Source organism: Streptopelia decaocto (assembly GCF_964273445.1).
Source record: "Streptopelia decaocto genome assembly, chromosome: 1".
Classification (NCBI taxonomy): domain Eukaryota; kingdom Metazoa; phylum Chordata; class Aves; order Columbiformes; family Columbidae; genus Streptopelia; species Streptopelia decaocto.
In genome coordinates, this window is record NC_138663.1 from 103,556,724 (window position 1) to 103,621,396 (window position 64,673).

The following is a 64,673-nucleotide window of genomic DNA, read 5'->3' on the forward strand; positions in this document are numbered from 1 at the left end:
CCATTTTCTGAACAGTTGCTTTCTTATTTTCTTGGACGTCATGGTTTAACACTGATGGGCAGCTCAGCTGCACATAGCTGCTCGCGCATTCTCCCCCAGTGGGATGGACTGCACTTCAAACACTGTGTTCAGTTTTGGGCCCCTCACTGCAAGAAAGACATTGAGATGGAGAGAGTTCAGAGAAGGGCAAAAATCTGGTGAAGGTTCTGGAACACAATTCTTATGAGGAGAGGCTGAGAGATCTGATGTTATTTACCCTGAAGAAAAGGAGGTTGTGGGGAGACCTTACCGTTCTCTACAACTACCTGAAATGAGGTTGTAGCATGGAGGGTGTCGGTCTCCTTTCCCAAGTAACAAGTGATCTGGACAAGAAGGAATGTCCTCAAGTTGCACCAGGGGAGGTTTAGATTGGATATTAGGAAAAATTTCTTCATGGAAAGGGTTGTCAGGCATTGGAACAGGCTGCCCAGGGAAGTGGTTAAGTCACTATCCCTGGTGGTGTTTAAAAGATGTGTAGATGAGGTTCATAGGGACATGGTTTAGTGGTGGACTTGGCAGTCTTAGGTTAACGGTTGGACTTGGTGATCTTAAAGGTCTTTTCCAAAGTAAATGATTCTATGGGGAAGGAAATCAGAAGGACAAAAGTAGGAAAACTCGTTTCTAGGATCAAGTCTGATTCAAAAATAAACTTGTTCTCAGACTTAACTTCTGTATCCTTCTAATGGGATTTTTCTAAAACAAACAAACAAACACAACAACAAACCACAACGAACATCACCAAAGTTGAGATAAAGACAGTTTAACAGATCAAGCAAAAACTGTGCATGCAAGCAAAGCAAAATAGGGAATTCATTCACCACTGCCTATGGGCAGCCAGGTGTCCAGCCATCTCCAGGAAAGCCTGGCTTCATCACACATAATGGTTACTTGAGAAGACAAACACTGTCACTCCTAATGTCCTCCCTTTCTTCTTCCCACAGCTCCATATACTGAGCATTATATTATATGGTATGGAATATCCCTTTGGTCAGTTGGGATCAGTTTTCCTGGCTGTGTCCCCTACAGTTTCTTGTGCACCCCCAGCCTCCTCACTGGTGGGGTGGTGTGAAAAACAGAAAAGGCCTTGACTCTGTGTAAGCACTGCTCAGCAATAACTAAAACATATCTGTGTTACCAGCAGTGGTTTGGTCACAAAACCAAAACATAGCACCATATCAGGTACTGTTAAGAAAATTAACTCTATCCCAGCCAAAACCAGAACAATAACCTACAAAAATTCCCATGCGACTGGGAGACAGTTGTGTCCTGCCTTTCTGCCAGCTCCCCTGCAGGGTTCCTGAAGTGTCTGGGATTCTGTATGGTCAGTCCTGGGTCACCCAGGCTGTGTCCTATTGAGCTGGCACCTGGGGAGATATCTGGTGAGAGGTAGGATGTAGGTTCCCACAGACCAGCAGATGGTCTAGGAGCACTGAGGTTCCCAGAGTTCACTGGCCTTCCAGTTTCCTTGCCATGTAGGTAGGCATCTGGGCACTATGGCTTTGATGTTCTAGGATCAAGTCTGATTCAAAAATAAACTTGTTCTCAGGCTTAACTTCTGTATCCTTCTAATGGGATTTTTCTAAAACAAACAAACAAACACAACAACAACAACAAACCACAACCAACACCACCAAACAAACAAACAAAACAAAACAAAAACCCCAAACCTGTTTTTCAGTTCAGAACAAAGTGTTAACGAAAGGTCTGCCTTCTAACTAGCTCCAGCTAGAGATGTCAGGCAGGCTAATTGTGTTCACATGCTTGTGGTGCCTGACTGAGAGGCCTTGTTTTTTGCCATTCCAAACCTATTCCAGTAAAGTGGGAACAAAGGGTCAGTTCTTATTAAATTTTCATCAGGTACGTACAATAAAGGGCAGTCTTGTACTCTGTCTCCACAGAGTTGTTCTATTCATTTCTCCCTGTGATTCATTCACACTCCATACGAAGATCAATATGATGGAGACATCGCCTCCTTTGTCTGAAGTAGAGTTGCTTTGTTTGAACACAAAATTCTTTTTTTTCATAGTGGGATTGAGGAACGTTTGTGGAAGCTGATCCAAATTAGTAGTGAGTGTAAAATTAAATTGGAATTTAAGCTGTCTGAGTGTAATCAGCCATTCTCATACTGGGGTGATGCCCTCATTCCCCACTATGGAAATGAAGCAATTACTGCAAAGGAGCAATTCTTCAGAGATTGAGGACTTCACTAAACACCAATTGAGACTCTTTCTCAGAACTAAGGGGTTACATCTCCCTTTGCCCAACGTGACACCACACAGTATGCCTCAGGTAGGCTCAGGAAACAGAAGCAATTTTGCTGCACTCCTGTTCACCTGAGCTGATGGATGCTGTTTCTCAGTGAAGCTAATCACCTGGGACAGAACTTCACATAGATATGATTACACATCTTCCAGCACCCAAGTAAGCTTGGATACCCTGATATACCACTGTATTGCCTACAGTACGGAAAGACCTAATGTAGAATTAATTTATTTTATTATAATACATTTTGAAAGTGACTTACTCAGTCCATTGGGATGACTGCCACCCTGAAAGAAGAATATTTGTATGGGAATGTAGTGAAATTGAACTAAATGTGCACGAACTTTTGGAAGAAAAGCTTTCTTAGGTGATCTCGGCTTACCCAAAAAAAAAACAAAACCAAAACCCACAGCTCTACTTTAGACTGGGGAAAGGTGGGAAAGTATGTTGAAGTAGTTTTAAACTGTACAGCCTCTACTTGCCTGTCTGTCTCTAACTCCCCACTACCTCCAAAGCCAGAGAAAATAACAGAGAAACTGTACAAGATTACAAACAAACAAACAAACAAAAAAAAAACACCTGTTGCAATGAAGGGGTAAAATGTTCAGGACTTACAGGTTTTGCAGTTCACACCTTTGGCAAAAATGTGCCTTCTGCTATTCAGCTTACCTTTTCTCTATATTGTTTTCTTTCACCTTTGAGACTAAGGACTCAGTAAGAGTTGAGGGCTGAGGAATGGAGAGGGAAGGCATTTATAGGCATGTCCAAGAGAGCAGCTTTTGACCACTTCAGGGTGCTGGAGGTTTTCCCTCCAGTCTTAGTCCTCCATTTAAGTAACTATCCTAGGAAATGAGTGTTAGATACTTAAAGGAAACTCAGAGGTCCATGAGGTGGGGAAACACTAAGTGGAAGGCACTTACGGCTCAGGCTGCCACCTGGAAGGCTGGAGAGATTTTACAAACCCACACTCACAACTTTCATAGTTATTATGTACTGAAGAAACCGTGGGTAAGAGATAGTGAAGTACCCTGCACTGAGGCAAGAGTCTCAAACTTGCACAAAAGCAGCTATATATGCAATATATTTTTTTTTCCCAAAAAAAAGTTTGCCTTTCAGTTTTGTCAAATAAATCTTGTTTTTTTCTTTACCATTAAGACTTCCTGTGTTGTTGAGAGAAGGGTAAAAGACGAGGCAAGAAGAATCAGTGTCAAACTAATAAAGGTAGAAAGCATTGTCTCCTTGTGGGCAGTGAATAAAAATAAAGATGCTCTCCTGGTAGGAGCTGAAGGCTATTTGTTGCCAGTCTACGAAGGACTGGGGTGGACAGTTGGTGCTGCTGACTACTGACTTGTGGGAAAAAAGTTCCCTCCAGCCACCACAAACTAGCACTTATCCTGCAAGGAGCAGATAACAGAAGAAATGCAGTGCTCCAATAACTCCTGAAATTATATCAGTTATAATCCGTTTTGCCCTTTTAATGTAGTCAATGGAACAAATTGTTTGGAATTTTGGTGATAAAAACCTTCAGAATAGATTGAATTCTCCATGAAAGTTTTCAATACAATTTACAACTAATTTCAGCTATGAAACAACATCACAGCTCTTTCCTTTTGTATCACTTCTTCCTCTTTCTCTCACTGCCAGTGTGCCTGTCCAGGATACACTGCTGGATGTCTGGAGGGAGTTTGTCCAGATACCTGTGTACCTTCAGGCTAAATAATGCCCAGGTCTGAGAAGGACCTGGGCAGAGATTCAAACTGTGCAACAATAACCAGTGGTTTATGGATAAGTGATGTAAAACTCAATAAATCAGGTGACATAATTGGTGTGAACATGAATGAGGGAGAGGGATCAAAAGGCTTAGTATACTGCAAGGTGAAACTAGGAGATTGAAATGTGCATAACTGAATCTTGTTCAGTAAGGTGTTTGAGAAATCCTATTACTGTTTGATATAGATCAGCAAAAGGAAGGTGGATTGTTTTTGTTGAAGTGTGCATCACCAAAAAAAGATGTTTAAAACTGGAAGTTTGTGGTATGCAGATGTGGCGAAGCATTTAGCTAGAATGACTTCAGAAAACATTTTGATTTGGCAAACAAGTTAAACTTTTTATTAAAAAAGCTAGAAAATGAACATAACATTTAGCTGAGAAGCCTGTTGAGATATAGTTGACAAGAGAAGGGGAGAATCTCACTCAGGAGTTTCATGTTCAGCGAGGAGACCTACATGTTGATACATGGAAATGCTGTGTGCAGGAGCCTTACCTCTAATTCTCTTTGGTGGAGAAACCCTCTATTTCTGTTCACTGAACTGAGCTTTGTCTGAAAGTTAAATAATCTCACAGGTCCTGCATTGAAATGGAATCACACATAGTTTTTATTTGTAACAGCTGGAGTTCCTTAACACGGGTTAAAAGACAATTAATACTCTTGCTCTTATCTTGGGTTATATGAATCAAAGAAGTACAAACCTGTTGCATGTATATTCAAAGGTTTACATCTCTTTTGTCAAAGCCCAGGTTTTGCTCCTCTTCTTTTCCTGCAGAAAGGCTACCACACATCCCTCTACCTTTTTCTTCTAAAAGCTAACCATCATCTGTGTAACTGTATTGAATTGCACCATCAAGAGCGATATGCAAAGCATGGAAATCCCTTCCTATCTAAACACGTCTCATTTATCCATTACTGAATTCCACCTCCTGAATCATTCAGTCAGAGGTCATAATACAAATGAGCTCCTTCATCCATAAAAAGCTCTGCCTGTACATATTGTGTTGTGCTATGCACCATAATCGTATCTCCCACTGTCAGCTAACATTTTCATAACCTAATAAAAGCATTCTGTATTTGCTTTGACAGTGTGCCTTGGCCATAACAACACGTTGCCAGCCTTGGCAGCAGCACTGACTGGACAAAGCAAGTCGGGAGTCTGGGAACGCTCTGTGTCTCTTACACTGGAGGGGACACCAGTAGTGGTGCAGCATGGACATGGAAACCAGAATAACCTTTGATGTAACAGACACGTCCTCTAGCAGAAAGGTCTATCCTGTTCAAGCATGTGAATCAGTTGCTGATTTCTGAATCTAATCCTATAAACATGGTTGAGCCCTCTGGCACTAGCAAAGTTTTCTTTTGCTGGCTTTTCTTGGCCAACAAAATGCTCCCAACAAAGTGTGCCCAACAAAAATGACCTTCAGACATGGGAGTATCATCAGGACATCAAGAAACCTACAATGACTAGTATCTTCTCTGCCCTTTTTGCTGCCTCCCCAGACTCTCCTTCCCCCTGAAAACCACAGAGAGACTTAACACATATATATGTGTATATATAAGCTCTCTGGGCCAGAGTCTACCGCCTACTGAGCAGTGCATTGCTGAGATGCAGGGGACAGACTGAAGTCTTTACTGTAAATGCCCTAATTTACAGCTGTTGATTCATTCTGCTTGAGCTCGGGAGAAACAAATGTAGCCTTTCTCCTTCAGTAGACCAAGAGGTAATATTTAATATGAGACAATGCAGGAAATGGAGTATAAGAACCATTAGTCAATAAATAAGTGTGTGATTAGTTTAACAGTTTTCCTTTACTTTCTAGAGGATGCATACATCAACCTAACTACACTTAAACTAAGTGGTGATTACAGGATGTATGCATTATAGAGGTGTGAGAGAATGATGAGCCAGGGTTGTTTATGGGCAATTGATTAAAAGAAATGTTCTGAATGCCAAAAAGTCAATAAGAATGTTTTTTACCTTTTTAGACTAAGAGGAAATGGCTTGATCATATCCAATTACCTAATAAAAATGTTTCTTAATATTGATTGAGATAATGAAAGCAAGGAAGGACCAGAACCCATTTTCATTCCTCTGTCCTTGAATGTGTTTCCATGAAGGAGTTCTCATCTGAAGACATCATCACCCATATTAGTTGCTGAATTTAAGTAGGAAGCATAAGATTTATGCCTACATATATATTTTCTTCTTTTTAATTTCTTCAAAATGTTGGCTGTCCCTGAGTTTATAAATTTACTTTTCTCCTTTTAGAATTGTTTTCATTTCTATTCTTTAGGCAGGTCATTATTTTTTAACATTTTCTGCATATTGTTGTAGTACTTGAATTTGCCAAATCATACCAGAAAAATTATTTTTTCCTGACATAAAAGCCTCGTCTCTGCAGGGTGAGACAATTCCTCACTAGTGTTTGGAGTCAGCACAGAACAAATATGTTCCAAAACCCTTGAAGTGTTGTGGGTGGCAAAATAATTTCTGTTGTAACACCAGTTGTAATTGCTGATCATTAATCTCCAGTTTTTTGCGTTCATGAGTTATAACTTGTAATTCTGCCATTTGTTTTCTTCCAGGTGGGGCTGACAGAGTTAATCTAGTTATGAGTATATTTATTGATGCCTTTATATCTTCTAATGAACCTTAACCACTATTTTGAACAATTATTATGTGCTATTACTCTAAGTTTATTTCATATCTTAAATGGGAATACAACCAAGTAGTTTTAAAAAAACCTTTCTAAGGTTATACTTTCTACTTTAACACACAAGCTCTAAAGCTGCTCAGAGATGAATTAAAAGTACACTCAGAGAAGTGAAGAAAAATTAAAACAGAAAGCTATAAACTAATTTTTAAAGCTCCATTAAGAAAGCAGTCCAGGAAAAGCCACAGGGCACTCATGTTAGTTGACAGTGATAAGAGGAATGGAGTATATTAAGAGCAAAACATTATATAGTAGAAGTCAAAGAGGCAGCTTGAGGAGCAGGAAACTCATTTATTCTCCAACAACAGTATGCAGTGATTATAAAATACAAGCATGCTTATTTTTCCAATAACCTATCTTATTAGCTATATAACTCTCCATGTGAATCCCAGGTCACTAAATTACTGTAGTCCCTTCATTGTATAATAGCTCAAATCTTTCCCACTTTCTTCTCACAAAGTTTTAAGTCAATATTCATGACAACTGCAAAATAAGCTTTAGTTAAGATGGGAAGAGGATGTCACTGATGCATGCACGCACATGTACTCATGCACACAGATACGCACTTATCACTTTTGTATGTATTTATAACAGCCATGACTTTTAATTAAGAGTGAAGAACTCTTGAGAGAGAGGGTCACAATCTGCCCATCACATAATTTTGTTGACCTGACTGTCAGTACACCAGATACTATCTGTAAGTACCAAGAAGGCAGAATTTGATTCCTTCTGTTATCCATGCTGAATTGTTGATGGGATACAGTATAAAAATAGTATAAGAATAATTTTCAGCTGCCTGTCTCCCAGAGTGAAATTACACAACAGAAAAACAACGAAGAGCTGGGTCACAAAGACTGGGTCACAAAGACCTCACTAACCCTTGAAAATTATCAGCGCAGAATGTACTTCTGATCAACCTGGTGGTGTCCTTGTCTACATAAATGCATTTTCCAAAAAGGATAAAAGTCGAAGGGCTGTCTGATGAAACCAGTTCTTAACAGGGGCATGTACCTTCCTCTAGACTACTGAATGTGGTAAATGAGAGAATTCCAAGTAACAGAAAGAACAAAGCTGAATATATCCTTCCGTTTTATTTCACTATTGTAATGTAGTAATAAATGTGCAACTGTAAACTGCAACTTCTTTGCTGGAGTAAGTGGGCCTAGTGACAGAAGTCTTACTGAGATTAAGAATGAGGGTTTCAAAATTATTTAGAAGGCCTTAAGTTCAGTACTTCTGGAAAAGGGAGTAGCTGTTTCCTTAAAACTGCAGGACTTTTCACCATGTGTCTACCCCCACCAAACTCCAGTGATCAGTTCTAGTTTACCATTCTGGTTGCACATATGTCCTGACACCAGCATCACAATGCAAACTATGGGAAAGACTAAAAGGTTTCAAGAAAAGCTTGCTTGAACTTTCCACTGCGACTTGTGGAAACCAAAATTTCTTAGGAAAGTGTCACTTTTTGCTGATTTTTAGTTTCACAGGAAAACAATGAAAAGGAGAATTTAAGCTACCAAAATAAGATTCTCAGTTTAGGTTTTAAGTGTTTTTTTCCTTTCAAAGTGGCAACAGATTAATTGTAGCACTTTTTTTTTTTTTTTACTTAAAACTTGAACTAATTTGAAATGACCACAAAATATTTATTTATCTAATGGAAACACAGTTTTGCTGATGCAACTGAGAATTTTACTTTTTAATTATCATGCCAATGTGGGATGGAAATGAGCCTTTTCTGGCAGTAGCAAAGGAAGAGAGCAGCGGTGTTCTGCCATATTTGGTTTTCCAGGGGAAGGACAGAGGGTCCACTGAAGTTTGTTTATTTGAGTGCAGACTTGAGTTCAAGGCTTTAGCACACAACATCCTCAACTTTTCCCTCATTTACTAGATGGGTTCCCTTGTCGTAGGAGGATATCAGGTTGGTCAAACAGGACCTGCCTTTCACAAACCCTATTGATCTACCATGTAGAGCAACTTCAGTAGCCATTTCAAGGCACTTGACAATGCCCTGGACTCCAGTGGTGACTGATAGAGCAAACGTGCTCTACTAAAGCGTTGGTGTTGGCCTCAGATGCATAGGGGGTAAAACTAGATTCATTTATAGCCTTTTCTTCCAGCTGTGAATTCAGCTGTTTCCAAGAGAGTTCTCAATAATTCTTGATGTATTTTAGCTTTTGTGAAACTTACAAAGCCTTTCTTAAAAGTCTTTTTAACAAAAGTAACATCATAATGTCATTAATGGCAGTTTGATGCAGTAATCTAAAATGATCGTGTTGAAATATCTGCAAGCCATTACCACGTCTGAAGGAACACCACACTATAAATTAGAATGAGTATTATAGCAAAATCATTTAAATAACAGATTCAGTGAATGGTATTTACTTCCATCTTAATCCAGAAGTCTATAAAAGCTGTATGTTCTTTAGTATGTAATGATTTTTTACTACATCAAAATGCTTTCTAATCAACTGGGGCTGCATGATTTATCTACTTGACATGTTTTCCAGTGCTTTGATGAAGAGTAGTCCTTTAAAATAACATGAAACAATGCAAACTTCCTACTTATGTTTTATTTAGGCAATTTCTATTTGTTTGCTCTCCCCATTCCTCAGTCACCTGCGTTCATAAGAGTTTACTACCTTGAGCTTGCAGAAGGGCTGAGAAAGGAGTTGGAAAGTAATTTCATTACCTTTGAGATATAAAATAATGGTCATACTTGTACAGCAGAATTTATATTTATATTAATATTCAGTCTTGGGCACTTTGTTTAAAACAACTTTGAAAGGACATCTTGGTTTGTCCACTGATAAAACCTCAACATGGAAGTGCCTTGACTGATTAATTCTAAAATGTTACAACATCTTTAAATAAAAGTTAAGGCCTCAGGATGTACTGGACAATGAAGGCTAATAGGTATAATACTTAAAAATAAACATTTCAAAGATCCAATCATTTTTATTTTCAGACTAAATGAATATTTCCAACAGAAAAGAGTAAAAGATTAATATAAACAAACATTAGGCTTTTCTCTTGGCTGCTACCTGCACTGAAATTTGTGGCTTCTGTTCTCAGCGGGCAAGACTTAACAGCTTGTCTTGAAAATATAGGTGTTCAAGATATGTCTTGCATCCTTTCTACAACTGACAAAACTTAAGTTTCAGTGCAAAATTTCCTCCTCTGTTTCCTACTACTTCAGTTTCCTACTCCCCTCCATTTAACAGTGGAGTTTCTAGGAATATAAAAAGCCCCAAAGGTCATTTCCATCAAACTGATAAAATGCCACAGTCATCTTATCTGGCTACTCACACCCAGAGTACTTATTTTGTTTACTATTGGTGTTCTTTTCTGGTTGGCTTGTGTATAAAGTGCCATATGTCTGTGTTAGATGATGTCCCATATGTCTATTGCAGACAATGAGTATACTGCAATCACTTGGCAATAAGAGATACATAAATATACGGAACTTCTCCTAGGATGTGCTGCCAGAAAAACTTCAGAAGTCTGCAGATGAGGTTAGCATTCACGGAAATTAAGACAGGGGATAATGCTTAGCTTTTCTTACATTACAAGCCATACTGAGAATGATTAACGGGTAGCTGCTGACCTTCTATATATAGCCTCTGCTGCTCTTCATTTTCCGTGGGGAACAGTCAGCCAGTTACTTCAAATGACTTGGGAATAGAGCCATGAAAGGCTTTTAGTACTTAAATCTTGCTTAAGTCCAAAGTTGCGAACCTTTAAAACCCATCTCATCCGGTGCTGAAAGCCTGGAAGTGCATATACAAATTTAGTGCAACATCTGTATGAATCCAAGGTAGAGTCAAGTATTCCAAGTAGAAATAGTGTTTCCAAGTCTTGAAAGCACAGATTGCCCTCTCTTGGATCATTTTTGCATCCTTCTGGCAGCCATGAGCTAGATACCTCTCTCTCTGTGCTAGCAGAGAGGCCCAATCTGCCCAATATCCTTATACCTGGTCAGCTAAGGATCATCACAGTACAGCATGGTGACAGTCATGTGGCAACACAACTGTGTTCTTCTGACCCAGGCTATGTTCTCCCCCTCCAAAACCAGCTGTCTAGCTACTAGAGCATGTACCGGCTCAGACTTTCCAAAGATAGAAGTATTTTGACAGGCATATCTCCACTCATGTTCAAAGCACAACTCAGATTGCAAAATAGCCTGTAGTTTAGGATTATTAGTTTGGAAGACAAACAAAAGACCCACAATAGCCTGGGTAACCTGTATGCATTTAAACCAACAACCTGAATACTCCTACTGCATAGGAGAAAAAGATTCTGCCTTGATGATCCAGCTGAGTTCTTATGGCAAATCTTGGTGAAGCATTTAACTGGGGAGAAGGGAGGATCTGAAGGGTGGGTTTAATGTGAAACTGCTGGGTAGGCACTTGTGGCCAAGAGGTGGATGCTTACCTTGCACAGCGGGCTGGGATTTAAGACCTATTTCTGTTCTCCTGATTTCCTAGTGGAGACATTAAATGCCTTATTGTTCAACATACATATTGTTCCTGAATATCCTGCTCTGAGAGCCCTTGTTTTTCCACTCTTTTGTTTTACACAGTAGTTGACCCCATTCTGGTGGTCAGGAATCTGAAAAGTCAGGTAGCAGAGAACACTGCCCTGAGACATCCTCATTTTCTCATGTTTTCCACTGTTGGCATTTTCACAAGATGAGAACTGAGATGAAGACATAAGCTGCATTCATCCATGACCTTGGGTTCAACTTGATTGCAGGTTATCTAATAAAAAATAATCTCTAAGGAACACAGACTCATAAATCTGTGATTGTTTAAATATATGAGGAAAAGATATAAAAGGAATTTTCTGAATCTAAATAAAGTTAGGAAAAAAAAAAATGAAGAGAAAGCTTGTCCTTCGTGTGGCAGTTAAACAAAATAATAATCCATATTTAAAATGACTATACAAAAATACAAAACTTAGTTTAAAATTCAGTACATGTCACCAGGTACTTCTGAAGACTTTCCATTGCTTTGTGTGCCTGTAGTCAAAGGAACCACCATGGCAGACTATGAAATGGATGGTTTGGGAGAGGAAATTTGCTAAATTTTCTGTGGATACTACTTTCCACCTAGAGACGTTAAATCTTTTTAAACAAAAAGCCCAGGAGTAACTTCTCATTTTGAAAAGAAGGGTGCTCTTACGCAGGGTGGGGATGGGGGGAAGCAAACAAAAACACCCCATGCCAAAATCATTCAGAGCCTTACTACCACCTTCTGCCAAGTGCTGGCAGGGCACTCACCGGCACCGAGACAGGCAACAGCACATGCTGGATCAGGATGCATGCAGCAGAGAAAGAAACCTGGCAGACATGGGCAACTCAGGTTAAGTGTGAAAAGGGCCACACAGGAGACAGTTACAAGGTACTTTACAAGATATCGTCCTTTTTCTCTGTTTTTCAGCACTGAAGTAGAATATTCTTGTCTTGTTAGACTCATATTGATAACAAATAATTTACGCTATTCTTTTTTTTTTTTTTTTTTTACTATATAATACCTTTAAATCTCTTCTGTGTGCACGCACAGAGCTCTTCAAGAACACTTTTCTACTAGATCTTCATCGCTCAATAAGCATGAGGGACACCATAGGCTGAATAAATAACATAACCCTCAGGAATAAAACAATAAACACAGAAGAAGTTATTATCCTAGATTCTCAAGCTCCAGACAAGTTATTTGGTGTAAGCACCACCAACCCTCATCTGCCTAAAATTTCATGAGAACCATGCTTGTTCCACATTTCCAGGATAACTCCCCTGAACTGGCAAAGGCCTTTCACATGTCTCCCTCGCCAATGGTATCTTGCCTGGTGTGTCACAAAGTATCACAAGGCACTCGTCACCTATGAAACAGAAAAACAACCAACCAATCAAACCAAACCAAACCAAAAAAAAAAAAAAACAACACAACAGACCAAAAAGAAAAAAATCCACTTTTTATTCTTCAAGCAAGAATTGCACAACATGTATCTGGTTCCACCTAATGCTCTTTGGTGGGAGGGAAGAGAAGTGCAAAACGAAACAGAAAAAAAAAATCAAAAAATTCGAAGTGCAGTATGCTCTGCTAAGATTTTCTGACTAATATGAGGCTGAATTAATTCACACATGGATTCATCCACTTAATAAAGCAAGCAGCTATATTTGCACTTTCACTGGGGATTATTGAAGGGCAGATTGTCATTGATAATGATGGCAATGTGACAAGGCAAGTCAGAAACTCACAGTCGCTCAGAGTGAAAATGCCATCCCCAGATCAATAAGTAGGGATAACTTTTCTGGTTGGACTACAGGTCCCCACTGGGAGCTGCATGGCAGAGCTGGTCAGGTTTGCCCTCCAGAATACACTTTGGCTTTTTAACGCTGATATGAAAAGCTTGTTGTGGAAAGCCCAATGTTGTGCCCTCCCCATGCATGGTGTTTCCATGTCACCATGAGCCACGGGACCTGAGCTACCCATCCTGTTACTTGTGGGGAAGATGCCCATGGGTAGAACCTCCCCAGTCACTGTGCAAGCAGAAAGTGGATGGCTCTTTGTCTGACAAGAGTGTGAATGTCCCTGCATCCACATGAAATGTGTGCACTGCCATAGCCCTGCTACTCTGGATGCCAGGATCCTTCAATGCTGACTAGGGATATGAAGAGGTCTTTGACTTTCCTTGGAAAACAAACCCTTCTTTTTCCCTTGCCCCAAATTCCCCAGGGTAACATAATTCTGATAAAACACTGCCACATGGATAGACACTAGCCATTGAATTAGTAGCTAATTACAAAATGTATCACTCAGATCAAAAGCATCAGGGTAATTTTGCCAACTTAACTTTTTACGTGTGCAGTAAGATGCAATCTTCCTTGGCATAATTTCTTTCCAGAAGCTCCCCTACTTTCCTGTCTGTTTGTCCCCGAGGGTGAATGAGTCAGATGTTCAGAAGACCATGACCTGTTTCCCTGGGAGAGGTGGGGGGAAGTCTGAGTAACTCTGACACGCTATGGTCATGCAGGCAGTGGTCTTTGCCAACAGAGACCAAGGAATAGTGACTTTATACATAAAACCCAGTGGCTTTGCCAGTACTGCCACTAAGCAGTGCTCTGGAGGGGACCCAGCTGTGGGACCCCCTGGCACAGCCTGGGGAGAGCTGCAGTGCCACGGGCTGGTCCCACAGCACCAGATGATACTGGTGAGCAGAGCAAGCTGTGCTTGGGGTGCTCTGGGTTGTGTGGCCTCTCCCCATGTCCCTGCAGGGACAGGGACACAGTAGGCTCTTTCAGGTATATGCTGCTTATCAGGGATGAGCTCTCTCTGAGATGCCTGATTGAAAGCAGTAGGCTTGGTGTTTCCTGAAAGAGTAACAGTGCCACACCTGGCAGGAAAATCAGATGGAGATGACCAAAGGTTTGTAAGCAAATGCTATATGCTTTAGACAAACTCCACATAAACCATCAGAAAGGGGGAGTATTTTTCCTTGTTCTCCTGTATCTAAATATAGTTTCTATCAAATAAGTTGTTCTCTTTCTAACTGAATGCCAGGATTTGCACATAGTCTTTAATGATGCCTATTGAGCTTATCAATAAGGGCAAGGCTGAGCCAAGCACTGGATAGGAAAAAAAAGTCAAAGCTGTAACTTGTAACTTTGCTATGGTATAATTTACCTCAGAAGGTTTCAGAGCTGAGGTTACAATTTGCTGCACCATCCCTGAGGTCAGAGATCACTTTCCTCCCAAAGCACACATTATGAATTGTTCTTTACCCCCTCCAAATCCCAGCATCTTGAATAACTATTTTGCATTAGTTACTAAAATAAGTAATTGACAGTATCTGGAAATGCCGGGGTGGAGGGAGGGCCTTGGGAAAACACATTCTTCTGAAAGCAGAAACTAGGCACATTCAACTTGAAATTGAAGTGCAATTAATCACCACTGAGGCATTGCAACAACCTAGCTAGAGATGTGGCAGATTCCCTGTATTTTGAAATTTTTTCCCCTATATTTCAAATCTCTCTGGAGGGGATGATTTAGTGAAACCAAGTCAAGAGGTTTCACGCAGGAGTCGTTGAGTAAACACTCAATATGATTTGTACAGATAAATGAACAAATAACTTATTTTGTCAATTTAAAAATTATTCTCTTTCTAAAAACAAAGCATGTTATCCCACAAAGATTTATTTTGAAAATCAAATCAAATGTTAGTAAGGGGATATTTCTCCATCAGGGCTGAGTACGGTGTGTGTATATGGTCGGCCTGCTCAGAATTGCAGCCACGAATGTGTAAGAAGACCCCAGACGCTCAGGCACTCTTGCTTCTCTTGTTAGCCTGTAGTAAACATATGGTTTGCAACCGTTTTAAATCTGCAGAGCCCTAAATGCTTTTCAGTAAGCCTCTCTGTTGTGTACTGCAGCTCGCTGAGAAGTGATTTGCTCTTCTTAATTACCATATCTATGTGCTGCAGAAATAGCCATGGGAATGGATTTGTGGATCTAAAAGTCCTAAAAACCAATGCGATGAGTCACTTTTCTCTGATCCCATGACTGTTCTGAGTTCATGCACTGTTACCCTTCTGCTACTTACTTTAGTCTTCAGCTGGCATCCACGTTTGCCCACATACTACAAATGTCATCCAAATCCTGTTTGGTTCTCCAAAGTTTTATTCAGATTGCAGAGAATGGAGAAAACAAACAAACAAGCAAGTAAAGTTCCAATAAGCCTAAAGAAAGTAAGATCAGTTAATTTTATTCAAGTTAGAGGACAAATTCATCCTGCTTAATTCTGCTCATCACATGTCATATGTCTCATTTCCTCACTCTATGAAAGAAGTATTGGGTACTGGGGATACTTCATTGTTACATCATCTGTCTCTCTGTCTGATGTAAACAAAAATACTTTCACTAACAATGTTCTTGGCTTTGTGTAGCCCCTGACAAGAGAGTGAGCTTCCCCTCCTGTCTTCTGCCTTATGCCTGGTTATTCATATCTGTGTAGGCAGTTGAAATTTAAGGTGGCCAAGAAGCCATAAAAGTATGAAGAAGTGAAAACAAATTCATCATATCTCTTTCCTAGGTTTTGCCAGGCAGCCAATATTTAATGAAGCTTAGCATTATCTGACAGCCCTTCAACTTCCTTCTAATTAACATGCAGCACTTTGAATAAACGCTTTGAACATGGTGGGACTGTCTGTGAATCCAGTGTTTTGCATACTGCTTCAGAAGACATTGACCTCCTTGCTGTGACTGTGAGGCCAGTTTTTTAGTTTTTTTTCTCCATTAATTGCTCTTTCCCTTGAGAACTGTATTGGTGCTTTTCCCTAAATAGAGATTTTATCATAGTTCCATGAGAAGGTTTAGCAGGGTATTTTCTGTGCCTCAGAATTCCAAACATTAATGTATGTCTTTATCAAGCAGGACTTCTTGTATTCATCTGCTACAAGTCGCATTCTCCCTTCCAAACAGTGGCCAAAGTGATGGGGATCAACTTCAAAACCTAGCTGGTGTTTCCAGGATCCTCTGTTTTCCCAAATGTCTGTGTTTTTCCTCCAAATAAAACTGAATAGCAACTCTCAGATGATACTTTAAGAGACAACTAACAAGAGAATGTTAATTCCTACAATAAAAATTGACTTCTTATTGACCAAAAAGCCAAATGTCATGTTTTGAAATCCTACTTTAGTTCATCCAGATCTAACCTTTTGTCTCTGTGATGAAGAGCAGGTATGAAGTGAGCCACGTTCCCTTTCCTCCCTTCACTCCTCTTCTGTCACAGACTAGCTCATACATCCAAAGATATAAAGTTGAAGGATTTAAATCGTCTCGGATGGGAGAGAGAGCTCAAGTCACCCTTATCCTCAGGGGTGGCTGCAAGAGAGTGTTGTGCTGGCCGAAAAGGAAAATTCTTTATTCCTGCTCCACCATAACCCATATGTAAAAACCTTCCTCATAGCAGAAGGGTAATTTAGAGGAGCGTATACCCAGAAGGTGTCCCCTATAGAGCAATAATTTTTCTGCTTCTTTTTTTAGTGGTCATTTCTCTTTGATTCTTGCATGTGGTGCAGACGTTAAAAAAGAAAATATGGTGAGGATGGATTGAATGTCAGCAGATGCAGAGTGCAGATTTTCACCAGTGAAGACTGCACTCATCTTTGCTAATTACTTGTATTTTAAGGTCAAGAATAATTGTGCACATACCTGAGAAAGTGTGGGTGCTCAAGATGCTGCGTAGTCTCCCAGTATGTGCCACTTGCTGCAACAGACAGATGAGGCTGATTGATTGTAAAACTACCATTTGCCTGATGACTTCTTAACTATCAGTTATCAGTCATGATTCTCTTCAATATAGCTTAAAAAACACCCTCAAGGCTAGCTTTTATGTGACACAAAAGGAGCCATGTTGATAGCTCTTCCATAGTTGTCTGAAACCCCATTTGACAACACATTTACCATAGCAACAATGCTTTAGTGTTTGTCAGTCCATGACCCACTATTGTACGTCACAGCCATGTAGCTTGTGTTTATACTTCAGAAAACCCTTCAAGACATTTTCAGGTTCTTTCTATGGTTGTTCTAGTCTCTTATTAGGACACCAGTTAATAACCCAAGCTTGTATAGTTCTCCTTTTGCTTGTAAAATAGAACTTACCTTGTCAACTCTATTTGGCATTGGAAAACTTGAATTCTTGAGCATACAGTCGTTCTTCTTAAGGCTTGCAACCTTCTGTGCCATTAATATACAGTGTATATACCCTTCCAGGGAAATATTACTTATAAGAAATGAGGACAGCGTTCAGAGGAGAGGAACTTGCCATTAGTATAAAACATCCAGTTATTTTACCAGGATGTGTCCTGGGACTATGAGGTAATAGAAAATGAGCATTGAGAAAAACATAATGTTGTTAAGAAACAGCTCTGACTGTATTTATTTGTTTCATCTATAACTTTTTGTTTCCTACCTTGCAATGAAAATCTTGAATTTGAAGTCTCAATGTTTATTTATTATTTATTTATTAGTATTATTCTTGTTTATTGCCTCAGTGGCAGAGAAAATCATGGACCAACTGAGAAACACATAATGGTCTGTTTTCCCAAAAGCAGAAAATCTGAAGAGTGTAGTGTGTGCAAAAGATCCGGAATGGCCTACACCTCAAGTATTTTGAATGTTTCTTGATGAATTGCAAAGGGATTCTTTGAGGATTGCCATTAACAAGTGCTAATGTCTGAAAGAAATTATCTTCCACTCTTCTCTTAATGGGCATTATCTAATGTATGTCCTACAGGAAGAGAAAGAAAAGAAGTCATCCCAACTTTTTGAACAATCTACATGAATCACACTTGGCTTAACAACAGATCACATTTGCAGAGGGTCTCATATTAGCACAGGAACCAACGTGACTAAAAATCTGTCTTTGGAGATCCTTTCTTCAAGAATTTCTTGCATGAATAGACATCTTCTTACACAATCTTGGTCCTTTTTCCACAAAGGATGCCCTTCAGGGAAGGTATTATTCCTCAAGGTCTTCATACCCAACATGACTCAAATCTCAAACTGCTTACAGAGCCCGAAGTTCCCAGCAGTAACAATGTCACGCTGTTGTCAGCGAGAAAGAACAGTAGCAGAAAAATGTGGGCACAGGTCTACTAAGACAATCAATATATTTTTATGTTATACCTCCTCAGCCAGTAACAAATCTCCCCATGCAATTCCAGGTAACATCAAGGACAGTAATTCGAGGGAAGAATGACATATCAATTCTGTTGTTGCCCAGATCATACTTTTCTGCTTTTTGAAGAGAGATGCAGTGTCAGCAATTCTCCAGTTAAATGACTCAAACTTGATAAAGTCCTTGATAGAATTCTTGCACCTTCATATGCTGAGTGTTTCATTCTATTATGGTAGAGGTGATCAGCCCCTCAACATGAGAACATTAATCTCTTGGAGTATTGAGGTCAATGCAGAGATGACAATTTTGATTTCTATGTTTTTGTTCTATTAGCTGTTGAACCTTAGCCCAAATTTTCTTCCTCATCGTCCAAGGAGAAAAATAAAAGGAAAGCTATGAAAAACTTGCAGGGTTCTGCATTAAACTCTTTCAAAGCCTACCTGCTTGAGAAGTCTTAACATTAAACAGCCTTACTGGATTTACAGACCATCACTTGCTCCTTTCTGAAAGCTCAGCAAAGTGACAGAATGGTACAGAAACTCAAGTAACACTTTTGAAGATTTAGAAAATGAGTCAGCCTTTGCAGCAATCATCGAAACATCTTTAATTGTGAATGATTTAAATGTTAACTGTGAGATGAAATAGCATCTGAGACCTAAACTGGACTCAGTTTGAATCAAGAAGTCTTTCACATAGTTATGGTCTTATAACATGTGCAGTAGACCTATAGAAGTTGGTGGAGAACTTTACAGAACTGCCATTGCCTGGTCTATAGTTGGTTGCAGTCATGAACATCATGAGGGCCTGAAGATCAACCACTGTCTGTGGATTTGTTGGTGATTATCAAGTGACATGCTATAATCTGGATTTTAAAAGCTAGGAATTGTTGTACTCAAAATTTTGCTCACAGGCAAAGAGGAAACACACCTTACTTAAAAGCCAAGAATTTGCTGTTAGTATAATTGAAATCTTAACAGTATAATCATTATTAGTTCATATTTAATTGTTACAGGTAAAGAAAGAATAACAATGCAATTGTAATTGATAAACAAACAGTTATTATTTTCCACCCTTTTTGAGGGTGCAGATCCTTTCCCTGCTTCTCTGGGCCCCAGTGTAGGTGGTTTCATACTGGTGATGGCATGGGGTTGTTACAGCAAGTCATCAGCATTTGAAGGCTTTTGCTGGGAGGAACATGACGTTCACATTGACAGTTTATTCTTCCTTATCCTGGGATTCACCTGAGGGCATTTTAATATTTCCTTTTATGTGTTACACCTCTGCTCTTCAGCCACAGACACCCAGTCAATTACAAAAAATGTTATTACAGCTAAACCAAGAGAAACAAAGCATGTCACAAAATACTCATACATAGAAAGCCTGACAAGCTTGCGTCCTGAGGCCTTGTAAATTCAGTACAAATCTTGTGGCCTATTACTTGCAGTGACAATACCATATTACATGCTTACAAAATAATAAAATTAATGTAAGCATATTTTTCAAATGAAAGCTTCAGTGACTAACAGTTTACCTCTGCTGTTCCTATGTGGGCTCTGCTTGCCACCAGAAATATTTCTCAGGCAGGTAGAAAAGTTTTCTTAAAATCTATTGCCTTGCACACCACATCTGCAGTTCCCTGCCTCACAAAATGTTATCCTGTACTAGTTTGAATGCTAGGAAAAAAAAAAAAAAATAATAATAATGGGGAGGGGTTGAATGGTGTTGCCTGCTCTGGGAAGAGTTTGTGAATCTCTACCAAAAAAAAAAAAATCCATCAGCATTCCCTTCAATGTCTGTGAAAAAGCTTTTCAGGATCAGAAACAGAGGTCACACTTAAACTCATAAATCTTCTTCCAATTAGTGCAGGTGTGAAATGAAGGCACATGCAGGTAATTGAATGTTGCTGTTGTGATTGTACGGAGAAATGTAAGCAAACTGTGGAACAAGCCCTTTCAGTGTGTGGCCCCTTCTTCTTGTGTTACTGGGCACTACTGAGAAGAGCCTGGCTCTGTCTTCTTTACTTAGCCCCCACCACGTATGTACATACATAGACAGGATCCCTTTGAGCCTTCTCCTGTCCAGGATAAGAAGCCTCATCTCTCTCAGCCTCTCCTTGTACAAGAGGTATTCCATCCCTTAATCATCTTCGTGGTCCTGTGCTGGACTCACTTTAGTAGTGCTGGGGAGCCCAAAGCTGGACTCAGCATTCCAGGCATGGCCTCACCAGTGCTGAGCAGAGAGGAAGGTTCCCCTCTCTTGACCTGCTGGCAACTCTCTGCCTAATGCAGATCAGGAGGCTGCTGGCCTTCTTTACTGTAAGGAAACATTGCTGATTGATGTTTAATTTGGTGTTGAAGGATGCCCTGAGCCTTCTCCTGCAAGAGTTTTGTGAAACTTGCAAACTTGCTGAGGGTGCACTTTGCCTTGTTGTGCAGGTCATACTGGTATTGATCCCTAGTACACACCATTAGTGACTGGCCCCAAGTTTGGCTTCATGATGTTGATCACAATGCTTCAAGCCCAGTGGTTCAGCTAGTTTTCAGTTCACCTCACTGCCCATTTATCTGCCTGTTCAACAGCTTGTCTATGAGGATGTCACAGAAGACAGTGTCAAAAGCCTTGCTAAAGTTGGGGTAAACACCACCTATGGCTCTCCTCTTATCCACTGAGTCTGTAATCTTGTTATAAAAGGTAATCAAGTTGGTCATGCAAGACTTTCCCTTCATAAATCCACGTTGGCTACTCCAAACCATCTTCTTGTCCTTCACAGCTGGATCTGGGAGCTTGGAGGTACCAGAGAGAGATGGAAAACCCTGGGAGAGAAAGATTGAGTCTGTATGGAGATGGAGGCTGAATACAGGAAAGCTGTAGGTAGAAAGGCAGGAGATTACTGAGCGAGGGAGGAAGAATCAGGGATTAATTTGGTGACAGAGTCAAAGAAAAAAGGGCTCCAGGACATGCTAGGCTGACAGGGAGGAACATTTGAGCCATATGAATAATGAAAATATGATGTGGCCTGAAACAGAGGCCAAACTAATAATGTCTGCTGGGATTATCAGTTTGCATTTCACAACGGGTTTGCATTTCTCCAGTCACTGTTAACTGCAAGGGGAAGGGAGAAGAAGGAGGAGCAAGGGAAGAGGAAATAAAAGGAAGAAAGGGGAGAAAGAGGTGACAGAAGAGCATATGAAGAAGCAGTGGTGGGAAAGGATGAGAATGAGGAAGAGAAAATAGCACTGCTAATGTCAGACCTCAGGAGCTGTGGTGAGAATTGCCCTTGCAGGCCTGGGAGCAGAGGTCAGCTTCTCCCTCTACCAGAAATAACAGCTCCATCTCTGGCATTCACTCCTGGTCTCTGGACTTCAGAGATGCTATTAGTCCTGTAAATTTTATTTCTCATGGGAGCTGGAAGTTACATTTCCTGAGGAAAGGATGAGGTCCTGGCACAGAGTGTTGTATACTGTCCTGGAGATGTAGGTCTTGCTTCGTTCTTATCAACTGCTCTGTACATACTGCCAGGCAAGACACATAAATGTGGCATTTAAAAAGAAGCAGTCACACTGCATGCATTTTCTCTACATCTAGCCTGATTATCAGTAACTTTCTCAGGCTTGCAACTGAATAAAAACCAGCTGCATATTAAATATCTACAGTGTTACATAATACTAAACACTTGGGAGGGGGAAAGATGCCAGGTACTTCATATGGGCATCCAAAATTAGGAATCTGCTGTGGCTCTTCTCCTTGATTGTACAGCAGGGACTCCTTGCTGGGGAACTGTAACAATGCATTGACTAATGCTAGTGTAGAAGACAGTCATGGCAGTGATCAGCCCCAAAGAAAAGCACTGGAGGAAATTAATAACCTTATCATCAGAGCATGGTTTGAATAGCCTACAATGAATGAGACATGGCATCAACATGATGAGCAATGAGAAGGAACCACATTACTTCACACGTCTGCAGTGAGGATGCAGGGTCTAGGGGAAGAACAGCTATCATGTAGTCAAAGACCATAGCAGAACACATAAGTCCAACGAAATAGAACTGAAGCTGAAGGGGCAGCATTACTGCTAGTGCTGACCAGTTTTTTAGGGATTCATCTGAAGCCTTAGTTGTTGTGATTATAATTAGTTGGCATGGGCTAGTAAGAAAGGCACTAGAAAGGAGAAAAGAGGAGGAGAAATGAAGTAAAATAATTTCTTTTGCTTCATGAATGTTAAAAAAACTATCGACTTAAATAAAATAATGGGGTTCATGAAACATTGGTGCAGCCTTTCCCCATAGTACTCAGGTCAGGTCCAGTAAACCTCCCACCACTAACACTGAAAGCTCTCATACCACTACATCTCTAGACCTCAATCCTCTCCTGAAGAAGGCCAGGTCTGAGGGTGACAGAGCCCCAGTGTATTATAGAGATAACTTCCCAGAAACACAAACTCAAAATCTCTTTCCATACTGCTAGACTGTTAGAAGAGCAGCGCTCCTCAAAGGGGTTGGTTTGGTAGTCAGTACAGGCCAGGAGAGATTGGTCCTAATGGCTGACGCAGTCACTTTGTTTTGGAGGGGGAGAGGTTAATGGCAGGGGTCTGGCAGGTTTCTTTGCAAGAACCAGAAAACAGCCCCAGCATATGTATTAGCACAGCTGTAGCTTGTCTGCATCTGCCCAGAGAACAAGGCTGCTGTCTAACCATTATTAGACACCAGAGACTCCACATAGGAGAAATCAGTACCTATTGCGTAGACTGATGACGAGAAACTCCAGGTGGGGTCTCTGCCCTGTGAGATCCTTGGATTAAGGACTTGTGTGCTAAAAAGGAGAAAGCTTATTCTCTAGGTTTGTATAATATTTCCCATAGAAGAGGTAGTTCACCGTCCATGCAGAAGAACAGCCTTAAATCACAGTGTTTTTATTGTATTACTGTGGTTTGTGACAAAGCCGCATGGTTTCAGCTCTGCAGGAACATGTTCCAAAACATTATTGGTGGCCAAGAAGAAGTGGTGCTAGTGGAAACAGTCGTGCCAAGTAAGTTTTACACCTGAGGCCTTAACACCTAAAGTTTTAAACATCAAAGTCAAAGTCCTGCACTGCAGCTGGAGATCAGGTGAAACCAGTCCTGTCTCAGTAGTAATGCTGCTATGTGCTCCCAGTGCCCATTTTTTGCTGAATAATTGGGCAATTTTATTTTGCAGCAGCTGTAGCTTGAGCACTCTCCAAACACAGCTAAATGTACTACACATGGCATTAATTCAAACCCCAGTCACGAAGTCAAGATATCCTGGGTAAAAATATGTGTTCTGGAGAAATAGCTAAAGCTTTTGTGCAAAGCACAAATGACCAGCAAAGTCTCCAATGCTTCCCTTTTTAAACAGGGTAGAACAAAGGATGTGGGGGAGGATGCATTACATTGTACTTAGTGTCCTATTGACATTCTTCCTCCTCAACAAACTTGCAGCACAAATGACTTTTTACATTTATCCACCAATATTTTTTTCATGTTTTCACGCCTTTTCTCTGGTAGAAGCACGACATCCAATACTTCATGAAACAAACCAGGCAAATTGTTCTGATTCCTTTAATGACAACTTGGCACCCTTTCCTTGCTCACTCCCCTGTTGGATAAATAACTTTACAAAAGCTTTGGACTCTAGATAGATAAGGGCTGCTGACAATATCCTATGAATCTCAAGGTGTACTGAGAACAACATCTACAATCTGACCATACCACTATGTTTCAGATGTGCATGAAACATCATTCTGCTTCTTTGGTGGGTGAGATTCAGGTAAATACTGTCTCTGCTTCGTACCCGCCTTCCTCTTCATGGAAAAAACACCCAGTCACAGAGGTCTAAACAAAGGAAAAGCGTTCTTCAGTCTGGTCGCTGATGTTTACAATGGGTGAAGCAGAAATCAAAATATGCTCTGGCACTCAGATGCTTCTCATCCTCAGTGAAACCAAGTCAACCATGGGCTTCTTTTCAGCAATTGTTAAACGCTCACCAGATAGGAATCCTTAATTCTGCTTTCATCATGTACTGCATTTGCATACGGATGAAGTGCTGCCATGCAAGTGAAGATATATGAACGTAATTTCTCAGTTCATCCACAGGTCAGAGGAAGGAGGTCCCCTGCAATCACAGAAGCTGGCTGTAAGGGATACAGGAACTACTGAGGACAGGGAGGGGACATGTACACACCTTACACTGCAGAGTAACAGTAATTTGGGGATTTCCTTCCAAATAATTCCTGAGATGTGTTTGAAAATGCAGCAGGACTGCATAACGTAGTGAACATGCCACTAGACTAAGGGCTAGCCACCTGTCGGCCCATAAGGCTTTTCGTTCACCCTCTGGTCCAAGGAAAATTTGTTTATTATAGCATCTAAATAGCTTTGAGGGTCTGGATGTCAAGGGAAGTTGTGTGACTCTGTCATTTGAAGCATGAGGAATAGTTACCAGAAATTATAAGTGGTCTTTTTGCTGTGTTTTTTTGTTTGGTTGGTTTGGTTTTGTGTTTTGTTTTTTTTTTTTTTGCCTGGATGTGAATGCAAAAGTTGCTTTGAGTCAATGAATAATTCTCAGCTTTTTTTTTAATCTGCTTTTTGAACTCTTTCATAAGTGCCTTCCAAATCCCTCAGCAACATTTGCATTCATGACTCCTGCTTATGACACTTTAAAAATACTAATGCTAATGGTCACCTTTCATGAGGCTAAGAGAACAGAAATGTCTCTTAAGTAACTACAAAATGCTGCAAACAAAGAGCTGCAAGTTTTTCCCCAATGAATGTTTCTTTGGAGATTCAGCAGCTGATATTTTACTGAAGTTGTTCTGCCTTTGGGCAATCATAATAGCTCCCAAAAAAGTAATCCACACTGAAGCTTTGAGCTATAAAGTATAGAGCTGCAGGAAATTAGCTTTATTTTGCTGCTAATGGAAAGAGGCAAAATCCTGCAGTAATTTAACTGCTTTTTTCATTTTTAAATGATTGAAAGAGATTAATAAAATTTAAGAGACAAAACAAACTTGCACTTGCTATGAGTGTGAAAGGGCACTGTATACTAACAGGATGTTTCTGGAATAACCATAACGGAGAATTTAATGAAATTGCTTCAGAGAAATGCAGCAATAAATACATGTAATGAGCCAACAAAAGGAGCCAGGAGGCAAGGTGCTTCCATAGATATGAGTCAATAAGTGCATTAGTGAAAGAAGAATGGGATCTTAGAGAGAAAATTGTTTAAAGTGATTAGAAAAGAGAGCAGAGGTAATTTGTACAAAATTCCACCAATAAATCTTTTTTTCCTCTGGTTATATCAGAATATCTACACTTTTATAGGAGTCTGAGGAGGCTAAAAATGGTAGTAAAAACACTCTGCCTTTACTGTCAGGCAAAGTAGCTTCAAAGGCTGATGTGTGATAGAAATGAGGTAATTCACTCCACCCCACATGCACCATATTACCAACCAACACACAAAATACAGTGCTGCTGAAGGAACAGCAGCCTCAGGATGACCATAGCTGGAGCTTAGTGTTAAAATATACATCACTTATGATGGAGCCTGTAATACATGAACCCGAAACTCTTTGGTGCATAGATGTCAGTGGTGCATGGTTTTCACCCAGCTGTTAGAGCACTTCCTGTCTTGTGGACGCAGGTTGCAGCAGTGATTGCTAATAGAGCAATCTCATGGGCATGCAGGTGATCACAAAACAGAGCTCCTGTCTCCTTTCCTTTATGGCTTTTGTGGATCCAGAAGAAACTGGCGAAGGAGGTGTGCATCCTATATACACCAGCCAGCTGCAATTTGCTGCACAGAAGCAGCACAAACACAGTAAGTTTGTGATGCTTTTCCTGCCTCCTACATTTTTTCTCACTGATATTTGCAATACTCTAGGCAGCTCCTATATACGATTCAGAGAAATGAGAGCACTGTCAAAGTAACTGCCTCCTTTTGCACAAGGCAAATGCACGTCTTCAGGCAGTTCTTTATATGACTTACAAAATTAACTTACCGAGAAGGATATCTGAAGACCTGCGATAAAAAATCACAGTATATATTACATTTAAAAGTCCCAGTTTACAGACAGTCAGTATGAGAAGGCATTTATTTCTCAGACAAGAAGCTGAATTAGATCATTATATGCAATACATACATCTCCTCGGCTGTAGATTGTGGAAAGTGGCATAAACAAAACATTGTAGAGAGGACATGGAAATAAGACATTTCCTTGAAATCAGAGTCAATCCACAGTGTGGAGCACAGATGTGACAAGTCCTGGCTGTGACACCATATGGCTTTGTACAGTCCCGTGCTGCATGTTTTTTAGGAGAAGGCTCCAAGGGGCTCCAAGGAGCACTCTCACTTAAAATAAATTACAGGAAGAACTCTTGCCTAGAGCTGCTGTCTAGAAAGCAGTTACAGCCAGCCCGTGAAATTAGGAAGCCAGCAATAGTAATTATTTCCTTAGAAGAGAGAAGGGATTCTGAACAGTATTATACTCCCGTAAATACTCATTCTGAACACTGAGGCAGATTTCGGAGTTTAATTGGGTAATTATATGCAATTTCAGGAAGTATGGATGTTCCGCTTTCTGGAACTGACATTTCTTCTGTCAAGTGTTAATGGATGTTGGGGAAAAAATAACTTAAGCAAACAGCTATGTAAAAAGCTAAGACAATGGGCAGACCTTTCTAAGATAGGGAGTGCTGCAGGATAACTCTAACTGCCAGCTCATTGACAACTAGTGACCAAACAATAGCATCTGTGTTCATTTTTTCCGGAGTTTACTAGTACTTTCTCCGCAGCATCTATGAATGGTAAAAATATTAGTCTTTACCATAAAAGGAATGTAAATGTAAAGCACATTTAATCCATCAGTTAAGAGAAATGCTGAGCATTTTATGTATCCCGCTGAATCCTACTTTTGGACAAATGATGCAGAAAAGCCAGACAGTAAAAATGGAAAGTTGCATGGCTTTTGTGTGGAAGTGGCAATGGCAATGATTCCCTGGTCCGTATGAGCCTGAGTTTGTGTTGACTCCCAGCACCACGACTCTGCTAGCTCCATTTTTGTCCCTGATTATTGATCCTCTTGCAAAACTTTTCTGCAGAGGCGTGTGCCAGCAATACCATCTGCTGGCTAAATGTAGCACAAGCCAGAGGAGCAGGCAAAGGCAGAGGGGCCGACAGCCCCCTTTGCAGCCACTTTTCTGGCCCCTCATCCTCCTGCCCTGCGTGGGTCCCTGTGCCTGGGGCAGCAGGCAGCCAGCCCCAGGGAGCTGCTGAGGCAGGAGGAGGCAGCAAATCCCTGTCTCAGCCTCCCAAGCCAGAAATTTGTTCAGTTACTCCTGTCTCACATTTATTTTAATGTTCTGGCTTTCAGTTCATGAGAGTTGGGGGTTTGGAGGGTTTTAATTATCAGTTTTAACAGGAAAGCAGTGCCTTGCCTGAACACATCTCTGCTCAGTTGCCCAGGCATGCAGAAGAGCAGACACAAACTCCAGGCTGTGCACAGGGATCATCTTTTCCATATCTCAGGAAAAGAAGAGCTCTCTGTGCTGTGCCCTTTGCCAGATCTCTGCACGTAGCAGTCACCCTTTAATCCCAGATAAGCATGCAAAACAATTAAGATCATTTTTATGGGGTAAGATAACTGAAAGGAGAGAGCATGTGCAAAACCCCTCCAGGACCTCAGCTGAGAGTGTTTTCACTAGGTATTTATTTTGGATTAAGCTTTCTGGTTATATAAGCCAGAAACAGAGAAGTATCTGAGAAACATTAAAGAGCATGCAAGGAAAGTAGCCAGGAAATATTAGATAGCTCTGGCCTTTTTTTTTTTTTTCTCAGGGATACTTTTTTTTACAAATGGTCACTCAGCTTCTGTCCAAGCAGTGGCTATAGAGGCTGGGAGTCTTTGGCCTGGGAAAAACAGAGGTTATGAGGAAGGGGAGAGATAGATGACTGTCAAGGGAGTACTGAGGAGAGAATAAGGAACAATTGTTCATTTTCTCAAAATTAGCTGGAAACTCTTGAATAACAAATGGGGGGAATTAGCCATACATGAAATATGTGTTGGAACTATAGATCTCCTCTTTATAGGATGCCATGGATGCTGAGAATTTACATGGCTACCCAGGCATAGAAGCCCTGAGGGCACCAGCAGCTCTTACTGCTCCATGGCAGCCCTCTGGGGGTTCCCTAACCTGCCCATGGCCCAGGACCCCATTTCAGCCCGCCCAGGGCTGCCAGTCCCTGCCTCCGGGATGCCCTAATCCAAACAGTCTTATGCTCTTATGTACAGAGGCACTATCAGTGAGAAACTGCTAATGAATTCAAGCCAGACAGTCTTGATGGATAAATGTCGGTGAGACAGGCTTAGATTCAACAAAATTGAGGAGGATCTTTCTCCAAAAGCACTAAGGATATCAAAGATAGAGATTGAAGCTATTTCATTCTAGGAGGGGATTTGAATTTACTCCATCACCCCTAAAGAATATGTCCCAATAGCCCAACTGCTGGGTAATTTTTTTATCTGTTTTGTTCTGTTCCTGCAAGAAAAATGAGCAATTTTCTTGATTTAGATTGCACTGCTTGGGGTTGGTTTTGTTTACTTTCTAACCTCAGAAATAATAAAAGTAATTATAGCTTGGAAGAGAAAAAAAAGCTACTCCTTAGCCTTCGGTCTGTGAGGAAGAGGTTTTGGGTACGGTGTCTGTCTGGCCAAAAAGTGACTTTGAGTTGTGAGCAAAGCCACCCCTCTCCAGCAGTCAGTGAGCAAAGAGAGTAAGCTGGTGTTCCCTGGGCCTGAGGAGTGCTTTGCCTTTTCCATGGGACAAACAGCCCTAATTCCAAGGAAGTCAGGATATGCTCGCACCTTGTGCTGACTGAGGTCTGATTAGCGGAGGAGCAGAAGTACCTTTGTTGCCTGCTCTGAATCCACGAATATGAGTGTAGGTATTATGGAAAGAGGTCTATAGTTCTTTTTGAAGAGACGTGTAAAGGTGGAGGTGCCGCCTAGCAGCTTATAGGAAAAAATATATATAAACAGTTGGAAGGGATAACGAGTTTCTCAGCCTCAGTCCCTGTGCTCATCAGGAGGGCACAAAAGAGTGACCAACCTTTGGGGAGCACTGGGGAGAGCAAAACACTTTCTGGGAGATTTACTCCAAGCAGGAGTTTGCAAAATCAGAAGTTCCTGTTTTGGGATCATTATTTAGTCAAACACAAAACGCACACTATTCTGATTCCCCAAAATAAGTTTATAAAAAGAGCAGTTTCAAAGGCAATGAGACAATCCTATATTTGTTGTATTCATAACATCTTTCCAAGGTCTGTATGAATCTTCTGGTTTCAGAGTCAGCGTGCTTTCACGAGACAAAGAGCTGGTTTAACTGCTACCGCTGTATTTTTCAGAGCACAGAAAGGAAAGCTCTAGGGATTTCAAAAGCCCTAGACACGGCAGAGACTCCACAGTTTAATTTGTGAAGTGAAACAGCTGACAGATTTCCAACTCAATTTTACTTCACAGGTGCTAAAGCCATTCATCTAGTCCCGTGTCTTTTGAATTTGGAATGATTAATGGGTTTCAGGACCTTTAAAAATACAAAAAGCAGTAGTTCAGAAAGTAAAGGCTTCAACCGGTGTAGAAAGGAAACAAGACCATGTTGCATGGTGACATGACCCAGGTATTGTCCAGGTGTGCTACCTGAGCACTCAGGTAGAACTGGAATAAAGGTTACTGTGTTGAACAAGGATATAAGAATTTGAAACATTTATCTTCCTAGCAGTCATTCCCTGCTGTCATTTTAAAGAAAAGTGGACTCCCTGAGGCATCCTAGAGAGCACTTTTGCATCGTTTTGCCTGTATACATGAAAGTGAGCATCCCTAGGAGCAGTGAGCTGGGCAAAGTATCAAAGAATGACAGATAATTGCTCCATATGCAAAGAAATAACTCCCAGGAATTTTTATCCAAAGCCAGCAGGACTCAGGCTGGGACTGCAGGGCAAGGCAGTCTCCACTTTGACAGATACACTGCATGTGTTAAGCAAGAAAACGTTGCTTCAGGAACATCAAGTCCTGGACCTGTGGCTCTTAAGAACATGACTCTCAGGGAAATTGAGTATATTCCAACTTAGGGATACAAGCACTCTTTTCTCTCTTCTAGGACCACTAATCTACTATTCTGCAGATGATCCGTCCCATTTTGCTGAGCCTGTAAAGTAAATTTTATTTCACGGAATTTCCTTCTTCATCATCTGGAAATGAACTCATGTCAGTGGAGAGGCAAAAGGACATTCTCTGCCTATGCTTCAAAGCTGCATATTACATTTACTGAATTAAGATGCCTGTGGTTTCCGGTTAAGAGCAAAAAATGAAATGGCAAGAACTGGGCAGCTGTGGACCTTTACATGCAACTGCAGAATGAAGAACTGAGTCCTGGGACATGGCTGATCCCACCTGGCAACTGCTGTAGAACCAAAACAACTTTGCAATGATTTGTTGAGTCAGACATCTTCTAATAAATCAAAAGAAAAAAATATTGCTTAAATCAGTTGTCTTCTTCTGTTGAGCTGTTCATTGTTTAGTTCCACAGTTTTCATAAGCAGCTCTGTACCCAGCAGAAACAACAACTTGTAGAGCATCTTGGTGGCATTGTTCTCTCTCTTTTGGCTGGCTTCTGTGGGCAATGACACCCAGGGGTGCATCCATCAGAGAGGGGACTGCTGCCCTCCCATGTCTCTCCAGCCCCACAGTGTACCCATTGGATGCCGACAGACACCCCTTGGACTTCTGACCCTACAGGGACCTCCACATGTTCACTTCCAGTAAATGGTTCCTGTTGTGTGGGCACGTGCGAAACCACTCAGATCATTACACGTGCCTCTTGCTGAGGAGACAGGAGAAACAAACTGATGCAAATCAGGAAAAAGAACCAAACCAAACAAACGAAAAGTAATAACAACAATAAAAAACCAAAGAGGGCGACTTCTTTTACATCTTTTCCTGCTTTGTGAAGTCTCTGGATCCTTTTGACTAACCCTCAGCTGAGCAGATGAAGAATTGGAAGAGTCCAACTTTACCTTAAAACATCAGCAAAAAGGCAAGATTTTCACAGTATTTGCATTTTAGTCTTATCTTTATGTCTATATGAAGGAATTATTCTATATACTACCTGCCTCTAGGCAGGATTGCACAACACTAGAGTTCAGTGCAAAACTCCATAGACAATCCACAAAATTAGTGCTATCATTTAAAAGATGAATGAAAATAAAATAAAAGTATAAATCATTTATTTTTGAGCAAATATCCTTTAAAATTGTTACTTGACTACTATCAAACAGCTAACAAAATAATATCAAGGAATCTGATAAAATACATTCCTGACAATCTTTCAAGTCCTGCACTACATTTCCAATGGTTTCAAATATAAGAAAAGATCCAAACCTCACGAGCTTATTCAGGCTGAGCTTATTCAGGCTGAGCTTATTCAGAGTGCATCTTGTACAACTTTAACAGTTGATAACTGGATAAGTGTTGATGCATAAAGTTGTAATTCACCAGTGTTGATCACAATTTATATTAAAATAAATAAGCAAATGATGATACAAGCTGAGCATACAGAATTCATTCTAATTACACTTGATCAGGGGGATTCAAGTAAACAGAGTCACGCTATGAAATTTCTAGAAGAAAAGCAATCTGGAAGCAACACTTTCACCACCTTCCCAGAGTAATTCTATCCTGGTATTAGCATTACTCCTATAAACCCATTGGCTGAGGTTACAAAATAAGATACTTAAAGGTGAATAATAAAACTAGTACATAAAAAATGTTTTTTTCATCATCTAAAATGTAATAAGCTGGATCTGCATCTTTCAGATGTGTCACCACTGCAGGGATTCTTCACACTTTAATCTTAAAAAGTTAAGCATTAGGTTCATTGTCTGTTCCCTGCCTCTTCAATCCAGATTCAGCTTAGCCAAGATACTTATTTTAGAAGGATCCACCTTTCCTATACCAGATGCCTGCTTTTATTTAACCTACGAACACAGGTGTCTATTTTCTTCCCCAGCAGGAGGGAAAGAATATAGATGACTATCTTAAACCAGCCAGCGATTTTCACATGGTTCAAATTATGTGTGATGAATTGGGTTGAAGATTTCTAAGTGTCTCTATCACAAGAGAGTTATGGATCTAACTGTGTTTGTCATTTTGTCCCATCAAGGTACAATTTTTGTGTCCCACAAAACCAGCAGCATCATTTTTGCTGTGTTGGATCAGTGCAAAAATATTCAAACCATCACACTGGATACCTATAGCCAGCAGTCATGTTCTCCAGCTGAGGATTTGAATTGTTATTTACGTCAAATATGAGCATCCAGTTTGCATTTGATCCATCCTCTTTAACTTCCCGTATGGGAAAGGAGGCTTGCACTGCACACAATGGCACACTAGTAAACATAAAAATAAGTTTGTGTGTTTGGAAGCTGTTGGTCTCTCCACTTACGAGATGAGGACTCCACTTATCTGATTGCTGGTGTTAATGATGTCATCACAATTTTTGCACACCAAGCCCACTCTTGCAGGTGTCTTCACAGTGAAGTCAGGAAGGAAAGTATCTCCAAAATCACAGAAGTCCATGTTCCTGCCCCTCTGATGCAGGGGTGACACGGTGGGCAGAAGAGCTGGAGCTTCAGCATCTTCACTCCCGTGTGTATCAGGCACCTGATATTCCCAGGGGAATGCCTGGGACAACAGAGAGTGGTCATAACAGCACTTAGTTTTGTGGCAGCAGGATGTGTTTCTGGGAGGGAAAGAAAAACAGCCAGTGTTAAACTTAAGCTGGAGAAAATATTTGTTCTTTTACAGTCTTAGTGGAATAAGAACCATATGTCATGTTTGTTTGAGAGACACATACTCTGATCCAGCAACTCAGCAGCTGAGAGAGGGGGCAGAAATTATCTATTATCTTTTCAGTTTGGAATAGGCTATAATTTCAGTGCTTCCACTGTTTGTTTCATGACCATACATTAGAGGTGTTATTATTATCGCTTCCATGGAAAATGTCATAAATGGGCATTTCTTTCCAAGGAAATGATGATCATCTTAAGATGATCTCTTTCCTTGAGTGGAGAAAGAGGATTGAAGCTGTTCTTTTATTCTGATGTGTACAGAGAAACGCTTAGGAAATATCACCTAATTGTCAGGGCAGAGAGGAGGAGCACCCAATGCCTGCAATTGATGGCCTGTTAGACTGTGTCCTTGAAAAATAATATGCTACAAGGAGAAAATGTGTAGTACTGAAGCATGCCTCCCTTATGTCTCAAAGCATCAGGAATAAGTGATTTTAATAGATGATTAAAAACTTTCTCCTCTCTATTGTTGCTCTGTAGGGAACTGCCATCAGCAGTGACCCACTTGATGTCACAGCAGAAACACATGTTTCAGATGCTGGCCTAAATTCAAATGATTGCTGGTTGGTGCTCATCTATCCACAGTGCGATATACTTGGAAAATAAATAACATTTGCCAGAGGACTCCCTTTTCTTATCTGTGCAGCAGTGTGGGTACAGCCCTCACAGATGACAGGAAGATGAATGCTGCTCACAGAGAAAGTGTAGCTATTCTCAATATCCTTAGTATGTATGTGAAGTGCTATTAGTGCTGGGTGGGGATACATGTTGTCTCTGTAAAGGGCGATCAACCACAAGCCCTCTGAAACTGTGCCAGGATACAGAGAATCAAGAGATCTATTTTAAAACTCTGTGCTCATTTTCTATGCTTCCCAGGGGGTTCTTCAGTCACGTTTTCAAGCTTCAGCATGCAACCATGAAGAACTGCTCCTTTCTAAGTGATGGATTTGCCAGGGGTGGTGGCAGTGAGGAGTGAGTGAGTCGGTCAGTCCTGTGCTTCTTGGACCTAGGCATTTACTAGGGACCAGCAATTATCACAAATTAACACTGCAGGCATTGGCAATACTACTGATTAGAAGAGTCTTTCCTCAACGAACCTGGTTGTGTCTTTAAAAGCACCATTTTGAACATGATAGGCTTAAACATGGAGAAGGAAATGTTTCAGCTCATCTGGGAGGAGAAGTCCAGTTATTTTTTGATGTTGCTTGTGTCCAAAGCACCTCCTAATGCACAGGCGGCACAACTGCATCAAGGACAGCGGCCCTGGAGAAAGAGCCAGTAAGAGGTTACACATGTGGCTTTATCACACCAAAACTGTAAAGCCGAAACAGCAGCTGTGCATTACCATTGCTCCCAGCTCCTTCAACCCACCTCACACAAGGGGCATGTGGCCACCCCAGGATGCTCAGCAGTGAAAATCCAGACCTCTGCCCACCAAAGGACATTAGCCCACCTGCGATTCAGTTCAAACCTAGTCACTCTCTGTGACTACACAACCACAATTAGCATTAGCAGTGCCGGTCTTTCCCTTTTAAGCTACATCAATGTGAAGTGGTTTGTGTTGTCTGAGACAAAGAGATGATCTATGCTTTCTTCAAAGTCTGTAGCCCACCACTTTCTTGAGATGTATTTCCTAATAGTGACAAACACATAGTAAAATAAATACTATATAAGCCTTTTTTTTAAAACCTTCTAAATTAAGTGATGTTGAGAAATACAAACCCTGCTGAAGGATCTATGCTGCTTTTTTCATTTATTGAGGTATAAAAGTAGATTCATAGAATCATTGAATAGTTTGGGTTGGAAACGACCTTTAAAGGTCACCTAGTCCACCTGCCCTGCAATGAGCAGGGGCATCTTCAACTAGATCAGGTTGCTCAGAGCCCCGTCCAGCCTGGCCTGGAATGTCTCCAGGGGTGGGGCATCTACCACCTCTCTGGGCAACCTGGGCCAATGTTTCACCACCCTCATTGTAAAAAATGTCTTTCTCATGTCTGGCCTGAATCTCAAACCATTACCCCTTGTTCTAACACAACAGGCTCTGTTAAAACATCTGTTTCCATCTTTCTCATAGGCCCCTGGAAGTCTGCAATAAAGTGTCCCCAGAGTCTCCTCTGGTCTGAACAACCCCAACTCTCTCAGCCTGTCCTCACAGGAGAGCTGTTCCAGCCCTCTGATCATTTTTGTGGCCTCCTCTGGCCCCTCTCCAACAGGTCTGTGTCTGTGCTGAGGGTTCCAGAGCTTGGGAGGGGTTTATCCTTTCACAAAGAGGTGGATCCTGTGTGATACTTTTAACTGTGGAGCCTGTCAATGTTCAGCCCTCCATTGTGTCATTTGTGCCCCAGTGTGCAGCACACAGGGGTCACAAGCGCAGAAGGTCGCAAGGGGGGCTGTGGGAGGGAAGAAGGACAAAGCAGGGAGAGCAAATGAGTGGATGTGGGGTTTGGATGATGGGAGTAGGGAGGGGACAAAAAGAGACACAGAAGAAAGCAAGAGAGAGATAAGTGATCTGGAAGGGGATAGTCTGAGTGCTACCCACCACGTCTGCCTGCTGAGTGGGTAAGATAGTGCTCACCAGAGAAGCAAAATGTTAGCGCTGGAGGAGGAGTGAAGTACAGTAGGAAGGAAACAGGGGCCGCAGTAAAAATGCAGTGAGGTGGCACCTTTAACCAGCATTCGAATCTTCCCTTGTACAGAACACCACCTTTCCAGTATTCCTGCATGGCCGAAGATCGCTGCACTATTGTAAGGACTGTGCTCTCTTGCTAGGAGTCAGCGGATGAGTTACCCTGTGCTTATGTACAAGGTAACAAGGCAAGTTGATACTGGGCAAGCGAGACTGGCTATTGCAGTGTCACTCTACACGTGTTTGGTCCCTCAGATCCCACAGATAAATGTCCTGTCTGCAAACATCTCATTTCAAAAAGCTTCCACTAAAAAAAAAAAAAAAAAAGAAAGAAAAACTGAAGACTCATCAATACACAAGCAGTGTCAGTATGCTGAAAATATTTAGCAATTGTGACCAGGCTCTTCAAAAACTGCATTTCTGGATCACCAGCTAGTCCTCCCACCCACACGTATGATTCTCCCTGCAATACAAGCAGGGTAGAGGGTGGTCTGGTAGCGTGGTGAAGTCCTGGAAAAGAAGACCATCAGACACAATATACCTGGTCTGGGCTAGTCATAGGGCAACTCTGGGTCAGCGCACTCGCCAACTCATCTCTAGTGGAAAAACTGGCTCCCTCCAACTTGCCCTGGCCATGGGCATGGGGCTGCTGCCCCCCAGCATCTGTGGCATACGGGGAGAGGATCCATGTGTGGGAGCAGGGCAGGAGAGCAGCATCATGGCTGTGCCGGTTTTGAGGTGCCATGAGGCTGGTGAGGTGACTGTGATCCCTACAGCACATTGCGAAACTTCTGCATGAAATGTTTGCACCACTCCTACAGGCTGCAACCGTTCAGCCATCCAACAAAGTTAGACATCAGGTGCCCATCAGGCATGACCCTACTTGGAGAAGGGCATGTTAGAGAACATGGGACAGTCTTCAGCCACAAAATGCCCTCCAAGCATTTATAATTTGTGTTTTGGTTGCTGAATTTCACTTTAAAAAGTTCCTTATTGCCCAAGCTGCCAGCTCAGCCCAAACAGAGTTTCTTGGGCCAGCTCCACAGGTTGTGCCTGAAATGTTGTTTCTTTGAATGTTTATTTGCTGGCTTGTTTGTTTTTAATCTCAAATAAACAGGACACATGTAGTGCCATGGGAGTCAGGAGTCCGACACAGCAGGGATTGGAGTTCAAAAAGATCACTGCTCTGTGCACCATAGATTAGGCTGGGAAACGAAATATCCATTGCTCATACATAAAATGCACATCACATTTGTTTTCACCCTGTTATTTTCGTGTTGCTATCTCAAGAAGGTCCTGATTAATCACTTTATTATTCCAGGTTTACCTTGGTATAAATCTATTCATGAAAACAATCACATCAACATGTAACTGGAATAATAAGGGTTATGAAGCACACCATCAGCAACTTGTTTAACATAATGCAAATCCAGATTATCTAATAATGTGTATAGTTTACTGACTGAATGAGAACATCTAAAGAAGAACACAAGTACACCAATTATTAGACACAAGAGACATTATTCTAATTTTTCTGAAGATTGGTAAGTTAGATTTCTCTCATTAAAGTATTCATAATCAATAAAATAAAATGGACTTGGAACTACTCCATTTACAGGTACAAAATAAGCACTTCCTGAAGGTTAAGCCTACAGTTTGATACTGCTGGATTATTCAGAACATAATGTTGGCCTTTAAAAAAAGACTAGTTTATAAACATATAAATGTATATATATTCATAATATTATTCTTGTGCAATTTTCCTAATGCCCACCAAAACCCTAATATAGAGTCTTTAATTTTAAAGATACATTTGTACCTACATAAGAACTTTGCTCGACAATAAAAGGCAAAGAACTAGAAGAGTCTTTCAATATATATATACATATTTTTATTTCCTTTTCTGTATCACATGCATTGAATTTTTTCTGGTTGCAATTTTGCATTTTTGCTGAGACCAGTATCCGGCATGTACCTGACATCATCATACTGTATAACTAAACATCCCAGTCCTAGGGCTCACCAGCTAGCCTCAACTCCCATCAGAGGTGATTTTCTGCCTGTGTTTCTTGACACGCTCCAGATAACACCTCTTGGTCTACTCCCATCTCAGAAACAAGGGAACTGAGAGACTTTCAGCAACCTCAGTACTTTAGGTAATGAGAAAAAGCCACCTTTAATTTCCAAGGAGCATTTTGCTTGTTTTCTCACTCTAAAAGCTATTTTGCATTATACTGCAAGCTCCATACAATTGCTCATGATGCAGCAGATACACAATTTGGATGTTGAAAGATGGGTTGTTGTTGTTGTTACCATTATCCCTATAATGCACCACTATATTCTGGTACTAGAAAACATAGCATCCATATGTCACCAAATGGAGGTAAGCTTAGTTATCCTCAGTTTTGTGGTGCTTGTGGCATGGAATAGTATGGCCTTTTGCAGCAATTTGTGTGGTTCTTCCTGAATGAATCCCAAGTGAACAAATCAAACAAGCAGTAAGAGGTACCTTCTTTCTGCAAGAATAGTTGGCCCATAGGGCTGCCGGGCGGAACCAGCTCCATTGGCCTCTTGCTTTCAGCATTCTTCACCCAAATGTCTGCTCCAAAGTCGATCAGCAGTGTTACCAGCTCTGCACTGCAATTCCTGGCGGCCGCGTGCAGAGGGGAGTCCAGGCCCTTGCCGCTGTTCACATTTGCTCCTGAACACCAAGAGATGGCGAAGAATAATGACATAGAATAATGGCTGTTCTGTAGCCTGTTTCCATTTCCTACACTAGCTGCTATTTCTCTGAATAACCCATAAATGCTGTAGCATCCACCCAGAGGTGTATTTCTTAATGCTGGGGACTGGTACTACAATTTGCAACACACAATTCACACTGTTTGAGGTGAAGTGTGGTTGCGACTAAAAACTGATCCCAGAGGAACAGTGAATGCCCAGCCCATGGATATCTTGAAGCAGGACAAAGATGTAGTTCCACCTATGTCCCACCTTTGCTCCCCATTCCAGTGCCCCATTCTCTTAAGATACATGCAGGGTTTCAGCCTGCTCTGTACCAGAGGTTTAAGCTGGTGGGATTTCCACCAGCCTGAGTATCTGTTGGGGTAAAAATATGAAGATGCAAATGATCCAGAACCCCTTTGTAGAGGAGGTTATAAACAAGTGTCCCTGATGAGCGTTCCCCTTATCCATTACCCTGGGTTAACGGCTTCTAAAACACCCTAAGAATGGTGAGCTGTAGAACTAATTCAAGAATATTTATAATGTTTTTATAGTACATATTCTCATATATAGAAGGCAGCAAAAAACAAAATGGTATAAACCAGAAAATAATAGCCAAACATTTAAAATTTAGACACTTGTATTTGACCTCTTCCAAAAAAAGTCAACTGTCCTAAATAGTGCATAAGGTGATCTACATGATGCTTGCCTTGTTTTTTCCAAAGAGGCTTTGTTGGTCCATCATTTTGTACAAGCTATGTGGATACTTTAGGTTATATGGTCCTTTTGGTTTCAAAAGGTGCACTACTGCATATAACAAGAAATTGTCTTGTATAATTATCCAAGTGCTTAGATTTATAGCTAGGTTTGATTGACACAAAGTATATAGTGCAGAATGTTTTTCTGTGTTGGAAATGTTTAAACTTTTTAAGAACTCACTGGGAATTAAAATATGTTCACAGAAATACTATGCAAAAATGATTGAGTCAATTGTTTTGGATAAAGACGAAGGACAAGAAAAAAATGATTTTTTTTTCCTTGCCCACTCAGGTAACTGCAGCATCACACCATCACACACACAAGCACTGGAAAGGGTGGTTTTTGTTCCAGGCATCACCGGCCTTGTGAAATCCAGGATCACTCATAATTTTGCTGGGAGCTGTAAAACTGAATTCTGGGGTCAGAAGACCCTGATTACCCTGCTACCCCAAGTAACCCAGAGCTGTCATTAAAAGCAAAACATCTCCAGATCCCAGAGCATGAGTTCCTCTAAATCTTTCACGCAAAGAGAATCCAAAGATAGATGTTACAGGAAACTAAAGTACACCATCCTTTATTTTTTCTTTTTACCTGACTCAAGTAGCTTCTTGGCACAGTTCAACTGCTGATTCTCACAAGCTACATAAAGCGGAGTACCCAGATGCTTGATGTTATGATCTATATTTACCCCATGAGACGCGAGGAATTCAACACATTGCACATGACCTTAAAAGGGATAAAGGAAGAGTCAACTCACAGAGAACAGGGATTTTTTTTCAGCAAATCCTCTATTGCAGCCATGTAACTCAGCAAAGATTCAATATTTTGTCAAGAGCTGGTAGTACAATGCTTTCATCCACTCCAGTATTTTCAACCTGGAAAATGGGAGCTGCAAAGCCATGAATAGCAAAAGAGTCTAAAGCCCTCACATTTTATCTGATTCATTTTAGATGTCTACCAAGAATGAGACAAATCACACTGTGTTTCTGTCCATTGGTTTTGAAGATAGCCAGGCGACTCCCTCCATTGTCTTCCATTTTAGGCAACTGAGGTGGACAATGCAACCCCTTCCAGGCGTCACCATAAGAACACAGAGGTCCCTGAGAGCCCAGCTGAGCTGCCCTTGGTGAGTACCAGGGGTGACAGAAACTGGCTCAGGGGAGATCTTATTGCTCTCTACAACCACCTGAAAGGAGATTGTATGTAAGTGTGTCTTGGTCTCTTCTCCCAAGTAGCAAGTGATAAGATGAGAGGAAATGGCCTCAAGTTGCGCCAGGGGAGGTTTAGATTGGGGATTAGGAAAAATTTCTTAACCAAAAGGGTTGTCAGGCATTGGAACAGGCTGCCCAGGGAAGCAGTTGAATCACCATCCCTGGAGGTGTTTAAAAGACATGTAGCTCTTAGGGACATGTTTTAGTGCCAGTGTTAGGTTAACTGTTGTACTCAAGAATCTTGAGGATCTCTTCCAAACAAAATGATTCTATGATTAGACCAACTAGAAAGGTATTTCACATGACCCAAATCAAGAAAATTATCTTCTTTATCTCTCTTTCCTACTTCAACACACCTTACTAGTAACACGGAAAGGGGTGCAGAAGCCCATGGGGTTACCTCTCTTAGCAGCTTCATGGATAGGGGATGCCAAGTCACAGGGTGGGTGTAGGCTGGCTCCATGCTGCAGCAATAAATTCAGGCAAGCCACACTGCCACTGACACAAGCACTGAACAACGGACTGTGCCAATCAACAGTAACTCCATTCACCTGGGGGAAAAAAAAAAACACAATCAGGCTTTTTGTTAGTCTTCTCAGTATTTCAAAATAAATTAAAATTATCCAGTTTTGCAGCAGAAAATAGGGTTCTGTATATTGATGCCAACGGAATCAGTGTGTGCATAAAAGTAAATACACCCTTAATTGTTGCAGGATTAGAAACGCTATGCAAGAGGAACTTCCCCTTATTCTTTCAGTAAATGATGGGAACACTTCATCTGAAGAACAGTTATAAGTGTTTTTTATATTTGTGCTTTTCAGATTGCTTTAATACAAAGTGCCTTTTATAACGTGTGTACTCTAAGCTGAACTAAGTACAGAGTGTAAACCACAGTGATACACTGTCATAAAATAGTACATCACCTAGCATTAAAATGTGATAATACAACATACCAACACTTGAAGCAATGGTCTGTCCATCATGCCCTCACCTGAGCACCATGTTTTAACAGGACACTGGCACAAGCAGCATGACCCCCTAGGCAGGCTTCATGGAGAGGAGACACCTGGTCTGCTGTAACAAGATTCACGTCACTCCCCTGATGAATTAATAGGAAATACCATTACAACCAACTAACAAAACCCTCATACAAAAAAAAAAAAAACAACAAAACAAAACACCACACACAAAACCCACCAACAAACAACAAACAAACAAAACAACAACAACAAAACCAACTCATTCTATAATGACCTTCAAAGCTTTATGTGATCACACCTTCCCCAACTACCTGGAGTTGCTCATCTCAATAGGTAAGCAGAGAAAGAGGTCATGCCTTCTACACACTGCTAATAGGTACAAAAAGCTGGAGTCCAGAGACTGTCTGATGGAATAATACAGGCATCCTTTTAGGAACTCAGAATAATTTTATTTCTACTGCACCGTGAATAACAAACTCTGAAATTAAAAAAAAAAAAAAAAAGTTTAAATATTTCTACTAGAGTGTTTGGCAGGGTCGTGACTGCCGCCTTTTTACATGGCTCAAGCGTTCTGACCTCGTGCCTGCTGAGTCTGCGGTTGTTTGACTGGATTGAATCCCGAGTTGCTTTTGAGGTGTTTTCTGGTCTTTAGTCAGAGCATGGCATGCTCTGAAGGAAAACCACCCCCTGCATTAGAAACCATTGGTTTGATTCTACAGGAACTTTTTTCCAGCAATCTTGGTGCTCCAGAAGGTTAAGCTGGAGTAGTCTCCAATAACTCTTCCCTTTCCATCCACTCCTCCACAGGCTAAACCCAAGAATTTCAAAGAAACAGAGCAGTGAGGTTCAGAAATTGGTTCTCCCTTGCTGTGGCATTTTGCAGTGGGAGCAGGGGACCTGGGTACTCTCAGGCACTTCAGAAACAGATGCGGACGGCTGAATTGAAACCTCAACCAGAACCTTGCTTAAGTTTGGAGCTGCCCCCCACCTGGGGAACCAAACACAGCTCACAGGTGCAGGAGCTGCAAAAGGAATCCCTCAGTCACTTGGTCATCCCAGGAACCAGAGTACCATTGCTTGCACCAAAATTAAAGTATGAGCCAGGGTATTTTCATACATTACCAGCTCAGTGCACAGAGTCAATGAACCACTTGTAGGAAAAAAAAAAATCTGTTATATGCAGATTTCACTGCATTATGGTCAACATGATTTTCTCACCCTGGAGGTTTCACAATAAAGCCCAGACTGCATTCAACAACTGAGCAAGCCCAGCAGTGATCACATTAGCCCAGCAGAGGCGTACCTGTTTGATGAGTTTCTTCAGTGTAAGCAGACGCCCATGGATGGAGGCATCGTGTAAAGGAGACCAGTCTGAAACAAGGTCTGTACAAACAGAAAGACAGGAAAAAGGCTCTGTGGACTGTTTCATCAGTGTTTTTTTGCTTCAGCTGTGTGACTCCAGTAAAAGTTTCTAATTTATTAGGCGAGCTCCCGAGCTTCCCTTGGAGCAGCTGCTGGGAGCATGTGAGACAAGAGGACAGCTTCCCTCTGGGTGTGTTTTAAACTTATCCCTTGTTGGCACTGAGCAGCTGCATTCCCTTCTAAACATGAGAGAGGGATTTGCAGAGCACCACCTTGATCTGACTGAGCTTGTCCCTTGCTTTGAATTTTTTCCAGTGCTTTTGTTTTCACAAGCTCATTGCACTTTACCAATTAGCTCAAAAGGACTATGTTTTGAAGAGGGTATGACTGCTCAATCATTTACCCCGTTCAGAGATGGGCTAGAGTCAACAATGCATAACAAGAGAAGGTGCCAAAGTACAAGGAGATAAATTGTGTTACCTGTCGATTTTGCCTTTCAGTGTTTAGTGTTAGCCTGTGCAGCAGTGCACTTTAAGTAATAGCTGTATTATCTGCTTTATTGAAACCACAAAGTGAGGTACAGCAGGTACATAAAATACAAGTATTAATAGAAGGGGATCTTCAGTATTACAGGTTTTATGGCTCAGACCCAGCTGAGGGCAATATTTCTTCTTGGAGACATTTACTTCTTTCAGCATCAGTTGCCTCAAAAACAATGTCTGGTCTACGTCAATGGCCCAGGTTCCCCCTGGGAAGGAAGAGAAGTATTTGCAAAGGGCATTTCATCCAGCTTCTTTTGGAAACACATTTTGCTATACTCTCTGAAGAAGTCCCACTGTCCTTCCACTAGCTACAGGGGAAAACTTCGATGACTGACTTGGATGTGTTGTGGAGGTTTTCAGCTACTATACTAGATTACACAAGTGGAACAGGTTTATTTTGTGTCCCCTGGAGACTGACCATGACCAGAGACAGGACACTGATCTGGTGGTTGGAGCTTCTGTTATCTGGTCAGTATATCCTTCTCAGAGGTACATTTAAAACAACTACCAATCAGCTTTGAATTCCGAAGAAGAGACATCTTGGAGAGCAGGCTTGGAGGGACCATTAGCCATGGGGCTGTGCCTCCTCTGAGCACAGGGCAGTCTCTTTCCTACACTCTCCCTGGGGAGAAAGCTTGGTGCCTTCTCCTGCTCTTAGCATCTATTTGTTATAGCTGTGAGTTTGGGTCTTTTCCTTCAGATTACAAGTTTGTTGCCAGAGAATGGGGAAGGTGTTTGGTGATCCAACGATCATGGCCTACAGACTAGGTGTTGGGTGGACACTTTGAAACCTTCCAGCTACTGCCTGTGACTATGAGACAATGCAGACTTGGTAGGTAAATCTGCACTGCCAAGAAGAGAAAGCCAGGTGGATAATTCAGCATTGAGCTTTAAGCAGGGAAAATGTAAAGGCAAGTCAGTCCACATCATTTGGTCTCAAAGACAGAAATGGTCCCAGTCTCTTTTATTTAGCAGTACAGAAATATCTAACAAGAAAATACTTCATGAATCAAGTGATTTTTTCCAATCTGGTAGTATTTTCACTATGTGATTAATATTTGGGCGAAGCCTTAAAATTAGAAGGCCAAAGGATGGTAGAGATGTAACCCCAATAGAGCTTTATGGGTGGTACCGAGTACATTAAATGAAAAGAGAAACAAACTCAGGAAATCTGGGTAACGTACATCGATTAGTTTTTGAAGAAAATGGTATTCTTTGCTATTGGCATCATTTGAGCTCTGCCCACCTCCTTCAGTGTTCCATAGGCCATGTCCCACAACAAACATGTAGTTCCATTCAGTTCACAAACATGCTTTGGCGTCAGCAAATGGACAGCGATTTCCAGAAGCTGTGGTTCTGGTCTTGTACGGAAAGCCAAACTGTGCTACAGGTATCAAAGCACTATATCATTAATTGACTAAAACAGCTTTGCTTCAAGTGATGCATGCCAAATCATGCTTATCTGACCACGCTGTTGTTCTTGCTGATCTTGCCTGTGTTACCATTGGTTGTGTATCCAGGCTCTGTAAAAAGCTTTTGGTTTTCCCATTTAGAAACCAATGCAATTGCCCAATCTGCCTGAGTTGCAAGGGGAGCATGTTTACAATAATTCTAAAAATCTAGACTGAGGAACAAGTTTTCTGAGCTGCAGCTTGATCTTTTTTTGGCCACACAAATACAGGTGGGGTTTTGGGCAAGCTACCAAGTTGTTGTATCAATGTGTGAGTACTCTAGTGACAAACAGGGAGGTGCACGGTCAGGCCATCATGTCCATGTGCAGAATTTATCCATTCAGTGCTTGCTTGAGAAAAGGCAGGTTTCTACTGAGACTCTAAAAAGGAGCCAGACCAGACCACAGTCATCTGTGGAGTAGCCATTATCTTGTAATTTTGCCAGGTCTTAACAATAAAATAAAAGATTGACCGCATAAGTGTCAAAATATGAGTGGAAAATAAAAAGCTGGGAATTCTATAATGAGAGGAAACAAGGCTTTTTTTTTTTTTTTTCTGAATAGAAGTGGAGGCCTACAGTAACTTCAGACTAGACTTGGATACATTGGGAAGAGGGGTTTTAAAGGCCTGTCTGATGACTAATTGCTGCAACGTTCTTCCAAATCTGCCACCATGAACAGTGCAGCCCCGAGCTGCATTTCTCCTAACCCAGCTCCATCTGCAGCAAACACCTTGGCCCTGAAGCAGCATTCCCTGCAGGGGAAGGCAAATTTCCCCTATTCCTGTGCCCAAGGATCACCCTCCAGCAAACCACAATTCTTCTGTTTTCTGCCTGTTCTGGGCTGGAGCTTGTTTCTCACCTGGAAGAGGAGGGAGGCTGCAGTGGACACTGGGGTCTCACTCCCTGCTTTGCACAGCACATAAGGCACACCCTCAGTAATTCAGATGAATAGTATTTGTTATATACCATACACAGGCTTTTGATTAAAGCCTAAGCAAATGCCAGTGCTAGCTGGCCATGGACTTCAAAAATCCTGAAATTGTGACTTTTCAGGAAAGTCCTTAAAACACTCTGCCTACTAGAGCTGCCTGTGAAGGAGCAAGGCCGGTGCATGTGGGTAGCACAGCTGTGTTCACTGCATGTACCATCACAACAACTAGGATTTCTGATTGCCAAAACTGTGTACAGCTGCTCTTTTTCAGAGGAATGAGACTATTAATTCAAACTTGAAATTTACCCACACCTTAGTCCACAGGCAGGCTGAGTCAGGTCTCAATAGCTTCAGCACCTAGAGATCCAAAAACCCACTGGCTTTCGCTGGCATTGGGTCACCTAGCTCCACTTTTACCACTGAAAATCCCAGCCAGCCCAGAGGTTACGTTACAGGTCTGGTGATAATTGCTCACTTGCCATCTCTTGGGTGCTTAAACGCTGGGAGGGTGATGTATACAAAGGAAGCCTTACAGCAATAACCACACAAACGTGCAAACCCTGACTGCTCCCTATGCATCACAGAGCATTCACAGGACCTTTCTAGAAGAGCAATAGTTTTTGTGGTGATGGCTGAAAGTACGTTTTTCCAGCCTTTGACCATGTGGAGGGTGTTGCAGACTACGTGCCTGTCCCCAGCCTGGTTTCCTTCTGCAGCAGTTATGCATGGTGCAGCTCGCAAGGGGCTTTGAAATCCTTTTGGCTGAGGTATGCATACATATTTGCATATACATATGTCTATGGCATTATGTATAACAGTACTACGAATGGTATTTTTCATATCTAAAGGCTTTCACCTGAAGTTTTTGTTGTATGTAGCCAGAGTCCAACACATTCCTGTTGTAAGTCACCAGCAGAGCTTACCAACTCTGCTACAGAGCAGGTAGACTCAAGAGGAATGGACCAAACCCTGATTTTCAAATTATCTATATGCAGCAGTGTGGCATGTGGGCTCCCCTCCTTCCAGACTCCATTTTGCTAGAGCTTATCTCCAGTGTGGACCTGGTTCACTTCATACTGTTAATAACGTTGCTGTCCCTTCCCTCCCACACAGCCTCGATATCTACATACATGACATGCATGAGAGGCAGACAACACAGCAGATATACTGGTCATCTGTTTTTCAGGTCTTATTTTTCTGTTTGGTATGAATGGAAGTGTTCTGAAAATCCCCAGGAAGGACAAAGGACAGTGTAAAGTCATTTTATCTTAATTTGCCTCATTCCCACTGCACTTGCCATCAGCTGAAGAAGTAGGTTCTCAGAAAACAGGGCTACAGGGAACATGTCTAGCTAAACCATTATGTGAAGTCAAATTACTTTTGTCACCATGTGATATTTTCAATGGCTCTGGGCCAGACAACAGAGCAATGATCAGGCTGGGGCCCTTTGCCTGAATAACTGTTCACTGGTGACCACAACATTGTTTGTCACAGCTGACGACAGTGCCCTGACCATTGCAGAAGAACCCGCTTGGGCTGATGGTTCAGCCTGGGCAACACTACTTGGTTCTGCTCATTGAAAATAAAAAAGAGGAAGAGGAAAAAAGAGAACATTTAAAAGAAAAAAAAAAAAAGGTAAAAGCAGAAAAGAAAAATTAAGTGAATTAAGTGAAGAAAGGAGAAAGGAAAGGAAAGGAAAGGAAAGGAAAGGAAAGGAAAGGAAAGGAAAGGAAAGGAAAGGAAAGGAAAGGAAAGGAAAGGAAAGGAAAGGAAAGGAAAGGAAAGGAAAGGAAAGGAAAGGAAAGGAAAGGAAAGGAAAGGAAAGGAAAGGAAAGGAAAGGAAAGGAAAGGAAAGGAAAGGAAAGGAAAGGAAGGAAGGAAGGAAGGAAGGAAGGAAGGAAGGAAGGAAGGAAGGAAGGAAGGAAGGAAGGAAGGAAGGAAGGAAGGAAGGAAGGAAGGAAGGAAGGAAGGAAGGAAGGAAGGAAGGAAGGAAAGGAAAGGAGAGAGGAAAGAAAAGGAAAGGAGAGAGGAAAGGAAAGGAAAGGAAAGGAGAGAGGAAAGGAAAGGAAAGGAGAGAGGAAAGGAAAGGAAAGGAGAGAGGAAAGGAAAGGAAAGGAGAGAGGAAAGGAAAGGAAAGGAGAGAGGAAAGGAAAGGAAAGGAGAGAGGAAAGGAAAGGAAAGGAGAGAGGAAAGGAAAGGAAAGGAGAGAGGAAAGGAAAGGAAAGGAAAGGAAAGGAAAGGAAAGGAAAGGAAAGGAAAGGAAAGGAAAGGAAAGGAAAGGAAAGGAAAGGAAAGGAAAGGAAAGGAAAGGAAAGGAGGAAAAGAAGAAAGAAAAGAAAAGAAAAGAAAAGAAAAGAAAGAAAAGAAAAGAAAAGAAAAGAAAAGAAAAGAAAAGAAAAGAAAAGAAAAGAAAAGAAAAGAAAAGAAAAGAAAAGAAAAGAAAAGAAAAGAAAAGAAAAGAAAAGAAAAGAAAAGAAAAGAAAAGAAAAGAAAAGAAAAGAAAAGAAAAAAAAGAGGAACTGAGCCAGTACTGAGTTTCCAGCTGGCACTAATCAAAGACAAACAAGCCACACTGCAACTTCTTTTTTAACGTGCTGTCGATTGAGTACTGCATTTTTTTTCCACTTGTACAAACTGCAGGACAGCACCAGACACTCTTTTCTGCGATACACCAGAAAAAACAAGAAAAAAATGAGTATCAAATAGTTTATCAAAATGCCTTCTGAATTGCAAGGGCATGGAGACATTGCATGGGACTGACTGTGGACCTGTGCTGGGAGCAGGACACCACTGAAGCCTAACCCTGCCATATGCTGCTGCTGACAGAGGTGAAGGCTGGCAGTGAGGCAGGAGCGTTACTTACCCCTCATCAGCGGGTTTGATAGAGATGTTGCAGGCGCCTGACCTCCGGCTCCTTGCAATTTGCCGTCATTTTGATTTGTTCCCTCATCATCCATCTCAGCCCCGTCTGTCCAGTTTCTGTTTTTTCACTTCATGGTCGGTCTTAGGAGTTCAAATTCCATCGTCCCCGGTGAGCCCCCGGCAGTGGGAGTGATCTGTTAAGCAGACTCTGCGCACGAGTCAAACAGACCTTGCAACAGACTGGGACGTGGTGCCGGCAGCACTTCATGCAGAAACTCGAGTACCTGGGTCGGGATTTAATATAACAGCTCCCCAGCTGCCCTGGGAGGCAGCCAGCAACCCAGCGAAGCGAGAGATGTGCCTGATGTCACATCCTCTCCAACACAGCGCCCAATCGGGGAGCCCGCCGTCCCTTTTTTATCAGGAAGGAAATTCTTAGTTTGCCAAAAAAAAAAAAAAACAAGACAGAAAGAGCCAGTTCAACTAGTTGAGCAAACTTTGCCTGCAGGGGTTTTGCAAAGAAAATCTGCAGAGATAGGAGAGCGCATGCGGATCTGCACCGTTCCCCAGCAAGCTGTTTGCAGGCAACTTTACCACGCACGTTCTGGGGTGCTGTACATTGTGCAAAACCACCCCTCTGATCTGCCAAGCCCATGGCAGTATGCAAGGAATGGAGAGCCAGAGGCCTCCTGCGCGGCGGCTGCCGACACATACCCTATGGATATTGAAACCACATGTCTGGGGAGCTGCGGTTCCCACTGGGGTCCCTGTGCTGTCTCCGTGGCGTGGAAATCGCGGCGCTGTGGGGGGCTTATTTCCTTCCACCCAGTTCAATCGATTTCACTGAGTAACAGTCACACCAGCAGTCTCGTATCTAAACAGTACCTTTTGGTTTTTTAAGCAATTTCTCAGTCTGAAACAAACATCGCAAACCTACCAGTGAACAAATGGGATCATTTTTTCGGGAAGACCTCCATCTCATTTCTCTAGGTCAGTTTGCAAAAATTCTGTTCTCATGGATCGTCTGCATTTGCATTTTTCCAAATTAGTATAATTCACGAGTGCCAAATCTTTTTTCTATCCCTGAATGTTTGCCCATTTGTGTACGAGTGCAAGCAGGCAGAACTTCCATGTGAAAGTCTAAACCATGTAAATAAAAATTAAGTTGGTTGTTTTGTTTTCAGTTTGTCTACTGGAGCAAAATTTGCATTCGTGTATTTGAAGATACAAAGTTGCTAATTCTGATCCTAACTCCACTGAACCTAAGCAACCGACGTTCGTCTTTATTCCTATTTATACTACATGCAGGAGATCTGGAATCATAATTAGGGTTTCTTGGTTCACATCTTTAATAAAAGGGCTCTCCCTGCTGAATGCCCTCCTGACTTCTGGGTTTGGCCCCACATGTTGGATGCAAGCTGACACTTTGGTTTGACTGGAAATGGCATTTGTGTCTTAGCCATTGAAATTTCGATATTAAAAATGTTGTGGGGAAAAAAAGTGAAAATGGAGAAAGGGGTATAAATATTGGGTTTGGTGATTAACATGTAAAATGAAAAATGGAAAAACATTTTTTCCCTTTTAGTATTGCTTGAGTTTATGGGCTAGGTTGACACATCTCAAGATGCACCTCTGAGATCCCCACAGCATGTTGGTAGCCCATAGGCAAACTTTATCCAAGGCTGTTGGTGCCCTGGTGCATGTATTTATATCTCATGGAGTAAATGGACACAACATTCACAGAAGGAGTTCCTGGTTTGATTGTACTTGCCTTCTAACAGCATCAGAGCAGCAAAGACAAAGCAAAGCCACAATATGGCCAGGATACAGTTTCCACATCCATTCTCAGAACTGGGGCTCCTTTCAGGGCTACAGGACTACACCCTGAAATTTCATTCTTAGGGCATGATTTCTCCTTTGGATCACAGTATATTCCCAAACAACTAGAAAATTATCCCCTGAGCTGGTCCTGAAGGTTTTGTTTCATCAGAGAATCTTCAGTTCCTGTGATGATTCCACCTGTCTGCGTTCCAGCCAAGAAATGTCATCACAAACCCCTGCCTGTCTGCTGATAAACTGGACAAAAGTGACCCTTACATGGGATGTAGCCAACCCATTTCTTGGTGCAAGAAGAATTTCTTCATATATTAATAGTCCTAGCAAAAATTCTGCCTAAAATTAGGGACTCAGCTGGCTCTGGCTCTTTCTGATAGGAATATGAGGTAAGAAGACAGCACAGCTAGTAACTTCAATTCAACAAAAATTCATAAGATTAAAAAAATTCACACTCAGTGTCTTCAAACAGGTACACTACTATTATTTCAAAATGCATTTTGTCCTGACTTTGCGTCGTAAAGCACCTACAGGCATAGATTATGCTGAGCCATGAGGTGGGATATTCATGGAATCAGTAAGTGATGAGAAGAGATTATTACCTTCATGCACACAGCGGGGAGAAAACCGCTATTTGAAAGAAATGCTGCAGTCCCTGGAACCACATGGTTGGACCTCCCCTGAGCCCTGCCTGACCCAGCTACATTGCCATCTTGCATGGCAATCTTTGCAGGGTTAGGACAGTGCAGGGTGAGGCCAGATCAAGTCTCTTTGTCCATTAGGATTTAGGTAGAGCAGGGAGTTCTGCCCAAGTCAGGGATTAATTTCATACTGTGTATATATATGTACTTGTATGTGTATATATATGTGTGTACATACATATATACATAGAAGAGTATGTATATTTGTGTGTATGTGCAGGTCTGTGTACATATTGTACATCTGTACATAACCAAATTACATCTTCTATCTGTTTCATTTAAAACCAAGTTTCTCCCATCACATGGTGGAAGAGCAGGAAACGTACCTACTAAAGGACCTACTAGAAGTGAATGCCTTAGCCAACACCCAACAGTGCAGTTTTCTTTGAGCTTATTAAGGCACAAGGTGGTCTACTTGGATTTACGAGCTGACCCCAGAGAACTAAAGGAAACACTGGCTCATACTCTCCCTCTTCAACTGGTGGTTGCAGTGGTAGTTCCCAGGCTTCGTCACTTCTGGAAATGCATTTGTGGTCCTCACCCATAACGAGTGAGACCTTATTTTCAAATCATGGGTCCATAAATATTTTTCTTGCTGCTTGTGCCAATGCAGGTTCCTGGGTCTCCCCTGCTTCTATATTTTCCCTGTGTGGTGTCCATCACAGCCTCTCTCCGGCACATACAAACCTTCTCCTCAAAGACGTATTTTCTTTTTGACCTTGCCAAGATTTTCTGTGTCACATACATTAATAAGTTTGGTACTCTTTACTTTTTGCAGAGAGTCTCATTATAATTTTTGCTTCTTATAGTAGGGGCACGATGAGTAGAAAGGCTGAATTAGCAACACAGAGAACAGAGTGAAAAAAGAAAGAAACACTGCTTCTCTTCCAATTTGCACAGTTATATTCCCTTCTTTTTGCTGTGATTTCCCCACCTACCATATGGACAGTCAGGAAATCAACACGTTAGGTTCCTAAAGCCTTTGTTATAAAACACATACTGCTGTTTCCCAAGATTAAAGCTGTATCGATTATGCCTGCATTAGTAATGAAATGTGAGTCCCTGGAGCTCTGAGCTCTAGAGAGCTCCAGAAGGAAGGTTCAAGCCCTGAAAAAATTGCTTTATTGTGAGCCCAAGCTCTCCTTCGTTTCATTTGGAAGTGTGGGGCATGCTCAGAGCAGAGAATGTAGTCACCTCCTCTGCTGACCAAAAATCTTGCTTCTCTGAGTTAAACTATAGATATCCTTATAATGTGCAGCCAGATTACAGCAAAGGGTAGCTAGAAACACATGGGTCAAGAGTTTGATCTCTTGAGCTCTTGCTTCAGCTAGTAGCTCAGACATACTTACAGACACAGTGTGCTGGCTTTGGTCTGGTGTGGCAAAAAATATTATTTATGATAAAATTATTTACCATCTAGAGCCACTTGCTTCTTAAGCATCATTTTGATATGAATGGCATCATCAAGCTAAATCCCCCAAATAAAACATCCCAAAGTCATGGGATTCCTATGGGGACTATACAGCTTTACTGGGTGCCAGGAATATGCAAGAAAGCTTTGATTTGTTTAACCTCCTTAGTTGCAAATCTTTTTTGGAAGCAAGCAGAAAATTCTCCAGCAACAAGGGAACATGTTTTAACATCAACCTGGATCTCAAGATAAACAGCATGCTCCTTCAAATACAGATCAGAAACTGCTTACACAACACAGAGACACACTAGAGCTTTTAGTCATTACAATGCTATTTTCCATTTAAATAGCACCTACATCCCTAAGTTCTTCATAAACAGAGCTAGCTACAGAAATCACTTCATTGTTATTCAAATGCAACCATCCTCAGTGGATAAAAGTGCACAGTGATGTTGAACCCATGATACTCAATATTACTTTTTGTGTCTACAGCATATCTTATAAATGAAATCACTTTTTCTCTCCTTAAAAAAATTTAAATTTTTATAAATAATTCAGTGAAATGTTCCACTATCTTGATTTTTTCTCCCATTTGCTAATCATTTTTTAAATTTTGCACATCAATTATTCATTACAGAAAATACTTCATTATTTACTATCTTGGACAAGTATAATACTTTTAATAATTGTTGTTAGCAGAAATATTGCTACGAACAATGAAAACACACTGCTGGTGGATCTCTCTTGGCATGCAAATTCAGCATTGGTTTCTGAAGATGTAAACCACAGAATCACATAAAATGTTTGGAAAACTGGACATAAAACATAGTATGTGTTTAATTTGACTTCAGAATCAGAGCTAGAAATCCTAGCTTTCCTTTGGAGCTAAAGAAGAGAAATAGGTATTTTTAAGACCATGATTCATCTGATCAATTTCAGATGCCTGCTCTGAGAGATCAAAAATTGGGCCTTTAGGGTCAGCCTTTACTGACTGTAAAAGGGAGCCCTAAATGATGAGCAGAGATGTGTGTCTGTTTAATCACCTGAAACCCACCCTAAAAGTATGGCTATATTCACAGTCAAGTGACCCAACTCTGACCACCCACCAGTGCTGTTGTGTGCTCTGTACTGCACGGCCTTTGGATGCAACAGCTCAGGGTGAAACCTCTTCACTCCAGCTCTCTACAACTACCTGAAAGGAGGTTGTAGCATTGACGGTGTTGGTCTCTTCTCCCAGGTAACAAGGGATGGGATGAGAGGAAATGGCCTCAGGTTGTGCCAGGGGAGGTTTAGATTAGGTATGACGAAAAAATTATTCATGGAAACGGTCTTCAGGGTTTGGAACAGGCTGCCCAGGGAAGTGGTTCAATCACCATCCCTGGAGGAGTTTAAAAGACATATAGATGAGGCTCTTAGGGATATGGTTTAGTTCCAGAGATAAGTTAATGGTTGAACTCGATGATCTTGAGGGTCTTTTCCAACAATGTATGATTCTATGATTTTATATTGTATTATGTTAGCTCAAAACCCCATAAAAGCAATTTTCTCTCCAGCCTGTAAACTTGAGCCCTGAGACACTAGCATATGTCACATTGCCCTCTAAGGCAGTAATTTCCAGCCAATGAGCAAGGCAAACATCTGGGACAGTCATGTGCTAAATCACAGCAGTTGAATCTGCCAGAGCTTGTCTGCAGGAATACTAAATCGCTGGCATCATTTCCAGAGGTACCTGCTGGTTTTATTTTCTTTAGAAAGCTGCTGCGAAATCTCTGAGCAGAGTGAAGAAATTCTCCCTTGGAGAAATTAATAATATTGTCCAGTTCTTGCGTCTTTAATTTCCTTTCCTCAAATCAAGTCTCTCCTCCAGAAGCTTTCCTTCTCTTACAGTAGTTCTGAGTGTGCAGTGCTTTCATTTTCCCTTCCTCTCACCCTCACAGAAACTTCCATTTGCAAACATCCCATCAGCATGGTTGGGGACCAGAGAGACTTCTGTCAGTAACTTTTGTTGCCATAGGCAGGTTGGCAGTTTTGCTTAACAACAGAGTCTCTAAATCAAAGCTGACAAAACCTGAATCATAAAATCATAGAATCATAGAATCATTTTTATTAGAAGAGACCTTTAAGATTATTGAGTCCAACCATTAACAATCTCAACATGCAGTTGCTGGAGGATGATGTTTGATCTCAACAGCAAATAACGGCTTTTGTCAGAGAGAAGAGCAACAATACTCCACTTTCACCATTTGGTGCCAAAAGTCTCTCAGTGAAGACCTGCCTAAGTGTCTTTGTATGCTTCAAAATAAACATTGACATTGTTTTCTGTACTGGCTTTAAACCTTGTGTACTACAGTCCATGCAAAAAGAGTCTGAAAACTGAAAGTTCTTTTTTTTCAATTCCTTGTGATTCCAAGCCTTTCTTGGGAATTTTTTTTTATCCTGTCTCATGGGCTGTAATCATGGTTTGTCAACACTACCAGGTTACTAGTGTAGTGGAATGATCTCATGTGACAAGTGCACACCAGTAAGCAGAGGGTAGGTGTAGAGACAGCAAAAACCTCAACCTAATACTTGAGAGCTGTGGTAGTTTTATCTTTTTCACCACAGTCTACCAGAATTTGGCTAACTGTAAGGTAGTCTTGTCAAATACCAAATTTAAGTGAAACCCAAGTCCAGGCATAAAGTAGATTTCAATTTCTCTCTCCTCCACTTTTCTAACTTCTTATTGTTAGTTTTGAAAAAAAGTGAGAATTCTTTGGCTTGCTGGCAAATCTTTTTGGTTCCCAAACTTTCCAGTGTGAAACGGCCATTTTTGAAGAAAGCAAAATAATTTCCACAAAGACATTAATTTTGTCAAAAAAACAATTGTCATTTAAAAAAAAAAGAAAAAAAGAAAAAAGAAAGTTTTGATAGTTTTCCATCAATCCCAGTTATTAGACCAACATGGAGAAAACCCAAATATATCACAAGCAAGTTCAGCATCACATTGTTTAGCCAAGTCAGCCCTGCTAAGCAGCAGTCACAGTGTCAGGTCCCATTCAGAGCGTATTTCCCACTATGCAGACTGCCAACAAACCCGTCACCTTCCCAGACCCAAAGGCCCACAGTGGATCTTACCAAACCAAGCCAACTTCCATACCTCCCCCTAGCTGACCTCTATTTCTGCTGCCTATCAGCACCAGGACACAACAACAAAACCAGCCAAAGAGAAAGGCAAATGGGAGGGTGATAAAAGGTTCATAGACTGGAGGTATCTAATTAAGAGGCTCCTCTGCTCTGGTGCTTCCCTTCCCCATTTTCACTGGGGTTAGATGTTCACTGCTCATGTAGCACATTGCATTGCAATCAATTCTTCCACCCACACTCACAGGCTGCTTTCCAGACCTTGTTGAAGCTTACCTCTAGAAATTTTCCTGATGTGACATATCTTTCACACTTCTGCCTGTGATGGGAACAGCCAGCATGTTCCAGCTGTTCTCAGAACCATAGCCACACAGGGCTTTACTATGGGGAAAGTTACCAACACCTTATCACTACTGCAAAATGCAATTTGTGGGTTTGCACAAAAAGTAGCCCATGATCCCTTAAACAGTTGTCCTTAACTGGGGCTTCTGTTGGCTTCTGAAAATGGCCTGCACAAAGCTACACTGCCAGCTCGATTGCTTGGGCTATAAGGGCAGAAAGATAAAATGTCCCTGGACCTTGCATCTGGTTCTGTTCCCTCCAGCATCCTGCTGACATAGCAGGTGCTCTCATTTTAGTTTGGCAAAGATTATTAGCAAATCACTAAGGTGGGTGAAATTACTAGACTCTCCTGAACAACATACTTGTGTCTCTGCCTTGCTCCTGAAAAATAGCATGGGGTGCTATGGAGAAGAAGGCGTGTAGAATAGCCTAAGTCAAGGCCAAAAGTTCCCATCTGAATATTCCCAATGTTATCTTCAGTCCTAAGTCCACAGACCTGGTATGAGGCAGATTGGCTGCTCAGATCAGGAGTTATCCATATTTTCTGTCTTGAAAATACAAAGTTGAGACTGCAATGACCAGCAATCTACAGCAGTAGTGTGCCTTTGTAGGTCCTTCCTTTGTTGTCTCCAAGCACAGCTTGGCTTTTGTTTTGCATAAGGCTGGAAGTCCTCTGAAACAGCTAACGGATGCTGATTCACAATGCTGATATTGTAGAAATAAGAGTTTCCCTTCCTAAAGGATTATGATCTGAGCACAGTGGTAAGTATACAAGCTTGTCCTAGTTACCACCCATCCAGCTTGGCCATTTATCTGAATATCTGATGTTGTGGCAGAAGAGAAACCACTTCTGGAAACCAATGTACAGAGTGCAATGCATACCTGAAGCTGAAGCATTCCCGCCAAAGTGTGTAGCAGGACCACATAACCCTCTCCTTACCCCAGCTGTGGGAACGTCTCCGGTGCACGACAGGCTCCATCTGACTTCTGAGACTACACCTAACCTGGCATGTGGACCACTCTGTACCACATCCCAGGGTTGTGCCCTGTGTCCTAGACGTGGGACTACAGAGTCTCCCTGGGACTCCAGCTGCCCTTTGGCTGGTGGTGGAGAGTGAAAGTTCTGCACCCATGTCTTGCACTGGCAGGAGTGAAGGGAAGCAGTGGTGGTCAGACCACATGCTCCTGTGTCCTCCTAGCCTGAGCACCCCCTCAGGCTGCTTGCAGGTGCCAGTTCTCCACACACCCTCCCTCTTCAGGAACAGACTTGGATGTTGTCTGCAGCTGCAGCTGCAGTCTGCAGCTGCAGACCACAAAATAGGAGTTCCCCACATCATTCTCCATCTTGAAAAGGTGAGCGGGTTGCACCCAGATAATATTTTCTCATCTCCTCTCTTCATGACACTGTTGGGGCAGGCATCTGAAAGTTTAGCAACCTCCTCGCTCAGCTTACTGTTTCTTCTGACAACTAAGTTTGCTAGACATTTATACTGGCAAAGAGAATTACCTGCTGAAATGTCCCAAAGATGGGCCTTTTTATTTGGTACACTTTAAGACACATCTGAAAAAAAATAATAAATCACTAATACGTGATTTCATGGTCAGTGGCAAAAACATATTTCTTTCCAAGCTGCTGCAAGCATGAAAAGCCTAGGTATTTCTCATCCATTTACAATGGGACATTAGCAGGCAGGGAAATTTTCTGCACAGAATGAGTCATTTCAGCTCAAAGACTTCAACAAATGTCAAATGAGCTTCCATTCCCCCCAGATACATGGCAGAGCATCTGCGGTACCTTGCTACCATGGTTGCTCATAGTGGGTGAGAGGGCAGCGCTTCAGGGCCAGAACTGAAAAGCATTCACTTCCAGCAAAAAAGCAGTGTCAGGCTCAGGATGAAATTTCTGGCCCTATCTACACCAACAGCCTGTGTGAACCTGCTTGTGGAAACAAGCTGATGTTACTCATTAGCATTGTTTTAGAGGAAAGTTTTCACTGAAGCCTTGGAAAGCCCTGGCCAAAAAAATTAATTCCTGAGTCACTGTCATTATTCAGGATGCCATGTTTCATATATATGCCTTGCTGTAAATCTGTAGTGATGCTGAAAGTACAAGTAGCAAAAACAGAATTATCTCACTCATTAATTAGGGGCTAGTCTGGGATATTTGGGCATGAGTGATCTTTGACAGGTAGTCAGTGACAAAAGGAACAAAGATCCTGGAATAAACCCAAAATATCTTCATACACATCTCAGGCTACAGGCAGCTGGAACTCACCTTCTGCAACTGCTAAAAGCAAGCGTCTCTCTGCAAGATAATAAGGCACAAATAATAAGCAATGGATGTGCCTCTGGGCAGCGCCCTTTAGAACATTTCAGCTTACATTGTGATGGAGACAGCAGAAAAGGGAACAGTAGTGTTTATACAGAGTTTGAGGATGATCTTCAAGCAGCCAGTGACTCACGAAGGTCCATCTGAAAAGTGGACATATTTTTTGAAACCTGTCTGGAGATAGCTATACCCTGGTTTAATATTTGAAACAATATTTAGTCAGTCATGTTCTATAACCCTGCCACGTTCCCTGTCCTCAGCCAGTGTTACACTACTATTAATATTGTTCTTTTAATACTTCTCTTGCAATTGCCATAACTAGTTGGTATACTATTTTTTTTTCTGTTAATGCATAAAATGTGAAAAAATATGCCTTATTTTCACTGTTAATAAACCCTATCACTATCATGGGGATTGCTACACTAGCCTTCAAAGAAACACAGGGCCATTGTCACTACCAATAACCATTTGTTCGTTGTGACTACAGTAAAAGAGCTATTTAGTCAGCAGCTATTGCGAGGAAAGTGCAGTGAACTATGATTGTTAACATCTTAGCTCTAAACTATCTTCTTCCAGGATTCAGTAAGTTCATGAGTCTGCCTTCCCCAAATACAAAGCATGAAGCATGTTCCTCACCATCCTAGAAAAAACAAAAAAAACCCAACCAACCAACCAACAAGACACCCCTCTCCACCCACCCCCCCCCAACTTTGGAATAATGTTTCTAAGTTAGTCGAGCACAACATGGGCATCATACAATAAGTTACAAGGACTGTGGAGTCTTTAATTCTTCCCTTTGTAAGAGAAAAAGGCATGTTTTACTCACAAACACTCCTACGGCAGAAAATAAACGTTAGAACAAGTTTTCTCTGGTAATCTCTAAATCTCCCTCCCTTCCCATCCTGTCTGTTATGGCATGTTAACCTCTATAGCCAGCAGGTAGACCTGGCAGGAAATGACCCACCCACCACAAAAACACACTGCTGGCAAGTCCCTGGTAACACACGGCTAAAAATATGGCAGGATGCTGCAAAATGCACCTACCAAATCCAAAAAACTCAGCACGTAGTCAATATAGCTTTTTTTTTCCTTACTGACCTTAGTTTTCATCTTATTTTCTGCAAGTTTGGGTTAGCAGAATCACAGGCAGTAGTGTAGCTGGCTTTGGGCTGGCACCACGCTCCAAAATGATGCACTGTCTTGCTGGTGACAGCAGCAGCAGCAACTCCTGGCTTTAGGCAAGAACAGATGCCTGGAAAGGAGAAGACAACCCTCATCCCCCCAGCTCCCTGGGGCTGGGATGCTAAGAGCAGTGGAGCGGCTCCCAGAGAGGCCAGCTGAGCGGGGGAGGCTGCTTGACCTCCAGGTTTTGTAAATCATGCTGTAGCCCAAAGCATGGTCTTGGTTAGGGAAATTACTGGGCAAGGTCCTGTGGCTTGTGTTATGGAGGAGATCAGACAAAATAACTGCAGCCTTCAGGCCTGAAAGGCTATTAAAGGGCAGGATATTTCTTCTCTCACTGTCTTCAGATCTTTCTTTTCCACTGAATCTCTGCTTCTGGGGTAAAGGCCAAATCTAGAAAGCCATGTATATTAGTCCATTAGGCTGTTTCAAGAAAACATGGGTTTAGACCCAGACCTTCCTTTCCCCACAAGGACTGGTTTGGGAGTCTCATTTTTCCCCTGTTCCTAGTCACCACATAGTTTGGTACATCTTGTAGCTAAAAGCAATAAATACCTCATTACCATAAATACCAAAGTCACTTGATTTTTTTTACATAGATAGAACATAATTGGATTTCTCAGACCTCAGTTTTGTCCTTGAACGAAAGTGAGCCAAGTTAGGCTTTGTGATTTTGGCAACCCAAATTTGTAAAAGATAATATCACAGACTCAGTCTAGGTGCATAATGCCAAAAATTGTTATTGAAATTTCTGGATATATAAGTTTAATTAGCTGAAAAATAAGTTCAAAATCTTTCACACACGTGAAACTTTATCCATTCCTATTAAGTATATATATTAGTTGCAATGGTTTGCTAACTACTCTTGCTTTAGCTGACTCGTTAAAATGCTAGAATGACATGCTCTGCTGATTCATTTCTCTCCCCACTTCCAGAGGTTATTCTAAAATGAGTATGCAAATTATGCTCTTCCACCATTCCTGGTACCTTTATTGAAGATTTTTCAGTTCCAAACCTGACATAGTTTCCTGTTTGCTTGCAAAGTGCATTATGAGTTTCTACAAATAGTTCAAAGTATAAGGACAAAGGAATTTTCAAGGAAGAAATCAAATTAGACAGAAGGTCTGTGTAGAATAATCTATATTTGACATTAACATATCATACATCTCTTGTGAAACATTAAAAAAAAATCCCAGTGAGGAGCAATTGGTGTGTGGAAAAAGTCAATTTCTGAAAAAATACACAAAGGCATCATGAACTGTCAGTTCAGCATATAGGTCAGTGTCAGCTGGATTTTTCAACTAAGAGTCAGTGAATATGTTTCGTTTTCATTAGTATCAGACTTGCCCTGTTGCCGTGCTGAGACACAGAACCGGAGTTTTCAATCCAATAAAGACTGGAGGGTTGTTAAATGTCAATAGCAGAGTTGTGCTGCAGGAGGCGGAGGTCAGATTTGGGACAGAAAGGTGTTGAACATCCCCTGGATCTCCTGCCTTGCAGAGTAGACAGCAAGTGGAGGACAGAGAGTGGCACTGAGGGGACAACGTCCCCTTCACAAGGGTTTACGCAGGGGCAGCACAACACTAATTTCTACCATGGGTGGTGAGAAGTCTACACACCATTAGATGGATGTTGACCAGGCTGGAGATTCCTGGAGGAAGACAGAGTTGGAAGGAGATGAGCTCCCAGTACCACCATCCAAAGTGCCACGGGTATGTCCCATTACAAGAAAAGGTAGCACACATGTGGACAGATGGACAGAGATCCTCCCTCTGAGCCTGCTTCTGCCTGGGAAGATGGGATGTTGGCACCTCAGGGCAGATGTGGGGAATTTCAGCTCCTACAGTATGATCACAAGTTTCAGCAGCTTAGCACTTTCTCCCATTTTTAATTTCACTCTGTGAATGGGAGATTCAGTCAGACAGACAGAAAATTAGGGACTAGCACATCTGCTATGAAAATTTGAATCCTAGAGAGAATGAAGGGTTGTTAAATGCCAATAGCAGAGTTGAAATGTAGGAGACAGAGGTCACCTTGAACATGACAGGTTGGTCAGGAGATCAAAACAGAGATCTTTCAGGGGATAAAATAGAACGTAACTTTAATTTCCTACCTACCATGAGAAACTTTGCTCATTAAACCCTTTCAAAATGTTTTGGTCTATTTATTTTCACTGTTGTATGCCCCTGAGGAGGTGACTCACTAGCCAAACTGCTTGCAGATAACTCTGGGAAAAAGCAATCTCAAGCTACAGGGAAACCTATGGAGCCAGTTTTTGGGCCAGGATGCTGAGTTAACAACCAGGGGGATCAAGAGCATCGATCGCCACAAGTGTCTTCACAAATTAGCGCAAACTGTGAACAGCAGCATGTGTCCTGCTGTGATCAGACACAGAGAAAACCGCTTATGTGCAGCCAAGGCAGAAAGCAAGCAGAGATGCCATGCCTGGAGACAGCCCAGACAGCACCTGGCATGGCCCAATGTCTTGCTCCAGCTCTGCATGAACACTGTGGCCAGTACAGTCCTGCTCTCACAAGGATGCACCAGCTGAGGAGCCTGTGAGCAGGACACGTGCCATGGGGGTGATGGCTCTAAGCACGAAGGCCCTCCCCTGGGGCTAGGGAGGGCTGAGATGTGCAGGTTTGGAGCGGGAGGAACCCCAGTACAACAGAGTGGGGAGAGAGGGAAATAACACATCCAAGACAAGGAGACAGGCTGACCCTCACTGAGATGCCTGCTTTTGAAGTGTTAGATTGCTCAAGAAGGAAACTAAAAACCATTTTCTTAGTGACAGAGAAGAAATGTGTGAATCCAGGAAAGAGCTGATCGGGAAAGACATGCTTATGAACAAGACTATAGTGGTATGAGAAAGATACAGTGGAAACAAAACAAAAAAAAAGGGAATTGCAAAGATGCTTGGAGATATGGGAATACATCTACTGGTAAAATGTTGATTGTTGATATGAAGACCCCTTATTTGGAAGATAGGGCTGATACAAAGCCCATTTAATTTAATTTTGCTTTGGATCATGAGCAATGATAGAAATACACCGAGTAACGAATGATGTCTCGAAGTCTACATCTGATTAGGTTAAAATCTGTGAAGTCCTCATCACTGGCATTTCTGAGTCCACACTGGATCTCTCATAATAGGTAGATAAGAAAACTGAAAACTGGCCCAACAGATTAAGAACAACAGAAGGAAGTCTTTAGGGTTTATATTGCACATCAGTAATCTATTTAAGACACTCCTGCAAAATACTTTATGGCTTAGCGAGCATCCATAGCCCAAGCTCATGCCTTACGCTGCAAGTCAGTGTCTGTACTTAGTATCAATGTTCGTGGTTCAGAAAAGGTTTTCAAATAGCCAGCGTGCTGTGTAATCATTCCTGTGGAGATATGCTGTGCTTTTTACTGAAGCAGATAGTATTGGCAGTTGCTATGGGCAAAGTCATAGAGATGTGGTATAGCAGTGGACATTGCAGCACAAAAAAATGTCTTTGTTCCCAGGAAAACCATATATTACCCAAATAACTGGTTTCTGTCAATGATCATAGAATGACAGAAGACCCTACCTGTTTTGAAGGAAAGAGACCTCGTGAGATCAGTCAGCCCTTCTCCCACCTGGGGAAAAGAAGCTGTATCCACACCCGACAGATGTTTTTCAAATTCATTCTGAAAAACCACCACCAAGTTCAGTAGTCTCCTAGAAAATTGTCCCAGTCTTTCCCTATCCTCACACGAGATGGCATATTTGCATGAAAACTAAATACCTCCTCCAGCTGTTTCCTAAGTAGTATTTCCATGCATTGTTACAACATAAAGTAAATGAGAATTAAATGGGTAATTTAATCTTTTGAGACAGGAGCGAAAAAGTCTAGGTAAAGTTTCTAATGAAATTTCTTAATGTCAGGACTTCTGAGCTTCTATTCTGGTTTATGAAGGCTCTGTTCCCTTCAGACTCTCTGATACAGAGAATTTTGGGAAGAATGATGTCTCCAGGAAGAAGGAAAGGTGAGGTGATTTTTTGATGGGAAGCTAATATCACCAATAAATATAGGGCAGCTTCTGCTGCTTCTTAACATAAACCTTTCTGAGAGGCTGAACAGACTTTGCATTTCCTTAATGGAGATACATTTTTTCAATTTAAAATCCTATGCAAGTGAAATACTGCTTTCATTGATGATCACAGTAGGAAATCAATTCAGTAGTACACATTCTGAAATAGATCCTATAAATTGTCTTAGCTCCTTGATTGCAGTGCAAGTCTGACAACCCACACAGCTGAGTCTCTGCCTCTCTATTTAGATAGTAGGTGGTATTCTGACTGCCACCTTACAAACAGAGCAGGTAAGCTGGCAGAAAAGACAAGACTGAGAGAGATCTGCTGACATCAGATTAATATAGACATTTCTTTCTTGATAGTATTTGATTTTCAGAAGCTTTTGAGAATTTATAGTTCAAATTTCTGAGATTCATGATACACTGTACTACACAAGGTCATTCATGTCACTGACAACTTCACGGGCAATAGCTCTTTCCATCAGATAGCACTCAATATGTGAAAACACAGGCGGAAAACTACATCAATTTTTGGCTATAACATTGCAGGTCCAGTCTCATGAACTGCTGGGAGCACAATTTATCTTACTTGTGCTGAATTAATCGTAAGAAACTACAGGAAATGTTAGACCTATGTCTCAGAGAGGCAGCTGCTGCTGGAGCAGGGACAGGATCTCCAAGGCTGCTGGCAGCCAGGCCCCATATTCAGGCTCTGGCAGGCCAGTTCCCCCTGACTTAAGAAGTGTGGGCAGTGAAAATCAGTACTAGCATGCACAGCTCATAATGAAACCACTACACCTCATAGCCTGAAAATGTGTTATCGGCCTTTTGGACCTGTGAAGTTAAATGGAGACAGGCTCTCCTTTT

The 64,673-nt window shown here is 41.5% G+C and overlaps 1 protein-coding gene across 6 annotated transcripts; it reads right to left on the reverse strand.

Annotated features, from left to right (window-relative positions):
• Positions 1 to 24,019: 24,019 nt before the first annotated feature.
• Positions 24,020 to 49,214, reverse strand: ASB9 (ankyrin repeat and SOCS box containing 9). Of its 6 annotated transcripts, none has more exons than XM_082050719.1 (8): positions 48,828 to 49,205; positions 42,981 to 43,060; positions 41,689 to 41,796; positions 41,098 to 41,248; positions 40,078 to 40,212; positions 38,513 to 38,704; positions 34,475 to 34,640; positions 33,075 to 33,210 (listed from the first exon to the last, which is right to left on the reverse strand). In XM_082050719.1, the coding sequence occupies exons 1-7, from the start codon at positions 48,919 to 48,921 to the stop codon at positions 34,516 to 34,518; spliced, it is 885 nt and encodes a 294-aa protein (XP_081906845.1). In that variant the 5' UTR covers positions 48,922 to 49,205; the 3' UTR covers positions 33,075 to 33,210; positions 34,475 to 34,515. The 6 variants fall into 6 exon arrangements, with proteins under 6 accessions (XP_081906848.1, XP_081906843.1, XP_081906846.1 ...); XM_082050718.1 differs by having other exon boundaries at positions 33,132 to 33,268; positions 48,828 to 49,204; XM_082050722.1 differs by lacking the exons at positions 33,075 to 33,210; positions 34,475 to 34,640 and adding an exon at positions 24,020 to 24,590 and having other exon boundaries at positions 48,828 to 49,210.
• Positions 49,215 to 64,673: the final 15,459 nt, after the last annotated feature.

Bases quoted from the DNA above. Each gene is read 5' to 3' on its own strand.
- ASB9 (XM_082050717.1), bottom strand. From the start codon at position 48,921: ATGGATGATGAGGGAACAAATCAAAATGACGGCAAATTGCAAGGAGCC. The intron at 41,249-41,688 runs GTGAGGGCATGA...TTTTTCCCCCAG, and splicing joins TGTTAAAACATGGTGCTCAG to GTGAATGGAGTTACTGTTGA. The intron at 38,705-40,077 runs GTAAAAAGAAAA...CTTGGTGTTCAG, and splicing joins CAAGAAGCTACTTGAGTCAG to GAGCAAATGTGAACAGCGGC.